This window comes from Dipteris shenzhenensis, chromosome 1, assembly GCF_047967505.1.
Source record: "Dipteris shenzhenensis isolate YYH24624 ecotype China chromosome 1, Dip_SZ_1.0, whole genome shotgun sequence".
Classification (NCBI taxonomy): domain Eukaryota; kingdom Viridiplantae; phylum Streptophyta; class Polypodiopsida; order Gleicheniales; family Dipteridaceae; genus Dipteris; species Dipteris shenzhenensis.
In genome coordinates, this window is record NC_141596.1 from 71,016,762 (window position 1) to 71,088,850 (window position 72,089).

General features: G+C 42.0%; 1 protein-coding gene, 1 non-coding gene and 1 pseudogene across 6 annotated transcripts; 2 read left to right on the forward strand and 1 right to left on the reverse strand.

Moving 5' to 3' along the window:
* The first annotated feature begins 9,128 nt into the window (after positions 1 to 9,128).
* On the forward strand, positions 9,129 to 10,363 carry LOC147906317 (18S ribosomal RNA; annotated as a pseudogene).
* Positions 10,364 to 10,678: 315 nt separating this feature from the next.
* On the forward strand, positions 10,679 to 10,832 carry LOC147906318 (5.8S ribosomal RNA). The gene has a single exon (XR_015542091.1). It is a non-coding gene; the product is annotated as a 5.8S ribosomal RNA (ribosomal RNA).
* A 15,522-nt stretch (positions 10,833 to 26,354) lies between these two features.
* LOC147906319 (putative methyltransferase PMT3) lies at positions 26,355 to 35,093 on the reverse strand. Of its 5 annotated transcripts, none has more exons than XM_087378017.1 (9): positions 34,850 to 35,093; positions 34,459 to 34,666; positions 33,602 to 34,058; positions 33,329 to 33,493; positions 28,919 to 29,101; positions 27,808 to 28,402; positions 27,444 to 27,556; positions 27,100 to 27,320; positions 26,355 to 26,996 (listed from the first exon to the last, which is right to left on the reverse strand). In XM_087378017.1, exons 3-9 carry the CDS (start codon positions 34,031 to 34,033, stop codon positions 26,681 to 26,683), a joined length of 2,025 nt encoding a protein of 674 aa, XP_087234143.1. In that variant the 5' UTR covers positions 34,034 to 34,058; positions 34,459 to 34,666; positions 34,850 to 35,093; the 3' UTR covers positions 26,355 to 26,680. The 5 variants fall into 5 exon arrangements, with proteins under 5 accessions (XP_087234143.1, XP_087234119.1, XP_087234128.1 ...); XM_087377993.1 differs by having other exon boundaries at positions 33,602 to 34,265; XM_087378002.1 differs by lacking the exon at positions 34,850 to 35,093 and having other exon boundaries at positions 33,602 to 34,265; positions 34,459 to 34,669.
* Positions 35,094 to 72,089: the final 36,996 nt, after the last annotated feature.

Genomic DNA, 72,089 nt, shown 5'->3' on the forward strand with positions numbered 1-72,089 from the left:
TGGACACCATGATGGTAGCAGCACATGCACATAGGGTCACCTCTAAGTTTTTGAAGTGAAGTGGACATTTGTGGTGTGCATTGGGTTGCAGTGGATGATTTATAGGCCATTTGGATGCATTGCGGTCCTTATTGGATGCACTGATAGGCCCAAATTGCCTTGTGGGATGCTATTTTTATGGGACGCTTTGCACATGGATGCTATTTTATGCTGAGGGACAGCTTTGACACATTGCAGGTGATGCACTGATAGTGCTATGCTCTCTTGGATGAGATATTATTAATGCATATGCCAGTGGATGGTGTTTATGCTTGAGTCATTTGGCACTTATTGGCATTTTGGATTGCCATTACAGTTGGCATTTTCTTTTGGGCCAAATTTGCTCATATGGATGCATAGTATATGCACATGAGTCAGATGCTTTGAGACATGAGTTTTGGTGATATTTCACTCTATTGTGGCATACACATTTGGGTGCACCTAATATTTGGTGTGATTCTCTCTTGTAGGCACTAGCATTTGGGATTTTTGCTTCATTTGCATCATGGCATCCTCTTCCATGTCTGAAAAGGAGTTTTTTAGCATTAAAAAGTTTGATGGGACAAACTTTTCTTTGTGGAAAGAACAAATAAGGGATGTGCTTATTCAAAAGAAGCAGATTAAACCCTTGGCAGGGATTGAAGCTAAGCCTACAAATATGTCTGAGGATGATTGGAATGAGTTGGATGCATTAGCAAAATCTACTATTAGACTTTATCTTGCAGAGTCAGTTTATTTCACAATAGTAAATGAGTAGACTACGGAAGATTTATGGAAGAAATTGTGTGCCACTTATGAAAAGGAAACTACCTCTAATAAAGTTTACCTCATGAAGAGGTTGTTTGAGCTGCAGATGAAGGAAGGGGTCTCCATTGCTTCTCACTTGAATGAATTCAATATTATTTTCAACCAGCTTTAGGCTCAGAAGATGAATTTTTCTACGGAGACTAAGGCAATATTTCTCTTATGTTCATTGCCATCCTCATGGGATACCTTCCATACAGCTGTCAGTAACTCTACAGCTAGTGGAGTACTGAAATTTGATGATGTTGTGGGTAGCTTGTTGGCCAAGGAGATTAGACGAAAGTCTATGGATGACAACAAGCAAGATGCAACCTTAAATGTGCAAAGGGGCAGATCACAGTTCAGGGGGAAGTCCCAAGAAAGAGGGAAGTTTCGTAGCAAATCCAGGGCACGGAACATTGAGTGTTACCACTGTGGCAAGAAGGGCCATATGAGAAAGGATTACTACAAGTTGAAAAGAGAGTAAAAGGATAAGAAAAAGAATGCAAATTAGGGTGCAAATCAAAAGGAAGAGAGTCCAAGGGAGGACAAAGGAAAAGTGAAGATCGAGGAGATCAATGCAGTCACACACGATAGTGACAATGACATTCTCTTCATGTCTAGTTTATCTACAGAGTTTCTTACCACTTCAGATGATGCCGCACACTACTCAAACTGCAACCAGAGTGACCTGCATAAGGTATGCTCAAGAAATCGTAGTCCCACGGTAATGATCGCTACTGAAAATAGAACCTGAGATGCCTCAAAACATGGGCACCATTACATAATCGGACTCAACAAGAAAATCTGCAAATATCGCTCTTCTGCCGAAACTCCAAAATCCCAACCGATGAGTGAGAAATGGGAGTCAACACTTATCCACTGCCATGTGGCATAAATCTAAGGTTTCAAAACCTTAGAATGAAAAATGCATAATAGAGAGACGAAATCGAATACACAGAGATCTATAACTCTGAAAATCCTCCACCGAATTGTGTAAGAACTGACATGTAAGGGTTTTTGGGTGTCCGGAACGCAATGAGATAGACGGTTTTGGAAACCGTGGTCTCAATCACTGGGTCCAACACATGGACTGAAAAACATTTTTGGAAACAAAGCTATTTGTAAACTCCACGGGAGTGCAAATGATGAGCAACATAGAAGTTTTAGGACCTCCTGAGTCCACTGGAACTGACAGATCTGCAAATGGTTGCTCCAAACTTGAGTTCCAACACCCAGGTAAAAAAACGCAGAAACTGACACAGTGAGTCAGAAATCCAATGAAATGACCTAGATTCAAGAATGAAGGTGTTTCCAAGCTCTTGAAGTGAAGTGGATACCAAAAGCAAGTAATAGTTGCCTCTACAAGTCAATACGGAGTCTCTCTCATCGAACAGAATAGGAAAAAGCTCAAAAAACGACTTTTTCTTTGAATACACTTAACAAGCTCTCAAAACCACTTCGCAAAACCAAAGTGACTTTTCCAAAGGTTCCTCCAAGGTCTCTACACACTCGGATGCAAGTAAAGTCACCCACAAAGCTTCCCACAGAGCTTCTCCTTCCTCCCACAGAGCTACTGAGCTTCAAGCATTCACGTACGCTCAGCTAGATCACTTGGGCTCTGATACTAGTTGAGAATGCTCTCAACGGAAGCAAGAATGGAAGAGGGAGAGAGAGAAACAGAGAGCCACACAAGTTTTGGTGGGTGCAGAACACCCTAATCTTCTTTTTCATTCATTTATATATGTGTTTGAGTATTGTACATAACCGAGGTAAAGGCACAGTGAACTTTAACCCCCACACTTGTTGGATATGTCCTTGAATCGTGCCATGAGTACTCAAAGAGAGGTATTAGTGATGCAGGCTAAAATGTAGGGGAGAGCTAGCAAAGATGGAGCAGTGAGAGGGAGAGAGTAGCAAGGAATATGGAGGAGGAGAAGCAGGTCAGGGCAAGAGGAGGAGGAGGAGAGTAGGGCGACTGGTGTAGAAGGGAGGGAAGGAGCTACTGCAAAAGGGAGGAGGAGGGGAGAGATGCTACAGGAGGGAGGAGGAGGGGAGAGCTGTTGCAAGAGGGAGGAGCAGAGGAGAGGGAGTGTTAAATTACACGACGCAACGGAAGAGAAACTGAACAAAGAATAGAGAGTACACAGTAAACTAGAGAACAAAATTTTCCTTCAATACTGATGTAGCACAGATGATGGCTCCGTCCACCCGTGCGCTCCCACAGTGGAGCTTAGATGGCAATCTAGACAGATACTAGGTGAAGAGCTACTAGTTGGAAGATCTAATCTGATCTAAACTGACCTGATACAATGGACTGGGGAGGTCGCCTCTTTATATCTATGAGGGCAGTAGTCAGATCAACGTAGTCGGTGGAACCGACCAATCCACCTAGTCGGTGGAGTCGACTAGTCAACCTAGTTGATGAAACCGACTAGTCGTCCATGGAATATTTAAGGAATATTCCCTATACTGTCACCTTGGGAGCTCTCACCCCTGAAACTCCAACAAGGGGGCCGCTGGCCCCCCTGGGACCCCCCCAGCTGGGGGTCAGTTGGTCCCCAGGCCCTAGCAAGAGTAAGGGCCTCCCACACAATCACCTTTTTACCATCAATCGTCTCATTGATAGACCTTATGTGACATGCAAGTCAAGATCGGGCTAACACATGGCTTCTCCTCATATGGGGGCCTTACAACTTGAGCACCTTGGACCACTGGTGGTTACCATGAGGGTGGGGCATTGAGCATATCTAACAGGGAGTAGGGCGGTTGGAGAAGGAGGGGAGAGGAAGGAGGGAGGAGGAGGCAGAAGGAGGAGGAGGAGGGGAGAGGGAGGAGGGAGGAGGATGAGCAAGACGAAGGAGGGGAGCAGAAGAGGGAGAGGGAGGGAGGGAGAGGGAGAGGGAGGAGGAGGGAGTGAGGGGGAGGGAGGGAGGGAGGGAGGAGGGGGAGGGAGAGAGAGGGAGGGAGGGAGAGGGAGGGAGGGAGATTTGAAATTTGAAATTCAAATTTCAAAAAGTGGCCCCCTCCTCTCATTGATGGGGGGAGAACTGGGCTCAAATGTGGGCTTAACCCACCTAGGTTGGGCTGGTTAGGCCTCTTTGGGACCCTCCAAGCCCCTTGCATTAGCCCATTAAGAATTCCCTAATCCATTCCTTATGAGGCCCTTTTGAGACCCCAATTCTCCCCTAATGGCAGGGTTTCAACCGGTTTCGCAGGTCTGCATGGTAAGTGGTGCCTTTCCTTGTTATATACATTTTTAGCCGGTGCCATTCTGTTATTTATATGTATGGTTGCCTTTCTCTGCATAGCGGCTTAGCTGCTCTTTGTGTGTTTGCTTGACAACCAACTCCTTGACCTTCTCGTGTTTCCCTCAGTCCCTCTGGCATAGACATTCTTGCTCCCTTAGGTTGTTAGTAGGCCCTTTTTGCCCTCGAGGTTAGCGGTCATGCCACGCCTTGGTATCCTTGACCGCTGACCTCACCCAGTATGCCTGGCCGATGCCCTCCTGTCGTGCACACCCTGATACCCACGCGCATGCATCACCAAGGGCCTCGTCATGCAACGTCCCGATGCTACACGCAACGTCACCCGATCACCCATTGTCCTTGGCCTCTTCAAAAGTATCAGCCTCGTCCTCATCAAGAAGAGTACCTACATAACCTGATTCAATAGAAAGAGCCCCCCCTTCGTACCTTGCTGCACTACAAGTTCTGCCAAGCAAGGAGCATCAAGTCTACTCTCCTTGAAATTCAACTTGTGTATGTGCTGAATTTTTTGAAAAGATTACATCTCTGATGGCAAAAATCTTGCATGAAGCAAGATTGTAGAGATGGTAACCTTTGCTCTCTACACTATACCCAACAAAGATACATTTAAGTGCCTTGTCTGACAGCTTATGTCCAAACTCAACAAGCATATAGGCATATGAAACACATCCAAAGACAAGAAAAAGTTCCACTGAAGGCTTTCTCCCATGCCAAACTTCATAAGGAGTCTCTGTTTTCAAAGCCTTAGTGGGAGCACGATTCAAAACATAGCACACATGAGACCCTCAAGCCAAAACCTATGAGGCAATTGAGCATACATCTATCCATCTCCATAAGAGTTATGTTCTTCCACTCAACTTTTCCATTTTGTTGAGGGATGAGTCTCATTGTAAGCTGATGTGTGATGCCTTTTCATGTGACATATACTCCCCCCTCTATCTGTGCATAGAGTTTGCATCTTGAGTCCTGTTTCATTCTCAACCTTTACCACAAAGTGTCGAAAATGCTTAAACACATCTGATTTTTTCTTTAAACCATAGACCCAAGTGTATTTGAGTAGTCATCAATAAATGTGACATAATCGACCCAATGTAGGAGTCCTCATGGGACTATAGAGGTCACTATGAATGAGCTGTAATTTCCGAATAGGTCTTACTGCACCATCCTTTTTGAAGGGAAATATGTGCATCTTCCCAAGTATGCACCCTTCGCAAGCATGAGGGGGAGGTGACTCCAAGGGAAGCAAAGCATCAACCATAGAGTGTTTTTGAATTGTCATCAAGATGCCAAAGCTCATATGTCCATATCTGGCATGCCATAACTCTGCATTCTACATAGCAACAATGCTAGTAGAAACTGCAAGTGCATTATCTAATCTTTTCTAAAAAACATCAAGTTGAAAAAGACCACAAAACAACGTGCCAAATAGGTCTCAAAGCATAATCATCTTCTCGATCTCGAACTACACACTTGTCATCTTTAAAGACAACGTGAAATCCTCTTTTATTGAGAGAGGACACTGAAAGTAAATTCTCCTTGATTTCAGGTACATAAAGCACATCATGAATTCTAAAATTTGTGCCATATGTGGCTGTAAGTACAATCTCACCAATACCACAAGCTGAATAAGAAGAATCATTTGCACAAGACACCCTTTTTCCAACAGGTGGCTCTGAGGTGCCATCCTGGGACGGGGGCATGGTGGCATTCGGGTGCGTAAGGCATCGGGGTGACGGGGGTGCTCAGGGGCCAGGACACTACAAGTGCGTGGGGCATCGATGGCATCACGGGGGATGGGATGCTACGGGTGCACGGGATGTCACATCGAGACTGCAACAGGGGGTCGAGACGTTGCTGCAGGTGCGCATGGCATCAAGGGCATGACCGTGGGGGTCAGGACGCTGCAAGTGCGCATGGCATCGAGACATTGCAGGTGATCGGGGGGTCAGTGGCACGATGGGGAATAGGACGGCTCGAGTGCACGGGGAGTCGGGGGGGCACGTTGGGGGTCGAGAGCGACACGGGTGTGTTTGCCATCAGGGGCATGACCGTGGGGATCGGGACGCTACAGGTGCATGTGGTTGGATGCATGCCATGCAAGATGGGTTGCAGTCTACTAAGAAACATCAGACATGGAATCTTGTGGATTTGCACCAGGAAAGAATGCCATAGGTACCAGATGGGTTTTCAAAGTAAAAAGGAAGTTAGATGGGTCCATTGATAGGTACAAGGCACAGCTAGTTGCAAAAGGCTATGCTCAGAAGAAGGGCATCGATTATGAGGAGACATTTGCTCCTACTTTTAGGATGACCACTATCAGATCAATGATTGCTATGGTTGCACATTTTAATTGGAATGTTCATCAGCTCGACATAAAAACAACCTTTTTTAATGGAGACTTGTTGGAAGAGGTTTATGTCAAGCAACCTCTTAACTTTGAAATTTTGGGTAATGCACATAAAGTTTGCAAGTTGAATAAAGCTCTGTATGAGCTGAAAGAAGCCCCACGTGCATGGTACTCTAAGATTGATGCCTTTTTGACTAGCAAGGGGCTTCATAATAGTCCAGCTAAAAGTACCCTCTACATCAAGAAGGATGGGGGGATATTTTGCTTATCATTCTTTATGTAGATGACATGCTGTTCATAAGGTCACTCGAAGAAAAAATTACAGATTTTAAGGCTGAATTGAAAGCTACATTTGACATGTCAGATTTGGGCATGTTATACAAGAGAGACGTAGCATTATTATGTCTCAATCCAAGTATGTGCACAAGCTCTTGGACTGGTTCAATATGCAAGATTGCAAGTCTAGAGCCACTCCCATGGAGCAAGGGCTGAAGCTCACTATGTATGATGCAGGTGAATCAGTAGATGTCACACTCTACAGCCAGGTTGTAGGATGCCTCATTTATTTGTGCAATACATGGCTCGATATTCAGTTTGCAGTATCACATGTGAGCAAATATATGCACAACCCAAAGACATCACATTGGTAGGCTATAAAATGCATCTCCGGTTACTTGCAAGGCACAAAGTCTTATGGCTTGATGTTTCCTAGGGGGAGTGACTTGCAGATGCATGCTTACAATGACTTAGATTAGGCTAGAGATTATGACACTAGGCAGTCCACAAGTGGTAATTGTTTCTTTTTTGGACATGCTTGCATTTCTTGGCTAATTAAGAAACAATCTACTGAGGCTACTTCCTCATGTGAAGCTGAGTACAGGGAAGCTTTCACAGCAACAGTTGAATGTGTGTGGCTACGCCGCTTATTTGCTGATCTTCATTTATCATTGGAGGGTCCTTCTCCAATTCTCATGGATAGTCAAAGTGCTATAGCAGTTGCAAAAGAATCCTGTGTTTCATGCTCGCACGAAGCACATTGAGGTTCATTATCATTATGCTAGAGAGATTACATGCAGGGAAGATCAGTATGATCTATGTCTCCACATATGACAATGTTGCAGACATCTTCACTGAAGCACTTCCACGTGAGAAGTTTGAGGCATCTCACAATGCCCTGAACTTATCTCCTTTTGGTGATTGATCTTTTTTTGTACATCATCACATTGGCACTATAGGGGGGTGTTGGAATCATCACCATAATTCATGGCAGTGTCCAATGTATGGTCAATAAGTGGGTTAGGGGCAATTTTCCCTCATTAGAGGTTTTTGCCACTAATGATAGTTAGGATCCCTAACTACAGTTAGTGGATATAATATGGTTTTGTGACTTAGACAAAACCTTCTCCCTTGTATGTTCATCTAATCTCATTCTATTCTGATGTTTTGCAGCTCTCTTCCTCTCTCTCTTGCATCCTTCGTTTCCTTCAACTCTATTAGATGAGTCCCCTCTCCTCTCACATACATTTGACTTTGGCACTCTTACGCATGCATGTTGTTTGACATTCCTCACTAGCCTTTCCCCGATCTCTCACAACAGTTACATTGCCTCACCTCTTGCACGTTATTCACCGGCAATGGCTTGAAACAGATAATAAGGTCAAAGGATTGCATACGTGGCTATCACATACATCAGCGCACTAAGTGGACATCCTTGGCGAACCGAACAATGGAGAATCCAACTTTCAGAAATTTCCCAGGCAAAATACAGGTAACGTTACTGTCATTGTATATAACCAGTAAATAACATGCTCCATTTTTGTGCCAAAATCCAAAGCTTGCATGGTTTGTGAAATGAAATCCCATTGAACTGTGTGAAAGGCTTTGGCAATATCAACTTATAGCAAGAGCACATCTTGCTCCATGTATTTGGCATATTCTATCCCAACATAGGCATTTGCAATATTATCAGTGGTATGCCTACGAGGAACAAAACCATATTGCGCAAGATGAAGGCCATCATGTAAATATCCTTTGATGCATTTTGGTTATGACCTTATAAATTATTGGCATAAGAGCGATAGGTCTCCAGTTAGCCAATGATTCACATATCTCCTTTTTTGAAAGAAGCTTAAGAAGTCTTTTCTTCCATGAATCTAGCATTTGTTGGTTTGCTAAGCACAATTGACCATTTGTAGCAAAGTGAGGATACCCTAATATGCGAGAATTAATTCAACCGTAAGACCATCCCATCCTGGAGACTTCCATCTACCACATGATTTAATTACATGTTAATAATTGACATTAAATCTCAATTGTTGACATCTATAATGATCCCTCATCCTCTCTTACCATATTGACCATTTGTTTCTGGCAGAGTCATCGAAGTAACATCTGCCAATCGCTAGTCGGCATCATTTATGGTTGAGACTAGGACGGTATCTGATCGTCTTCAAGCCCCCAACTTTTGTTCTTGATTAATGAAAACATCCTTGGAAAATGCTTTCTAGTAGTTCGTCTTTCATAAATCCAAGAATTTCACCTATGACAATGAAATACGAATGCCCCCAACTATCCCTATTAATCATTACTCCGGTCCCGAAGACACAATAGGACCAGAGTCCTATCACGTTATTCCATGCTAATATATTTAGAGCATAGGCTTGCTTTGAGCACTCTAATTTTTTCAAAGTAACATCGCTGAATCCATGTCCTAGCCAACTAAGGCCAGGAGAAGTTGTTGCAGTTAAAAAGCTCATAGTTGGATCTCGGGGTGGGATGAGCGATCTGCCTCTTTTGGTGTGCACCGGTCGCTCCATTCTTTCTGTCGAGGACATGCTCTTGGCCTTAGTTGGCTGGGACGTGGATTCAGCAATGTTACTTTGAAAAAATTAGAGTGCTCAAAGCAAGCCTATGCTTTGAATACATTAGCACGGAATAACATGATAGGACTTTGGTCATATTGTGTTGGTCTTCGGGACCAGAGTAATAATTAATAGGGACAGTTGGGGGCATTCGTATTTCATTGTCAAAGGTGAAATTCTTGGATTTATGAAAGACAAACTAATGCAAAAGCATTTGCCAAGGATGTTTTCATTAATCAAGAATGAAAGTTGGGGGCTCGAAGACGATCAGATACCATCCTAGTCTCAACCATAAACGATGCCGACTTGGTGGATGTTAATGACTCTGCCAACACCTTATGAGAAATCAAAGTTTTTGGGTTTCGGGGGGAGTATGGTCACAAGGCTGAAACTTAAAGGAATTGATGGAAGGGCACCACCAGGAGTGGAGCCTGCAGCTTAATTTGACTCAACACAGGGAAACTTACCAGGTCCAGACATAGTAAGGATTGACAGATTGAGAGCTCTTTCTTGATTTTATGGGTGGTGGTGCATGGCCGTTCTTAGTTGGTGGAGTGATTTGTCTAGTTAATTCCGTTAACGAATGAGACCTTAGCCTACTAACTAGTTACACGAAGGATCCTCTTCATGGCCAACTTCTTAGAGGGACTATGGCCGTCTAGGCCATGGAAGTTTGAGGCAATAACAGGTCTGTGATGCCCTTAGATGTTCTAGGCCGCATGCACACTACACTGATGAATTCAACGAGTTTACCACCTGGACCGAGAGGCCCGGGTAATCTTTTGAAATTTCATCGTGATGGGGATAGATCATTGCATATATTGATCTTCAATGAGGAATTCCTAGTAAGCGCTAGTCATCAACTAGCGTTGGCTATGTCCCTGCCCTTTGTACACACTGCCCATCGCTCCTACCGATTGAAAGGTCTGGTGAAGTTTTCGGATTGGGGCAATGCCGGTGGTTCGCCGCCGGTGACGTTGTGAGAAGTTCATTAAGCCTTATCATTTAGAGGAAGGAGAAGTCGTAACAAGGTTTCTGTAGGTGAACTTGCGAAAGGATCATTGACACACATCCATGAGAAACACAGTGAACCGTGGACATAACGTTGAGGGGCCGTGCTCGGATGCACGACTATTAGCACCACGCTCCCCGCTGGAGCCAAGCAAAAGTGGGCGTGGCATCTAATTGGGGCAGCCCATCAGCCGCACAACGGGGGTGGGGATCTTCCCCCGTTTGCCATGCGGGCAGCCCTCCTCCTCCGTGCCTCGGTATGGGGCCACATGATAAACCTTCCGCCCCCTCATGGGGGGTGCGAGGCACTGAAGAAACGCAACGGTTTGATCTCCCTCCCTCGTGGAGGACGTAACACAAGTAAAAACGACTCTCAGCAACGGATATCTTAGCTCTTGCAACGATGAAGAATGCAGCGAAATGCGATACATAGTGTGAATTGCAGAATTCCGCGAATCATCGAGTCTTTGAACGCAACTTGTGCCCGCGGCTTTGTCCAAGGGCATGCCTATCTGAGTGTCCTCACCACAACCACGCCCCTCACCCCTCCTCTTCGAGGGGGGCCGAGCGGCGAAGCTGGCTGTCCACGATGCCCCTCCAGGGTGGTGCGGTCGGCTGAAATGGATCGGTGGCACCGAGTGGTGAGGCGTCACAAGGGTGGTCCATCCCCTCGTGGGGCGGCAGTTTGCGGACGAATCGCTCGGAGGTATGCATGCTAAGATCAAGCTCGCGGGGGGTGCTGATGAGCTCCCCCCGGATTGGAACATGGACCTCAGATCAAGCAAGGCTACCCGCCGAGTTTAAGCATATCACTAAGCGGAGGAAAAGAAATTAACGAGGATTTCCCTAATAGCGGCGAGCGAACCGAAAAGAGCCCAGCTTGAGAATCGTGCAGCCTGGCCACATGAATTGTAGTCTGGAGAGGCGTCCTCTGCAACGGATTGGGCCTAAGTCCCCTAGAAAGGGGTGTCGGAGAGGGTGAGAGCCCTGTGAGCTCGGACCCTGTTGCTTCGCGAGGTGTTGTTGACGAGTCAGGCTATTTGGGAATGCAGACCCAAGCAGGTGGTAAATTCCATCCAAAGCTAAATACGGGCAAGAGACTGATAGCGAACAAGTACCGCGAGGGAAAGATGAAAAGGACTTTGAAAAGAGAGTTAAAAAGTGCTTGAAATTGCTGGGAGGGAAGCGAATGGAGGCTGTGGGTGCGCCCCGATGGCACGGGGCACTGGTCAGCGTAGGCCGATGCGACGGGACAAGAGCGAGCTTTAGATGGCCCGCCTATGTCATTGTGTCGATCGAGGCATGAAGCGTGCACTACTCGTGGAGGGCTTTACGCACCTGCGCGCTCGAGGCGCTATTGTTCTAGGCTTTCCATCTGACTCGTCTTGAAACACGGACCAAGGAGTCTAACATGTACATGAGCCAGTGGGTGGCAAACCCATGGAGGCGCAAGGAACCTGAGAGGTGGGATCCCCCTTGTAGGGTGCACCATCGATCGACCGTGATCTTCTATGAAAGGTTTGAGTGGGAGCATACCTACTAGGACCCGAAAGATGGTGAACTATGCCTGAGTAGGGCAAAGCCAGAGGAAACTCTAGTGGAGGCTCGTAGCAATACTGACATGCAAATCGTTCGTCAGACTTGGGTATAGGGGCAAAAGACTAATTGAACCATCTAGTAGCTGGTTCTCTCCGAAGTTTCCCTCAGGATAGCTAGAGCTCGTTGCGCAGTTTTATCGGGTAAAGCGAATGATTAGAGGCATCGGGGGTGTAACACCCTCGACCTATTCTCAAACTTTAAATAGGTAAGTGGTTGGGGTTGCTCCGTTGAAACCCGGTGCAAAATCGGAGCTCCAAGTGGGCCATTTTTCGTAAATAGAACTGGCGATGCGGGATGAACCGAAAGCCGGGTTATGATGCCAAACTGTGTGCTAACCTAGATCCCACAAAGGGTGTTGATTGATTAAGAGAACAAGACGGTGGGCGTTTTGCATCCAACTAGGGTGCACCCGCAGCCTCCATTCGCTTCCCTCCTAGCAATTTCAAGCGGAGTAGGCTGAGAACTAGAAACTCAAAAACCGAAACCAGGCACTGTAGTGGCTCGTCTATGAGTTGTGAAAATGTCTCGAATCTGAGTCTATTTGGCTGTCTCATACTGTGGCATCGGACGGGGCGTGGTCTCCTCGATCTCTGAACCCATTGAGCTATGTTCAGAGTGACCCCTCGTCTCGAGCGGTCCCCTCTGAGGAAAGCTGTGATAGGGCGAACCTCAATCGAGTGTGTTTTGGGCGGTCTTTGTGTCATGGGTGGCCTCTGTTGTCCTCTCTCGGTAATCCAGGCTACCCGCATAGCAGCTAGCTCCTCCTCCTCCCATTGGAGACTACCGAGGCTGGCTCTGGAGTCATCCAAATGACTAGCTGAGGGTGGGGCAGACACATGGTATGCTCGTATATCCACATGGTTTGGCAGACATAGGATTCAAATGGATAGGCTCCCCCCCTTTTAGTATAGTTTGGATGCACCTCCTGAGTCGATCCCGTGAGATGAGATTAACCATATCATACAGTTAGATCTTCTCCAGCTCCATACGTCTCGAGCTTGGGGGGGAGATCAAGAGCTCCCCATCAAGACACAATTCTATCGTGACAATCCTGAATGTCTCAGAGGATGGATTCATCGTCAGACCCCTATATCTTGAGGACAGAAGAGTCTCACATGCATTGAGGATCGCCATTGGGCAAATGCGGGTTTCATCCCATCAGCTGAGGATTGAGACAAGGAGAGCAGCACAGATACCTAGAGAGCAGTGGACCTGCACGCTATGCACACTGGGAGTGGTTGAGATAGAGGAACACTTTCTTTGCACCTACCCAACCTATTACGAGATCCGGGGATGATACCACTACCTCTATCAGGAGGGGAGTGGCTTCGGCCCATTATCATGCTTGATCCATTTCCATGACCCAGGTCTGCATTGGGCTCTACCTGCTTGAGATGTGCTGACATAGGGAGACCTTACTACGATAGATCAGAGAGCAGCAGGAGGTGATCCTAGATCTCTCATGCCAGCCTTTAAATGCCTGCAACTCCTGTTGGTTGGGAACATTAGGAATAACTGGTTCTTGTTCAGCTCTAGTAATGAACTCCCAATGGCCTTTTCCCTTAAGGAAATTCGTCATTCTAAACTTCCATGCTTGGAAGTTGTTCTTGTTAAGCTTTTTAGTGAGAATCTGTGAAAGAGCATCAGACGCCATTACAAAACACTGCAAAATATTATGTCACTGTAAAAAAACACAACTTCTGCCTCACAAGGGCAAATCTACAAAACTGACAAAAGTGGTATTTGACCACACAGTCACTTCCTAGTGATGATTATGCATCAATAGGCAATAAGAATGATTCTGTCACTCCCAATATCTCTGCGCACAAGCATACGATGTAATTTTTATGATAACTTTTCACCGACCTGCAAAACAATGGTCGCATAGCAAAAATAGGGCACTTTCTTGAGTGCTTGCGGAAAACTTCCGCCACCAAAACGGGCCTCGAAATGGCCTTGAATCAATAAAATAATTTCACCTAGGGCTTTGCCCTTTCCCGTAGCATATACTACCCTTTCGCCACACCGCGAAGGGCGTCCCAATATGAGACAGTGCACTCTTGCACTTTCCAAATGTGCTACCTATAGAGAATTGCTCCCAAACTCGAAAAAAAAGGAAAGCAACACTGATCCTCTTACTAGGACACCGCGAACTTGGTTTGCTATCTTGAGCTCCTTACCACGAACCAAGCTTTAATACCATGTGAAGAGAGTGGGAGAGAAGGAAGGAGTCTCACTTGCAACTTTCTCACATACACAATGGGGGAATATACACAAAGGTGGAGGCTGAAAATAGTTTTCCTCTTCTTAGTTGTGAAAGCCAAAAGAACTCTAAGTACAAAAGAATAGGTGAACCCTATATGTGGGTCTCAAACCAAACTCAGCTAACTAAGGTGGCATACTAAATGAGCCACTAACTAGAGTACATAAAAGAAGAAGAAGAAGAGAAAAGCTTCAGTAGCTGCTTTTGTTTATTAGTGGGATGCCCCTGTTTATTAGTGGGACGCACTTGCATAATTATTATTATAAAATTCAATTACAACTAATCTCCCATGCAGTGTTCAAATTGATAGATTGTCTCTCAATATTACACCAGTTGGCAATCATTACATCAGGAGATAATCTCGCAAAAAACAAACAAACCTTATAGCCTATTTATTAACTGCCCCATTGTTTGGTTGGCAGCCAGGTTAAAAGTCCCCCCTCCCCAACCCTACCAGTACTCCCCTTTTGATTCCTTCACTTTTTGGCCTGCCATATGTGGTAGCCTAAGTAAAGCCGATGGGATTTTGAAGAAGCTCTTTTTTCCATGGGATCAGGGTCAGGCATGGGGTGTTGGCAGGCACGGGGGGTGCTCGGGGTCGAGACGGTGCGGGTGCACGGGGTGTCGAGGGGTGCGACAGTGCGAGTGCGAGGGGCGGGGCATCGAGGGGTGCAATAGGGGGGACGATGGGGGTGCGCAGGCCATTGAGGGGCACAGGGGGATGGTGCAGGTGCGTGGTGCATCGGGGGTTGTGATGGGGGACGAGGTGGGTGCATGGGGCATCCGGGGCCAGGATGGTGTGGGTGCAGGGGGCGTCGGAGGGCACGAGCTAGGAAATTGTCCTAGACTTTACAAATGAAAGCCTTTAGGACACTTTAGGGCTTGGTGGAAAACCAACCCTCTAGAGGAAGTAAAAAAGAAGTCATGTGTACCACTTTTTAAGCAATGAAATTGGCTTGACATAGATTATTCTCTTGAACCAAAATGATGTAAATCCGTCCAGTTATAGTACTCTGCTAGTCTCTACTTGGAAGGGATCTTAAGTTGATATGGTAGTCGTTCAGTTATTGATCGATCCATCTTGTCAGGAGAAAATGGCTGAAGTTTCACCTTCATATGTCGAGTTTCTTATGAGAATTTCAAAATCATCACCAATTTCCAGAACTCTTGGGTTGAGAGCGGAAATAATTGTTTTGATATTTGATAGGATCAAGTCAGTAAGAAATCATGCTTGGTGACCAAGCTGAAGAAGTGAGTGGGATAAAAGAGATGCATGATGACATAAAGAGAGAGCTCAAGTGAGGCAAAATCAAAGTGTATTGAGATGAAGGAAGATCCTCCATTATATAGAGTGAGAGGAAAGTGTAGGCACCTCCCATATATTAGTGGTGGCAATCAGCCCTACATCATAGGAACTGGCTAAATCAAAGGAACCTCCCATGTGGGGGCCTTTGTACTTACATCATCACACTAATGTCATAGACTAGACACCTCATAGCACTAGGTGTGCTTCTACTACACACACACACATGTGACTCCCCTAGATGCACACATGCACCTTAGAGTAGGCCTTGATCACACACTTATCCCGACATACCCCCCCTCAAGGGTTTGCCTCTTGCTATGTCAAGGATTCATCTAATCACATAGTTTCTCATGCCATCTCATGGTGGTCACAAATGCCATCTCATGGTGGTCACAAATGCCATCTCATGGTGGTCAATGATAAATCTATGGCTAAGACCTCATGCTAGTGCCCAAGGGTCAAGACTAAAATGGGATAGACCAAACTTTCTTGATTCTATGGGTGGTGGTGCATGGCCGTTCTTAGTTGGTGGAGTGATTTGTCTGGTTAATTCCGTTAATGAACGAGACCTCAGCCTGCTAACTAGTTACACGAAGGATCCTCTTCGTGGCCAACTTCTAGTCACAGTCGTGTGAAGGGAGATCCGCATGCCTAAACTGTCGAGGAAAGTGAGCGACATAAGTAGTAGCTCGTTGTGATCGAGAGGAAGTCCATGCATAAGCACTCGTCCAATATTCGTGGACCACCTCTTGTAATGCAAGCTTTTGATGAACAAAATCCCTCTGTCTTGCTCTTGTCTCCCATTTAGTGATTTTCCTGGGAAACGGATCAATGCTGGTGATGGAACGGAGTCAAGGTCTTCCATCAGTAGAAATATGTGGTTTTGCTTCAAATTGAATCCTTTGATGAGGTGTCTTCTAGATAGGATGTAACCAGGTGAAGTCCTCTCGTGGATCAGGTGTCTCCGAATGTCTCATTCCTAAACCAACATTTTACCGGGTAAAGGACATAGAAAGCACAAAGCAGAAGCTGCAACGAAGCACTTGGAGCGAGTTGAACGAAGGTCCATTGTGATTCTAAATCTGCAGAGCACTGCCTCACCCTCTTAAGTCACGCCTCGTCCCTGAACACCTTCACAAACTCTCGATCGCTTCCATTTCCATACAGTTCATGTTCTGCAGCAGTCGAATCAACACCTTTATGTATACCGTAGCGACTGCTAAAATGTACTAAAGGAAGAACCATGAAAGAAAGAATGCCCCAATGGGGACCTGGGAATCCACAACGGAGCTGTTCATCACATTAGCGCCAGCTTGTAGGTACTGCCCGTCTTTCCTTTTATACTTGCACTCATAGCTACGTACTTACTTCATCCCCTGGTTCTTTTCTTGAAGGACAAATTGATGTATGGATGTGTGCCTAAGGGCTAGGAGTGTGTGAGAATAGGTGTGCTAGAGTGGGTGTGATTGAGAGAATCAGGGAGTGATTATAGGATGTAAGGATTCTATCCTAAGATCATTGATGATGTCAAAGATGTATACTCTCTTGCCTATATATTGGGCATTCTCCATGAATAAAGTGTTCAATTTATGATCCATTGATGCTCCAAGAGTATCAGAACTATTCCACCCTCCTTGAGCCTCCACCAGTGCCACCTCATCATCTTCTTCAACCTCTCCACTTTCTTCCACATTTTGACCTCTTCTCTCCAGATTTTGCTTAGGCTTGTTGTCCTCCATCTCTAAAGTATTCCCTGCGCCCTCTGAGTCCAAGCTTCCTTGTGTTGGGACAAATCCCTGGCTAGGAGGAATTGACTAATTCTTGCCTCGTTTTCCCGTGCCAACATGCTTTCCAGTCACCAAAGATCTGCGCAATTCTCCACTTAGGAGCCACCATTCATCAAATGGCTCTAGTTGCTATTGGGTGACACTACAAGGAGCATGCTGATGAAGTTTTAGCAACAATGCTCTAGTATACGAGGAGAATAGACACAAAAACTAGTCGAAAATAAGGGCTTCCATTCCACTAGAAAGCCCTTTGTTTTCTACTCTTGAAGTCTTCAATTGAGGCCTCCAACTTCAAACTATTCAATTTGGGGGTAATAGTGATCTTTGCTTCTACTGTGAACCATTGAACATGGTTAAGTGCTAGAATGTTTGATTATTATGTCAGTAATCTTTGGGTTTTTGGATGCTTGCTCATTTGAAGTGATCTAAAGCATTTTTTAGCTTCACCTTTGGAGCACTGTCTTGAATTTGATAGTTTTTGGAAAGCTCATGATTCATTTATGATATATATTTTGAATTGAATGCTATCTTTGTAAGGGACTAGACACTGCCACATCAGTGGTAAGACCTTCCCTATCACCTCCAAAACCAAGATAGATAAGTTTGAGAGAGAGGGTTTTCATACCTGGCAGACCAAACTGAATTTTATTCTCATGAAAAAGGGGATCTGGAATGTGGCTAATGGAAAAGAAAAGAAACCAACCACTAGGGAAGGAGAAGCTTTATGGCAACCTAAGGATGAAAAGGCACTAGCCATAATTGCGCTTGGATTGAGTGATTCTTTTATCCACCACATTGATGGTTGTGAGATTGCTCATGTTGCATGGAGTCATCTTGAGCTTGTCTTTGGATCATAGGGGAGGTGTTCCAAGTTTAGCTTGCTCATCAAATTCTTTGATCTGAAATTGGATAGAGAAGAATCCATCTCTTCCCATTTAAACTCCATGAAAAGCATACCGACTCAGTTATATGGCATCAAGTTTAATCTTGATGATGACATTGTAATTGCTATCTTACTCAAAAGCCTAACTGAGGAATATGGCACTATTGTCACTACTCTCACCAATATACCAGAGATTAGTTTGGTGGAAATTGAGGCATCCCTCTTGGAAGAGGAAAGGAAAATCAAACAGAGGAATGACTACAAAGAACATGGGGCATATTTGGCCAAAAACAACTTCAAGGGATACACCAGCAAGAGCAAGATGAAGTGCAACTTTTATGAAAAACCTGGATATTTTGAGAAAGAATGCTATGCAAATAAGAAATATTCAGCAAACCTTGTGGAAGAAGTAGAGAAAGAAGAAGAAGAAGAACCAGAGGATGTTAAAGCTCTCACTGCTTTCACCACCCAAGTCAAGCTTAACAAGGGTGATGACCCATATGTTTTCTAAGTTGTTTGTGTGTGTGGTCAATAATGGTTCTCTACCATGGCTAGTCCATCCTTAAATAATTGTCAGTCCTTTGTTTGAGTTTTTTACCTCGTTGGACCCAGAAGTATTTCCATACATAGTCATTGTCCAATCCTAGGAGTGAGTCACAGGTTGGGGCCATTGTGTTGCCACATGATGGTGAGCAAGCCATGGAGCATCCCATGTACTACTGCTGAGGGATGAGGTCATCAATTTGTGGGGGGGAATGAAGGACAAATTGATGTATGGATGTGTGCCTAAGGGCTAGGAGTCCTATGCTAGGAGTGTGTGAGAGTAGGTGTGCTAGAGTGGGTGTGATTGAGAGAATCAGGGAATGATTATAGGATCTAAGGATTCCATCCTGAGATCATTGATGATGTCAAAGATGTATACTCTCTTGCCTATATATTGGGCAAATTGATGTATGGATGTGTGCCTAAGGGCTAGGAGTCCTATGCTAGGAGTGTGTGAGAGTAGGTGTGCTAGAGTGGGTGTGATTGAGAGAATCAGGGAGTGATTATAGGATCTAAGGTTTTCATCCTGAGATCATTGATGATGTCAAAGATGTATACTCTCTTGCCTATATATTGGGCATTCTCCATGGAAAAAGTGTTCAGTTTATGATCCATTGATGCTCCAACATTTCTAACGGTCTACCTCTTAATTGGTGGTCTACTCTTGCGTGACAATGCTAGGTACATTTAGCTATAATCTAATTCAATCTATCACATTTGGGAGAGAGAGAGATAGATAGACGTATATATATATGTGTGTGTGGGGGGGGGGTATGTATGTATGCATACATACATGCATACATACATACCCCCCCCCCACACACACATATATATATACGTCTATCTATCTCTCTCTCTCCCAAATGTGATAGATTGAATTAGATTATAGCTAAATGTACCTACCTATATATATATATATATATATATATATATATATATATATAGAGAGAGAGAGAGAGAGAGAGAGAGAGAGAGAAGAAGAGAGAGAGAGAGAGAGAGAGAGAGAGAGAGAGAGAGAGAGAGAGAGAGAGAGAGAGAGAGAGAGAGAGAGAGCTCTATTAACATCCATGAAGGCCTAAAAGATCTTTGGGACCAATAAGTAGCTCTAGAGCTAAAATGGGAGTGCATGAAACATCTCGATGAGAGTGCTTAAAACATTTCCACCATTATTCTAAAGCATATTTAATGCTAGCATAATTTGGTTTTCATTACATCAATTTAAGACTAAGAATATTTAAAATTGGATTTTTAATTCCTTCTTATGAACATTTTCCCTCTATAAACAAACCATTTTCCCTCCTTGGCTTCCTTTACTTTGGTGAGCTTCGTGGCTCTTTATTTAATCTGATTTTTTGGAGTGAGCTCTTCTGATATTGAAATTTGAAAGCCTTTTGATTTGAGTTTTCCTTAGAATCTTTATTTGCACTACCCATTTTTCCAAGAGATTTGTGCATGTGATGCCTTATATCATCAAATTCCCATATGACCTTGGGTATGTTCTCTTTTATACTTTTGAATTATCCTTTGTATAGTAGCTATCTTCATTGTACCACATCAAATGAGAGGATTGGAATTGTCAATCCCATGTGCAAAGCTTTTTGCAAACAATGGCAATATTGTGAGTCAATACGAAGAAAGGGTACTTAATGTATTTGCCTACCACATTCAAAGAAAAAGCCATTGAGTGATTTGATTAGCATCCAAATGATCACTTCACCACATGGAATGAGAAGCCTTCTTGAAAAGGTTCCAACACGAGTTTAGCAAGGAAGACGTCATGCTGAAGCTTAACTGAATCAAACGAAAGCTGGGTGAATCAATGTACAACTGGTATACCAACTAAATAATGCTTGCACAACGACCATACCAATGAGGTATAGAGATATGTAAGATGGAATCATTTATCCGTTGATGAAGAATTATGGCAAGTTGCTTCACAAGACAATTGCAATCGAGAAAGGGATCATCAGCAAACCCAAAAGAAAGTAAAGAAGACAACAAAATAGAAGATGACAATATGGTGGTAAAAAAGGACACCAACATTAAGAAAGAGGAGCTGAAAGAGCTTATGAAAGAAATGGGAATACGAGGTGTTTTAGAACAAATGAGTGTCATAGAAAAAGTATTTGCAACATTTGCAATCGTTCAGGCTACTCAACCAAAGAGTGCTGGTTCAACAAGCATGCAATTGCATTGAGCAATACCGGTAGCAATGCATGCAATAGTGCTTGTAGTGAGCTCGTTACAGCAATAGCAGCTGGGCATATACTAGTAGCAAATTATGAGCAATAGTGGTAGCTAAGCAATAATGATAATAGTTAGTACTAGTAGAGCATGCAGTAATCCATCATGTATTGTAGAAAAAGCTCACGCATAGAGCATGCACCACAAGCAACAACATATTTATTAAGAGCACAAACATTCACAAATCTCATAGCCTTCTTTGACATAGATCTCTCATATACTCATCTGTTATCTCCATAAGAATGCCGCGTATATTGCTAAGGGTTGAAATACTAAAGCTATGGCCCTTTCTACAAAAATGTACCATTACCCACAAGAAGTACAACCTTGGCAAAACAAGACGTGCTTCCTTTATCAATATGCAAAATGGACTAAAAACAACCTAAGACCCAGCTAAAACTGGAGGCCATTCAAGGAGAGGTGAAAACATCAAATCGTAAAAGGTTTTTAAAATATACACCCAAATGAACAGTTCAAAGAAACAACTCTGGCTTGATGGCCCCTAAGTTTCAACTTAGGTGGTAAGTGTTTGGAGGCCTCCATTGCCTATCATCTGGGCTGGTGCCCCAAAAATATCCAAAGAGATACGTCATGATCAATCATGTCACTGCATTAGGAAGATTCACCTTGTGCGACATCCATGGTGGGGGTCAAATGTGACCACCGGGATCAAGCTAACCCTCTCTCTAGCCTGTTAATGAGAATCTTCCACTGTTTCTTAACAAGCAAAGGATCTAACCAACCCTCTCTCTAGCCTGTTATCTGACTGTAAGCATGGAAGCGTACATTGAACTTGAAAGGCACACAAACACTTGTGCTTGCATTTGTGGGGGTGTGAATATATCCGGGATTGGGTTGCAACTGCACCCTCTCCACCCCCTCCAACAAACCAAATAAAGAGTATTTACTATTCTATTGCTGATTTGCCAGGCTAAAATACAAGTCCTTTATATAGGTTTTGGACCCATCCTCCAGCTCGGCCGCTTGGAACTTTGATCTGGGCTGTTGCCAACCTGCATTGTTGGTGTTAGCCACTGTAAAGGATGACATCAGCCATGTATCTGCTGCCAAATGTGTAGGCTTTGTGGTAGCATGTGTGGCCATGTGCACCTGTTTTGCTGCTGCAGACTTGCTGTACTGCTGCAATAGGCTGTAGATGCCCATGTTATCCCCTTATGCTGAAGTTGGAAATGGGGAAGATGCAAATCCTCCTTGCAATGCTGTGAGATGGAGAAGACAATCTGAAAAGACATCCTTGTGGACTCATGGTGCTTCAGGGGAGTTGCGATGCTTGAACTTGGCAACTAATTGTAGATCTTGGTCTAACCATCGTACTAAGGATGAAAGCTGATGGAAAATTTTAGCTTTGTACCAACGTTCTCAATCAGAGCTCTCCAAATTGTCTGTCTAACACAATGGCCTTGGGAATGCCGCACATAGGATACTATCAAAGAGAAACAACCTAACAATATCCTATGCATCACATCATGCTCTTACATGCAATTAGCATCACAAACTTGCTAAACATGTCCACAATGGTCAAGCACATAGTGTTCATAAAACCAATGGAGGGTGGAACGTTCGGGACGAGCTACATGATAGGCAATTGCCCATGAGGGACTTTGACCTTTTGGCATACATAACAATGAGTGACATAGTTACAGACATGACTACGAAGATGAGGCTATAAAATTTTCCTTCTAGAGGGTGCCATGGACACCCTTGTGTTTACCAACCCTTGGATCATGGGCAATGTGTAGCAAAGCTTAAAAGAACACACAGGCATCCTTTATGAAAAGACCACCCATCATGTATGGTGTAATCGTTTGGTTGATTGCCCAACACCACTTGTGAATGAGTTCGAAACTCATGAGTGTCATGGTACTCGTTCTTCATGTCTAAACATGGACTCCTATACAATGAAAATGAAGGATACCATGCCCTTCCTACAAAAAAGCATCAACAACGGCATTCTTCGATCTAGGCACATTCTTGTTTACGCCTGAAATGTCTCGCTCCACTAGATTTGTTGGTGGAACCATTGGGCAACAAGCATTGCTTGACGCTATTGCAATGCCTAAACTCAAAACTCCTACCCAAACAAAAAATGCTTCCATGTCTTAAGGTATGATTGCTAGCATCTCCTTGTTGTATACCAAGTACCGAGTCTCTGCTAGGGTTAGCTTGCATCCTTAGAATGTGATGGGGTGACTATGCTACTCCAAGACTGTTCTAATGGAATAGTTGTCAACATCGATCCTCAATTAAACTGCTCGTCCCACTTTGCTAATGTGTCATTCCCTACAACAAATTTGTGATTAGGTCCTTGATGTTCTTTCTATATGCCTTGCAAATTTCCATGAACATGTAGACCTATCATGAATCTGAATCTAATGGTAACCGCTCTTCAAATCAATCATTGAGAACGTCTTGGTTCCATAGATATAACCACACACAAATCTCTCCCCTAGTATTCCTATACTAAGGCTTCCTTATGTGGGTTGGTGTAATGTTGATGTAGACCAAAAACACTTCTCAAAGCCAAGAGTCAACTTCTTTCCAATGATTGGAATGGCAAGATCCAAAACTTTAGTCCATGTCGATGTTGATGTAGACCAAAAACACTTCTCAAAGTCAAGGAGTTAACTTCTTTCCAATGATTGGAATGGCAAGATCCAAAACTTTAGTCAAATAATTGTGTCAAACCTCACACTAGTGCCACCATCTCACTCTTGAAATGGTATCCATTGCTTGTGTTGGTGCGACCTTGAGTGCCTAGCTGTCAAACCACTCGAAATTCTTTAGGATGGTTAATTTGGCCTTCGTACTACTTTGAACACATTGATTAGTGAATGCTCCGTTTAAGGCGAATGTATGTATAGATGGAAAAAGGCGAGTGTGCTTGGGTGGAGATAATGTCCTCCGAACTCCCATCCATGATGAAGGACCTTCTGACCCCATCGATTTGGCCATTGAATTGGAATATGGTGGGAAATGTGTCAAATCCCCCGTCTATCTTAATCTCCTCAATAGCAACCAACTTCATCTTTGCTTGAAAAAAGGTCACTTGGCCGACAAGAGTGGCCATCTCCTCACACACATCTTCTTCAAGCACAGACAATCCTACGTCTTATGGCCGTGCATATGTACTTAGCAATCTCGACATCCAAGAAACCTCCATGGCCATTGTTGTCCTTTCTCACCCAATTCTTATTATTTGTTCCCCACATCTTTTCGTTTTTGGAGCTAAATGTCTCCAGAAAGGTCAAGTCCTTGTACTTCTTACTGAGGGCCAACTTGGGTCCTTGAGGGTTCATGGGCTCGAAATATAGGGCAAGCTTGTAAGCAAAGGTATACTCCTTGTGACAAAAGTTGCAAACATATAACTTTGATAGATTCATTGGGACCCTAGGACAACTCAATGAACTCTCTCCAACCGGTCCAAGTACTGCGGCATAAGAAAGTGTACTAATGTCCTTCAAAAACTCCAATCATGTATAGTTGGCTACCTCCAACACCGCATCCTAGTGAGCGGGTTGCCATTTGCAAGACTACATGACAACTTCAATTTAGATGCTAAAATGCCCTTCTCATTGTCCTCTATGTGGACCACCTCTCAAACTGATTCAGCTACAAGATCAAAAGCAAGGAATCAGTCTTCCCATTGTACCTTTGAAAATTGAACTCCTCAAGGAACATCGACTTGGCCGGCCAAATTTTGACTATCCCTCTAGATTCTTTGCTGCCCGTGGTTTGATAAGAGAAGAGTGGTGTACAATCCCATTCTTCCTTCGCCCCCAATCGTCGCATGCTTCCTTTGCTTCGTGAGCCTCATGGTGGTGTTCTTTCTTTACTGTCCAGACATACTCTTCTTTGGCCTCCTAGGCAGCCTGACAAGATCCTTCTCAGTGCATCATTGCTATCATGGCAAATTGAATACGTGCGGAGGTGCTTCTGGCCGGGGCTCCACCTGGTGTGTAACGTCACCTCTCCGTCACAGGCTCATGTTCAAAGGTGTCTCATCGCTAAAGATTGACTTGCTGGAGCATGTGATGACCATGCACTGACAAACCTTCCCTAATGTGCATCTCACACTCTCGAAATATAAATTCCGAAGCTTTGATACCAATGTAATAGACAAGGGATAGAGCTCCCTCTCTCTCAAAGGCACACAAACACGTGTGCTTTCATCTATGGGGGTTTGAGCATAATGGGGAATTGGGTTGCAGCTGCGCCCCCCCCCTAGAAAATAATTACTGTTTTACTACTGATTTGCCAATAGGCTGAGATACACCTGTTTGCCCAAACAGCTGTGAATACATCTGCCAAGCTGATCCTGAGGCTGAGGCTGCTGCAGCTGTACTGATGGCTGCAGGCGCTGATGAAGAATGAGGGAAGGGGGAGTTCTTTATATAGGTTTTGGACCTCCTGCTGGGTTGACTGGAGCCCTGATCTGGATTGACCAGTCTGGACTCTGCTGGCTGACCCAATCCCTGTGGAACCTGACTGTGGCAGACAGGCACTGCAGTACATGTGCCACCTGCTGTACAGCCACATGGCATCATCTGGAGTGACTGGCCGACCCTGCTCGTGCTGTTGCTGGCTTGCATAACTGATGTAAGCTGCCGTGCAGGCTGACATCGGCCCCTGCTGACTACACCGGTCACGAGGACCTGTTTTGCTGTTGCAGACCTGCTCTAATGCTGTTGTGGGCTGCAACACTGCCACCTAGGAAGCTATGCATTCAGATGCAGATGCCCGTGACAATTTCAGCTCTGCTTAGACAGTATAGAGCCACGGCCCACCAAGAAAGTAAGACAGTGATAAACAGTCTCCAAGAACAATGTTTTCTATTTTCAACTTACACATTTAAAGGGCTATATACCTAGATGAATCCAGGAACATTCCCAAACTCATCCTCTAAAAACACAACATAGTGCAGTTTCAATCTCACGATAGTCACTCATAATATTGAAAACCATAAACTCCATCGTGCATAGCAGGGACTAGCTACTATGTCATCCCCACTGACGTCATCAGCGTCCAACAGTGGGTGTAGACCATAGTATAAAAATATGCTCACATATACAAATCCACACACCCACACATACTTGAGCATCCATTTATACAGTGTCTTCGTACTGAGTTTCTGTCAGCACTCCGGAGGTGAAGGGCAAACCCAGCCATGACGAAGGCTAGCACTAAAGGAGAAGGCTAATAAAAAAGTAGTCCAAATCTCTTCATTCAAGCTACAACTGCTTGTGAAGTCTAAACAATTTCATTTTAGTCTCCCAAACGAGCATCTAAATCTAGCTGATAGCCTAAAAGGCAACACACCAGTTAAGATAGAAATAATTATCGCAATACCAGCAGGCCGCAACTTAAAGGGCTGTCTGGCAAATGCTCAACAACTTGCCGCTAAAAATTTCCCATCAGTGAATTAGAATCAAAGAATGGACATTGGAGCAGGGTCCTTTGGGAGCAAGATTTCTCAACAAAGGCTCAGTGCTTGTAGAATAGTACCCATAAAGAACCTCAACTAATGATACACTATGTTGAGTACTACTTATAACATGTAGCCAATGACATGCTAATATCATAATCATGCAAGCTAAACCTTTAACTTGGTTGGGATAAACTGACTCTCCAATCAATCATCTCTGTTCAGGCTTACACAGCCCTCCATCCATGGCAAGCCACGTGGATTCAAAGGGGATCACAAAGATGCAATTTAAAATTGCACTACTACAGAATATCATCAACAGGCTTCCAAAGCTGCTTCCTTGCAAATAATATTTTCTCATTGTCAGTTGATATACCATCAACCTCAGCTTTGACCACTTTGAACCAAGCATCCCATCGTAAAGCTTTCAAATGTTTGCTTATGTGGTCCACCAAAGAGGATTTGTCCCTTATTATCACAAAACCCATGGGCCTTAATATGCGATCCATCTCCAGTAGTAAATCCTCCATGCTACAGCCTTGGTTGTCAATATCACTGAACATAGTCCAAGCATGTAGAAGGTCAAAAGTGCGTGGGTAAGTCGAGAAGGCTTCACACCTGCAAGAGGAACTAGATTAAAGTTTTTGAATGACCAAAGAATCCTTTACTTAAGTACTGAATGTTACTGTCGAATTTCATATGTACGAATGCATGGACTCACCAATTGTGCAAAGAACCTATGAGACCGCGATCATAGACAACCTTCAATGTATTCGGACCAGAATGCGGCACAACATTCATAACCCAGACAGGTTTATCCTTTAAAGCAGCAGCAAATCCACCAAAATGGGCCTTCATATCCATAACATTTCTGAAAGTGGACTTGTCTACTTCTGAGCTTAGTTGCTTCCAGTAAAAGTCCACCCGTGAACGCCAAGCCATCTAGATGTTAAACAATCCAAAAATAGTTTGTCAGCGGTCTTTCTTTTACAATGTCAAAATAGTTTAAGCAAAGATATTCCTTCCGTTACTGTTTCGTGTATGTCAGGGTTGTCAGAGTGGTACTTTGTCTGTTTGGAAATGCTTGTCGCTAACACTAAGATCCTGCAATCGCTGAGGTGCAGAAATAAGCCTCCTTGGCCAAGGCGCCAATCCACTCCCTTGATTATGGTCATTATCTACACAAATCACAGTTGAAATTTGTGTTTATCAACCAAATGCAGTTAAATGGTAGAAATCACAATCTCTACCCACTAAAATATTGAGACTAGCATGTGCATGTTTCGCATTTCATTTGCATTCAAGAAAATAAAAGTAACAAAGTACCTTTCCTGTTCACTGCTGGGATTACTGAAAATTTAAAAACAGAATACCTCCTCACAACATTCAAACACAACAACAAGCCCAGACAAAAGATGAGAATCCTCACACTCTGATAAGGGTGTGATACAGGCCGTTAGTGGCACATCCCATGCAGCATCAGGATCATCCTCTTTATTGCACAAAGGGGGATTTGTTCCTTGCGCCCTCTTTCTGTAGCACTCATTCGTTAAAGGTTTCATCCAGATAACAGTTTGACCCTCCTTGGCTGCTATTGACCAGCACATTCTCTGTACAAGGTCACTCATATCGTGCCATATTTGTACATCTTCTGCATCATCTCTGTACGCAGGGGGAGAAGACCAGGCAAAATAACCACCTGGCGTCAATAACCTATCAACCTCAAGAAGAAGAATACCATCTCGCTGTAGCCAATCAATACGACAACGAGAGCAATGAGCAAGATCAAATGACTTGCTCGGAAATGGCAGTCTCCTGGTTCCTAGCACACCAAGGGTAGAAGGGATCCCTCTTTCCAAGGCAAACTGAATCTGGTTTTCATGCACATCATTAGGAGCAACAGACATGGCCAAGATGTCCAGAGGCAGCAGAAAAGCACCAAAACTCGCAACCCCGCATCCCACGTCCAAGACAGTTCTAAGTTTGCCATGATTGCTCAGGTCGCCATGTGGAAATTTTAACATCTGCACAATATACAATCTCATTCTTCAAACGCTTCAAATAAGAAAGAGTATGAACCTTGGACTTTCAGTTTTCGTACTTAAGCCTTGCTGTACTGAAAAAAAAACGTAGGTCGGTTCCCACAACGTGGCGTCATAAGCATGCACAAAATGCATAACAGTCATCCAGCTTTGAAACAAATACGTGCCATGCACATCCAATTATGTGCTACCTACATAACTAATCATTCCCAGCAGTAGCAGGAGACAACATGGATAACAAAGAGGTGTCCAAGTTATTATTAATATATTTATTCAGACTGGCGTGTTGAGTTTCAATCAATTATCAACCACAAAGAAAGACACCTACAAAACATAATTATGCAAATGCAATAAATGACGATTCAACTGCAACCACTGAAGAGGGACACTTTTCTATCCATTAAGAATGATCATGGACAAACAAGTGCAAGAAGAATATTAAAAGGAGTAGATAAGGAGACAAACATTCTAAAATAGAACTTTCAACACCACACAAACCTTAGCAAGGGAAGCAATATATTTGTCAGCACCGTCATGAAAATGAGTTCCTCCTCCAGGAAAATTTACTTTGTCACCATTGATTACCATCCAATGCTGATCTGATTTCTCCATTGCAAGGAATGTATGAGGTACATTAACCTGCCAGACTTCATCTCGGCTTGTTGGCCATCTTACTGACACCTGTCAACAAAACCTTGAAAGTCTTATATGTGTAATAGCCGACCATTCGTACCCCAACTAACCAACAGACACGGCAACGATAGCAATTAAATGTTGCAAAAACAACCATAAACTATCAAAACTATCAAGTGAAATACTAGAGTAGTAAAAAGATTCCATAAAAGAATCATTTCCAAACAGCCTCAGAAAGCAATATTCAAAAAAGGAAGACCAACACTGCCCCATTGGGCCTTTCAACTTTCTGATCTTAAATTCACATGAAGTACTGCGATTACAATCAGTCTACTGTAGCTAATGGCCCTGAGGGCAACCAATCTCTATGGTTTCTACAGCCAATTTCACTTTAATATGAGAGAATCTGGACAATAACTCTCATTCTTAAAACATGCCTGCCAATCGACTTGTACGGTGCCAGCCACCAAAGACCTTCACAAGATAAATGCCCATCAGAGGAAACGATATAGTGTGGGTAATATCCTCTAAAAACACAACATAGTGCAGTTTCAATCTCACGAGAGTCACTCATAAGATTGAAAACCATAAACTCCATCACGCATAGCAGGGACTAGCTACTATGACATCCCCACTGACGTAATCAGCGCCCAACAGTGGGTGTAGACCATAGTATAAAAGTATGCTCTCACACATACAAATCGACACACCCACACATACTTGAGCATCCATTTATACAAAGTCTTCGTACTGAGTTTCTGTCGGCACTCCGGAGGTGAAGGGCAAACTCAGCCATGACGAAGGCTAGCACTAAAGGAGAAGGCTAATCAAAAAGTAGTCCAAATCTCTTCATTCAAGCTACAACTGCTTGTGAAGTCTAAACGATTTCATTTTAGTCTCTCCCAAACAAGCATCTAAATCTAAATCTAGCTGATAGGGCAACGCACCATTTAAGATAGAAAGAATTATCGCAATACCAGCAGGCCGCAAGTTAAAAAATGACTTGATTATAGCCCCGGAGTGTACGGTGCTAGCATTTTTGGTGCCGCAAGTATTGAAAATGCTAATACAACATTATTCAAAAAACTCTCGGATCTAAACTATAATTGCATCAAAAGATGAACTTATTTCACTTTAGTCTTGCCCCAGAAAAGAGCTCTAAGAAAGATAGCTCAGAAAAGGTAGCCGCTGGGGCATGTGCATCACTGAAGATAAAAAGATTTGTCTCAAAGGATAAGCTGCTATACACATTTCAAAGGCTGCCCTTTGAATTTCAAGAAATGCTAAATATTTGAAGCCAACTGTTGTTCGAAGATTCTGTAAAGGCTACCGTTTTTAGGAAATCATGTTCAATATAATGCCTCAAAATTTCCTTGTAAAATGTGCCTAGCTGGGCAGGTTGCGTGCTTAAGTTAAGGTGACTGAACCTCTATTGTATTGCTAAAGGTTTGCTCTTGCTCAACCAGAATTCCATGCTGTCTTTGATCCCATAGGTTGTATTCGACCTCAAATGGATGCTAACAACACCACCGTCATCTTCTCTCCCTCTCTAGAGTCTAACTCCATCACTGCCCCCTTAGACTCCATCACCGCCCCCCAGTTGCTCCCAATGCTACCAACTTTCACTTGAACCTTGTGATGATTACCCAGATGCTAACAACACCATCGTCATCTTCCCCTCTCTAGAGTCCCCCCCCCCCCCCCCCCCCCGCCCCCCGGTTCACTCCCAATGCTACCAACTTTCACTTAAAGCCTTGTGATGATTACTTAGGAAAACCCAAAACTGTCTTCATGATAGACTTAATATGAATGGGTTCACAAATGCCTAGACTCCTTCAATCATCAATGAACCAGATCCTTCTGCCTCTGCTCTCAATTGTGTACCATTCCTCTTTAATCTTAAGAATTCACAAGCATTATCAGGCCAGCAAAATGCTGTGGCCAGAATAATGTAACAAAACAATTGTGATTCTTGATGATGACAAAGCATGGTGTAACATCTTACGAGTCGATTGGAAAAGATTGGCCGAAGCCCTAAAATGAACCCACCCTAGAGCAAATACATCTAGCAAAGAGGGCATAAATGGGCAGCAACACTAATTGCCTGCATCACAAGCAGCCATAGCGAACCTTTGTGACTTCAAGGAGGCAGTTCGTAATTGGACTTATCAAACCCTTTGATTGAGAAAGAAGCTTGTCGAGGGGTGTTAGAGCATTGTTGTTGCAGCAATAGCATTCGTAGTAAAAGACTACACACAAGCTGCCCAATATACATGTATATTTACATAAATCCAGGTACATGCCCAAACTCATCCTCTGAAAACACGACAATATTTCATGAGTCACAAGGTTGAAAACCATAAAATCCATCACGCATAGCAGGGACTAGCTACTATGACATCCCCACCAATGTCATCAGCCTTTCGTTTCTGGACGGGATTTCCTTGATGTCTGACTAATGTAGTGCTTCTGGACATGCATTATTAACAATGGCTGGCCACTCGGGTTGTGAAGACTTATGAAGGGATGAACACGAGAAAAGCATGACAGCAGATGTGAAGAGATGTGCAAGAGACTTCAGGAGATGCGTTATCACATACATCTTCCCCTAGATTTTATAAAAACTTACAGAAGGGTTAACACAGTTCTTATTGGAAAGAGCTGTGGAGAAATATGCTAAAACATTTAACTGATTCTAGCTCCACCAACGGAAGGATACTCTGGTTCCTGTCAATTTACAGCACCCTTCACCCATCTGAATGTAAATGGCTTAAAAGTGTCTGTTACTGCCAACGAATGGAATTTCAATTTTGTAACAATGGGCTCAACTAAGGGAGGGACTTAATAAGGCCCGCTTATTTTAAAATTTTCTTCTCTACCATCCTTGGATAGAGGTGCAATATTTGAAGAATACTTTAATTTCAGCTTTGGACACTCCACTGACCCGTTCCTAGATGCACTTTCATATTCTCAAACTAAGAGCCCTGCATTCTTAGAACCAACAGTTTTTGTCCAAGTTGAAATAAAATGAAATGATCTATCAATATCAAACCCCTAACGTCTATAGAATGACCAAAATTACAGAATACAACACCGAAAAGGAACTCTAGAGGGAAGTACCTTTCTTTTTGCAAGAAATAGAGGGAGTCCCTTTTCATTCTATTTATATACCTAGATGAATCCAGGTACATTCCCAAACTCATCCTCTAAAAACAACATAGTGCAGTTTCAATCTCATGATAGTTACGATGAAATAGAGGGAGTCCCTTTTCATTCTATTTACCCTTAGATTGAGCAGATGAGCAATTAGGAGATGCTCTGGCTATCGGTAGGACAAAATCAGATCTTTTCTCATACGATATAACCTTCTGGTTTTACTAGGTAATAGCCACGCAGAATTATTCCTCGCTCACTTGAAAGCAATTCATTCTTCTTAATTCTTAAAATTTTAAGAGCTCTTAGCCTTGCAGTACATGCTCACCTTCGCTTTAGGGTCTGGCAGCCCAGACCACGTGGCACTAATGTCTGATTTCCACACTTCATCTCCAGAGTATAGACAATCCTCTCTTGAATAGAAAAGATAAGGTACCTTTAAGTCAGATCAGCTGAGTATGGATGTTGTTCCATAACTCTGACACGGAATCTGTAAATACCGTTCCTACTACACCATCTATGAATAAACTGCAGTGATGTGTCCACCCTACTAATGAAAGGCAGTAGGGTAGAAATGGCTTTTTGGAGTTCTATGTCAAACCCATGAAAATACTCTCTAGAGATTGGCATTTTGATACTTCCTGCCAACGCGCTACTGATTGCCTTTTTGGTTATGAGGGATTCTTTATAACAGCTGCACATTGGACCCTCCGTTCAGCACATTTATAACGTTTCTACTGTTCTAGCCCTGAGCACAGCCCATGCTTACAAGGTGAAGATCTTCCTTTCCCCACAACTGAATGAATTAGAAATGCTTCTACAGGATTGGAGAGAGAAATATATCTTTGTGATAATCCCCCCACCCCCGCCAACCCCATCACCGAAAATGATTCTGTATAATGAAATCTCAGGTAAAACTGCCAAATGTGCCGGCATTACGAGGCACAAAGGCATGCATAACTTCTTTTTTTGCGCTAGTGCTTCTAATTCTAGAATCATGGACTTCCCCGAATTTTAGCCTAATCGATCTGAAAGCAACCACTTTAAAAAATATCCAGATGAACCGAGGAACACTGAAAGTCGAGTCCGTGGATCAAATAAATGTGGGAGGACTGAAAATACCTTATAGTTCGGAGGTGGAGGTATCAGACAATTTAGACGTCGCTGTGGAGGAGGACAATGGCGCTCGTAATGTTCCATAAGGGATAGATTCAACCTCAATTTTAGTTGGCTTTGTAAGTGACGATCTAAGCATGGAATCAGCTCTGAATGACGGAAATCACACACCTGCAACATGAAACTTTTGTGTTATAATCTTGCATGACGACGGAATATCCGATGATCGTGAAAACATACAGCATGACGACGATGAGCTACATGGAAAGAAAAACACACAGGAAAAGTCTTTATGGTTATGTGAAAAGCGCTGTCTTCCGCGTCGTCGGATGTCTCGTGTTGCGTTTGTCTGATCTTGATGTCGCTTTCGTCTCCGTCTTGTTTCTCATCCGCATTCTCGTCGTCTGCACCTTTCACTGGATCATCCTTCAACTCCAAGTCAACATCTCGATTCTCCTTAGAGTCCTCGTTGCTTTCAGTATCCTCGTCATCTTCAACCTTTACTCCGAATCTTCTGGATGGTTTTTGCTCGTCTTCTTGTACGGGTGAGGACTCTCTTCTATTCCGAAGAGCAGACTTTAAAAAAGATCCATAATACACGCAAAGAAGTAACAGCGCCACCAGCATCAGACAAACTGAAAGCGCCAGACGTTTCTTTTGAGATCCATCGTTGCGCCCCCTCATTTTAAGGGAGCTGTATTTGCTTAACATTCAGCAAAACCTTCCTCGCTGCAGCCTGCACCAGGAGCAAACAGATCTGGAATTGTAAATGTGCTACATGCCCTTCCTCGTCGGGCTAACAAACTAGTTTGGCTGCTCGTGATTCTAGCTAATTCACCGTCAGAGGAGACCCATATTTTTCTCGGGAGAGGAACTGCTCGACTCGCGTTATCTCAGGAGGAACGCGGGGAAGAGCAAAACGGCCCAGCAAGCTCGCAGAGATCTGTAAGGGATGGGGAAATTACTCTTGAGGCAAACCACAATCATTCGGAGAATGAGGACAAGACAGGTTAACCGAAAAGACGGGGATGTAGCATGCTTTGGTGGGCAACGGGAGCGAGGGGAAAAAGGAACGGAGCTGACGGGGGGAAATCGAGAAAAGGGACGGCAGGAAGTGGTAAGAACGAAAAACGTACCGAAGGGATTACGGAGATGGGGTCCAGGCCGATGATGTAAGGAGGCAGGAGTACTACACAACATGTCAACTCGCCCCTGCTGTTGTGCTGATTGATTGAACGAGTAGCAACCAGCTGCCCTCTCAGGCTGGACCGTCCTGCAAATTTTGCCCCAGCCGACTTAAAGGGAGAAGCTCCATTTTGCAGCAGCTGCGCCAATGGATTGTAGCTGTGGCCACGATTCAAGCAACTTTCCGCATCAATCTGTCACAGGAACAAGCTGTGCAGAGAAATGTATAAATGATGCTCGCCGAAAGTGCGAATTGCAGGCATGGGTGTGATTACAGGGTAATGGTGATGGGAACTTAAGATTACAACGCTTGCACACCTTGAAGGCCTTTTCAGCTGTTACCTCGGCGATTCGTCCGATTTCTTTCCTCCTCCGATCGCCTTTTGCAGAAATCTCCGAATGATACACAGCCTTTATTACCACTTTTCCGACACCGGGCAGTCGACGTGCTGAAATGCTGCTCTCCACGATCAAACTCCCCGAATCAAGAAAACCTGATATATCGCATCACGGTGATACATCCAACAGCTCACCCTAATCAAACAGGATATAAATGTCATGAAACCAGTTGAGCAATGGAGATGAATTGGAGGAGTGTTGCGTTTCTTCTTCTTCTTCTTGCGAGCACAAGAGTGAGCAAGAGAAAGAAGATGTTTTGTTAATTATTAAATAATTAACGGTAAGGACAGGTTTAAGGTGGTAAGCCTGCTGTCGGTCGATTGATGATGATGATGATGATGCTGATGCATGATGCATGCCACCGTCGCCCATGCACATGGGTGACGCACTAGTTTTCTTGTATTATTCAAGGGGTAAATAATTTTGGAGACAAAGATCTCTCGAGGGGCCACTTTGGGCGAGGCCACCAACATTAACTTATCAAATTGGAAACATCCTAATTTGATACCACACTCATGTTTTAGAATTTGTCATCTCTTTCCTCTCCATCACCAATTTGGCATACAACCTTCCAAGCCACAATTTTTTAATAAGTCAACACATGTCAAAGTTCTAGATGCCTTTTATGAGTATTTCTCGTTTTTGTTAAGCCACTTGGTCGTCGTAGGTGCTTAGCCCAACAAGTCAAACCTGGGAATTTCGAGGACACAGGTTCAAACCGCCCTCTAGCCTTCCACATCAAATGGCTCTCTGCGATTACAAGTCGCCTTTTGAGGAGGATTGCATCCCCAAGTCCCTTCCCAGTCTCAAGCTATAGGCAGATTTCATTTCCCATGCCTCTATGTTTTTGTTTTTTCCTTCATGTGAACTTCCTTCTATATACTTCCAAGACATGACATAATCCCTTCCTCAAAATGACTTCATCTGATAATTTTAGATAAATAGGTTGGGTTATCATGGTGACAACTTTATATTAATATAAGGTTGACATTCTTATGTTTTCGCTTGTAGTAAATGCATGAATAAAACAATAACAAAAAACTTTGAGCGATCCTACCTTCATCCTTATAATGGTTGACATATTTTATGCCTTTTTGACACTTGTCTCTAAAAACTTTGCTTGTGGAAGAACGAAAAGCAAATATTAGTAAAATAAAGCTCCTTCATCCATCTTTGGAGTCGGCTACCATCGATTATATCATGAACTACCTTGAGACGTGAGGCGATTGGATGATAGGTGGGGTGGCTACACCGAGAGAGAGAGAGAGAGAGAGAGAGAGAGAGAGAGAGATGACAAAAAAATATTATGGTGGCCAGAAGTGAAATAAGTTAGTGTATTAGTTATAGACAAGTCCATGATGTGTTTGGACAAGTAATCAGCAAAGTTAATCGTATCATTCCTAGGAGAATCTTGATGAGCTGGCAGTATGTCTAGACACAAGCCAACACCCTCTGCCCTAAGTGATCTAATCTAACCTCCTTTTTGAGAAGTTAGCCTTGCTTCTCAACGAGAGTAAAGGATCAAGTATGTTTCATGTCATGTGGAGTATATCCATGAGAACTAACCTCAACATGTGAGGCGATTGGATGATAGGTGGGGCTACATCGAGAGAAGGAGAGAGAGAGAGAGAGAGAGAGAGAGAGAGAGAGAGAGAGAGAGAAAGAGAGAGAGAGGGAGAGGGGATGGAAAAATATAATGGTGGCCATAAGAGAAATAAGTTAGTGTATTAGTTAGAGACAAGTCCATGATGTGGTTGGACAAGTAATCATCAAAGTTAATTGTATCTTTCCTAGGAGCGTCTTGATGAGCTAGTAGTATGTCTAGAGACAAGTACCACCCTCTGTCCTAAGTGATCTAATCTAACCTTCTTTTTGAGAAGTTAGCCTTGCTTAAGTATGTAATGGTGGCTAGAAGTGAAATAAGTTAGTGTATTAGTTAGAGACATGTCCATGATGTGGTTGGACAAGTAAGCACCAAAGTTAATTGTATCTTTCCTAGGAGCATCTTGATGAGCTGGCGGTATGTCTAGAGACAAGCCAACATCCTCTATCCTAAGTGATCTAATCTAACCTCCTTTTTGAGAAGCTAGCCTTGCTTCTCAACAAGAGTAAATGGTCAAGTATGTTTCATGTCATGTGCACTATAGCCATGAGAACTAACATCGAAACATGAGACGATTGGATGATAGGTGGGGCTACACCTCGAGAGGGTTTCCTTGCAATTGGATTTTCCATTTTGACACACCCATGATGTCTACCTCCTCCTGCCATACCCTTAGGCACTCTAAACCAATTGGATTATGATGAACCTACCACCTATGAACTGGAGAAGGCATCTAAGCATTGTGTTGGATTTGATAGATTGGAATGTTTTAATAGGTTGGCTTAGCCATCAAACATATTACTTGGTGATGATCATAGGACTAAGGTCTTAGATTTACTATTGGTAAAGCTCACACCTAAAGGTAACAAATGCCATGGGGTGGGTAGGGCAGGCTAATGCATGGCAAGATGAGGATAGGGGGATTTGTTTTTTGAATTAGATGCTAGAGCCATGTGCCTTGCATGTAGATATTTCCTTTTAATATGCCCTATGATTTCTACCTTCTACCACCATATCCTTGGTCACTCTAAGCAACTTACAGCCTTTGAATTGGAAAATATTTGCACGGGTTGCCTTGGCAAGAGCTCATTCACAAGGATCTCAAGCCATCCTACTTGATTCCAAATTCTTTACGGAGAGGATATAATGCATGGGCACAATGATGTAGCGTGCATTGTTGAATATACAATGGACCTCAATACTTCAGCAACAATAGGTAATGAGCATCTACATGCTCTAGTAATGTGTGCAACTACTCAAATGGATGTAACTAGGGCTGCTACTCATTTAAGAGCACAAAGTCGTGTTGTTCACAATAGGGGTGTGGTTTCGGGTGCGGGGGGGAGCCTCTCTATCTTGTGTACATTTATGCTAAGGGATAATGTAGAGCACCCATCTTTGTATCCACTAGTCTTCAATGCTCCTCCTCTTCATGCACTCGGATCCATGGATCATACATGTAGCTTTTGCCAGGCTCAATTTTGGAAACAAGAGATGCCAATGCATATGCATCAGGTTGTGAGAAAGCACTGTTGCAAAGTTGGTCGTGTGTCATTGCTGCCCTTAGAAAAACCGCCAGAGATTTTGAGAGTTCTACTGCAAGGACATGATGCTACAAGCAAACTATTTAAGAAAAATATTAGGGTGTATAGTAGTGTCATGGCATTTGTTTAATTAGGAGTCCATGTTGATCAAATGTTCAATGGGAATAGGGGTATACAAAACTTTTGGGTCCATGGTAGCCTTGTATCACTGGGTTGGAAATTTATTGCCCGATGAGGCTAGGCAAGAGATGCTATGTTTTGCATAGTATGTTTATGACACCGACCATGAACTAGAACACCGTTTGCATGGGATGCCTAGTTTGGATCTAGGAATTTTGGAGTTGTTACAGAGGATGATGCATGAGTGCAATCCATATGCCAGTGCATTGGTGGCTATCAGGCAATTGCTGAGAACAAATCCACATACAAACTTGAGGATGGTTATTTGTGAGAGCCTCTCGACCTCAAGACAGTACTTGGCTCCTATGGCTAGTGAGGTTGCTACAATCATGCTAGGACAAGGGGATGACTTTGATATCGAAAATCAGGATATTCAGATTTTTAGCCGCAATGGGGTTGTGCGTAGAATATCTAATTTGCATCGATCATACATGCCTCTCATGTATGTTCTTTTGTTCACTCAGGGGGAAGACGGTTGTTCTATATATCCCATATAGTGATGTTCCTAATCACACACCATTGCACGAGATATGTGGACAGAGTTGTGTCACCCAGAGAAAGTACTACGCATACCGTTTGCAAGTGAGATAGGATACAAATGCATGTCTTTTGCATGGGGGTAGATTGTTGCAACAATACATGGTTGATGCCTACAGTAGCATGGAAGAGTCCAGGTTGGTGTGGATATGAAACAACCAAGCTTCCCTACGTGCTAAAGTCTATCAAGGGTTGATGGATATGGTAAATACAGCTGATGGGACACATACCATGCTGGGTAATGTTGTAGGGTGTAGGGTTGTGTTGCCTTCTTCTTTTACAGGAGGGCCTTGATATATGTGTCAGCTATACCAAGATGCCATGGCAATTGTTAGGAAAAGAGGCAAACCAGATTTATTCATCACATTCACCTATAATCCAAAGTGGCCTGAAATATCTGGAGCATTGTTGTCGGGACAAACTGCGCAAGACTGGCCAGATTTGACTACCTGTGTGTTTTATTAAAAGCATAAAGATATGATGCAATCAATTACAAAACATAATTTATTTGGGAAGGTGGCTGGATACGTGAGTGTGATAGAGTTTCAAAAGAGAGGTTTGCCACACTCACATATATTGTTGATATTAGAAGGTGCCTTCAAACCCATGGAGATTGGTCACTATGACTGATTAGTATGTGCAGAGTTGCTCGGTAAAACAATGTTTCCAGAGTTGCATGAGATTATTGGACAATGTAATGTTCATGGTCCGTGTGGTGCACTTAATACATCTACAGCTTGCATGGTTGACAGGAAATGCATTCGACGTTATCCACGTGCATTCTCGCAAACTACTATTGTTGGCAATGATGGTTATCCTATTTACATGTGCCGTGATGATGGTAGGCAGATACAAGTGAAAGGGGGTGTGATTGATAATCCAATCGCTGGATTGTGCCATTTAATCCTTTCCTATCCGTGAAGTACAAGGCATACATAAATGTCGAAATATGCTCCACAATTACTACAGTTAAGTATTTGTACAAATACGTGTACAAAGGTCATGACAGAGCCATCATCAAGATGTAGCAAAATCATGCAGGAGAGCAAGGGCATTTGCATAGCACAGTCGATAGTGGCATTGATGAGATTAGTAGTTACTTGGATGCATGTTACGTGTCAGCATCAGAAGCATGTTGGCAAATTTACAAGTATGCCATGCATGATGAAAAACCGGATGTGCAAAGGTTGATGGTTCATCTTCCGATGCGCAATAATTTGTAGAATGTTGTGGACAGGGAACAAAATCAGAAGACCGCTCTCACAGAATGGTTCACTTACAATCAGTTACAACATGACACAAGCAACTTGCTACTAGTGACTTGCCAGACAAGTTGGTCCGGAACAAAAAACTAGTAAGCTATGGACTAGAAGACAAAAGGGGAATACCATCGGTTGGATGTACAATATTTCTCCCTCAGCTGGTGAGCTCTACTTCATGCGTATGCTTCTTAATGTGTGCATGGGATGCAAGTCCTTTGATGACCTATGTACTTTTGACAGGCAAGTATACCCTACTTTCAAAGCAACATGCATAGCACGGGGATTGTTGGAGAGTGATGATGAATGGTTTGTGTGTATGCAAGAGGCTATGTTTTACCAAAATAGTGCACAACTGAGACACCTATTTGTCACAATCCTATTTTTCTGTGAGCCAATGTCTCTTGGACTTTTGTGGGAAAGATTTTCCTCCAAGCTTTCGGATGATTTTTTTCATGTATTGGAATCGAGTATGGGGAGTTTAATTGATCGTCATGCCCTGGTGATAAAGAAGGTTGTATTGCACTTGGAGCACATTTTTCAACAACATGGGTGAAGGTTGCCTGAGTTTGACGGAATGCCCATTGTCGACAGAATATCTTTGTTAGAAGCTGCAAATGGCTTATTGCAAGAAGAAAGAATGTTTGATTGTGTGAAAGAAGCACAGACTGCCCAACAGATGGAAATGTCATTAAATTATTGCCAACGTGCTGCATTTGATCAGATTCTGGCAAGGGTCTATGGAAATGGCAGTGAGGTGTTTTTTCTCGATGGTTCAGGAGGGTCTGGAAAGACCTTTCTCTACAATTGCTTGCTCTCTCGGTTGCGTGGGGAGGGGAACATCGCTTTGGCATGTGCATCTTCTGGGATTGCAGCGTTGCTACCAGCCAATGGACGCATGGCACACTCACGATTCAAGATACCGTTGGAGCTAGATGGTACTAGCAGCTGCAATATTAAGGTTAATAGTCACCTCGCAGATGTTTTGAATATGGCTAGGCTGATAATATGGGATGAGGCACCCATGACGGTTTGCTTTCGAGGCACTAGTCAGAACATTGCAAGATATCATGTCAAATGAGCAACTTTTTGGTGGGAAGGTGGTTTTGTTGGGGGGGGGATTTTAGACAAGTCTTGCCAGTGCTTCCAAAGGCAAGTCGAGAGGACACTGTCAATGCTACCTTATGCCACTCAAGGATTTGGGGTCACACTACAGTATTGAAGCTCACACAGAATATGCAGGTTCTTCAGAATTGTGATAACTTTGCCGAGCAAGAGTTCACACAATGGGTTTTGGACATTGGCAATGGGATAAACAGATGTACTAAAGAAGATACTATTATGATTCCATCGCAAATGCTTTTAGAGACAAAATCCATGGAAGGCCTCATTGGATGGGTCTATAGAGAGCTTGCTACTATTTTGGATTGTACACCATACTTTCGAGAGCCTGCTATTCTTGCACCTAGGAACCTTGAGGTTGATGCAATTAATGCTGTGGCATTGAAGGCAATGCCCGATGAGGAAAGGGAGTACCTAAGCACAGACTCAGTGGACAACTCAGGGGGAGATACTTTTTTATTTAGAGTTGAGTATCTGAACAGTCTGGATCTTGGTGGTGGATACCCCCCACATCGATTGGTTTTGAAAAAGAATGCTCATATAATTTTGTTGCGCAATCTAAATTCTCGGCGGCTCTATGCAATGGGACACAGTTGATATGCAAAGAGTTTCACACGAAAGTGTTAGAAGCTGAAATCATTATTGGTACCAATGTTGTGATAATGTTCATTCCAACCAACCTTAAACTTCTGTTCGACATGAGGAGATGTCAATTTCCTATCCAGTTTACATTCGGCATGACATCAAGTCACAGGGCCAAACATTGTCTATTTTGGGGCTGTACTTGGTGACACCGGTGTTCAGTCATGGACAGTTATACATGGCATTTTCACGTATCCGAGCAAATGCTGTTAAGGTTTTCATTCCAGAGAGTGCGTCTGATGCCAGTGGCAAGGAGGCAGATAATACTTCTACCACAAATGTTGTGTACAAGGAAGTGCAATTGGCAACAACAAGAGCCTAGGAGTATGCCATTGCTCTTTTAAGTCCTCCTAAGACTTTCTCGGGTAATCTTTCTATACATTTTTTTGAGTTTATTCGATATTTCATGATTTTGTCCTTGATAATGTTTGGATTTTATGAGTTTTGTATGAACTTATGAAATTTCATTTTCCATCTGAGTTGTGGGTTTGCAATATACTACAGCCTATTTTCTCTTGAAAGTCTATTGTTTTTTCATGTATATGTAGATTGACTCGTGTTTCTTTTTGCAATGCGATAGGATGTCTAGGGAGTTCACATTTGTCAAGCCGAGATGTGGTGTTTGTTGAACAACCACACTCATTGGTGGATACAGCTCCAACCACTTCATCATCAACTGAAGAAATAACTCGCCATTTGCTGACCCAAAAGTATGAAGAAAGTATTAAGGAGGATGTGTTCTCTGATAGTGAGGACCAAGAAATCTAGCCTATTGCACTAATCACACCACAACGAAGGCCACAACCAAGGTGGGTGCAGCAACTCTTTGATGATTAGAACCCAAAATCTGTGCAAGAAAGTCCACAACCTGATGGACCTCGAAGTTTAAAGAGAAATAGAGGAGCAATGCCGATCAGCTGATCTCATAGTCAACATGACCTTGATGGCTGAGATTATGGAGACATTCAAGGAGCCATCAAACTTGGAGGAGGCACTGGCAAATCCAAAATGGAAGTCGGTTATGCAGTCAGAATATGACAGCATAATGAAGAACGACACTTGGGAGCTTGTAAGTCGACCTGCAAAGAGAAAGGTAATTGGTACAAAATGGGTATGGAAATCCAAATATAAAGCTGATGGTAGTCTAGAAAAGTATAAAGCTCATCTTGTTGCACAAGGATTCTCACAAGTGGAAGGTTTTGATGTAAGTGAAACTTTTGCACCCACAGCTAGAATGACCACTATCCGTATGGTGCTGCTATGGCTGCTCATAACAAATGGGTAGTTTTTCAGATGGATGTTAAGTCTGCATTCTTGAATGGGCATCTCAAGGAGGAGGTGTATGTAACTTAGCCACCAGGTTTTGAGTTGCCCCATTCATAGAATAAAGTGTGCAGGTTAAAGAAGGCATTATACAGGCTGAAACAGGCTCCACGAGCATGGTATCAAAGGATAGATAATTTTTTCCTAAACTGTGGTTTTTTGAGAAGTGCTTCTGATGCTAACCTCTATGTAATGAAGCAAGTGGAAAACAAGTTGTTATAGTCTTGTATGTGGATGATCTTGTCATCACAAGTGACCATGAGAAGATGATCCAACAAACACGCCAGCTATTGAGCTCTAAATTTAAAATGACTGATTTGGGGCTCTTGCACTATTGTTTCGGGATTGAGATCTGGCAAGAGCCAGGTAAAATGTTCATCTCCCAACAAAAGTATGCTCAAGAAATTCTGAAGGCATTTGGCATGACATGTGGTCACACCCATGGAGGTGAATGCAAGGCTTTCTACAAAAGATTCCTCACCATTGGTTGACATCAAGAAGTACAAAAGGCTGGTGGGAAGTCTAATTTTCCTTTGCAATACTAGGCTTGACATCAGTTTTGCAGTTGGTGTCTTAAGCAGGTTCTCGAATCATCCTCGGTAGAACCATTGGAATGCAGGCATGCAATTTCTTAAGTACTTCAAAGGAACTCTTGACTATGGCATCACTTATAGATCGGGAGATTCCTTGATTGCTTATTGCGACTCGAATTGGGCAGGTGACGTTGACTCCAAAAAGTCAATTTCTAGATATTGCTTCTTACTTGGATATGGGATTTGTTCTTGGGTAAGCAAGAAGCAACCCACTGTGGCCCTCTCTTCTACAGAGGTAGAGTACAAGGCATCTTGTTTCGCTGCATGCGAGGCAGTTTGGCTTCGAAGGATCTTGGCAAACATAAGAGTTCCAGTGAGAGAGCCTACAACACTACAGTGCGACAACCAAATTTGCATGGCCCTCTCTAAGAACCCTGTATTTCATGCTAGGACAAAGCACATCAAGATTCAGTACCACTATGTACAGGAGCTTGATCCAGGATGAGATCATTGATTTGGAGTTCTGCTGCACTGAGAAGAACTGTGTTGACATCTTCACCAAAGCTTTGGGGAAGGAACATCTTATTCAACATCTTCATGAGCTGGGCATTGGGCCAAGAACCTAATTCACCTTCGGGTGGACATTGAGAGGGGGTGTTGGTATATGTGCAATGCCCACGTTTCATATGTAACCACCAATGTTCCATAGTGCTCTTTTGTAAGGCCCCCATTATGAGGAGAAGCCATGGTGTGAGCACTGGACATTGGTAGGATCCTAGTTTTGACACTAGATGAGGTCTCATGGTGACCATTTGATGGTTAGAAGATGATAGAAGGATCAATGTACTCCTCGGGGGTTTGGGGGCAGTGCCCTCGATGGGGGTGTGGGGGCAACGCCCCCAACAGCGAGGTTCGAGGCCTATCAGTAGGCCCCGACCCGCAATGGTATGCCCTCCGTTGCATGTGAATTTTCCCTCATGCACGTGATCGATGGTCGATGGTCAATGGTCTTTGGATGGTGGTGAAAGTCAAGCAATATGTGCCACCGTCCTCGCACTTAGTCACACACTGTGCTAAGTCAATATGCATGTGCCACTGCCAACCCACCTTTGTGGTGGAATTGGTCTACTACGAAGGGCTATATAAGGAGGCCACTTCTCAAGCCTGAAAATCGAATGCCAATACCCCTACCACCAGTCCTTCTCCATCGAGAGTCTGTTTAGATCACCATCAAAGCTCTACTTGAGAGCACACGGGTGGACAGCACCATCAGTTGTATCCGATACAAAATTTTTTATTCAGCTCTATTGTGTCTATCTTCTTGTTATTATACTATCGTTGTTGTCAAATGATCTCTCCACTGCATCATATTTCTACACTAATGAGATTCAATTATATAAGCCCCGACACCCAAAAAAAGTCCAGGTGCTAATAACTACAACAGAAATCATGGAGATCGATAGGGTGCTGCATGCATTTGTGAAACCTCCAAAGTTTCAAGAAGATTATTGGAAGGGAAAGCTAGCCCTTATCCTCAATCTTAATAGTGTATTATTGAATACTTTTGACCCTAGAAGGGCAGATTTCCCCCCTGATTTTAGATGACACTATAGAGTGTATCGGTGATGGTGAGGTGAAGAATTATCTATGGAAAGATGTAGAGAGAAAATATTGGTCGTATAAGGTACATATTCGAATGTGTTTATTTGGAGCACTACAAATCTTGCCAATGTAGAACATAAGCTGAAGCAACAATGATTTGCAAGAACACAATGTTTGTTGTGTAGATGGATGGCACAAGAAAGTTGTCTGGTTGTTGCTGATTTCAAATTTCCATTAGGAAAACCCTTATTTTTTAAGAATTCCATATATATATATATATATATCTTTCTATATATCTATCTATCTATACATACATACATACATACATACATACATATATATATATGTATGTATGTATGTATGTATGTATGTATGTATGTATGTATATGTATATATATACATATATATAAATAAATAAATAAATATATATATATATATACACACACACACACACACACACACACACACACACACACATATATATATATATATATATATATATACACATATATATACATATATATATATGTGTGTGTGTGTGTGTGTGTAATTTTTTGAGAGACAGAGACACGGGTATTCGTGGCATCAAGATGCCCATTGTAGCTTTGGAGGAGCTTCTTGATGTAGAGTTTGTAGTTGATACAACAACATATATTCATGGAGGGGTAGACAACTTTAGGGTTGTTTCAGCCATGGAGGTGGTTTGCCTTGGTTTGAGAGCTCCTATTAATTGGAACCAAGTCCTATCCTATGGGTTTCGGTGATTCACCACATCCAGAATGGAGGCCGCACCACATAGATTTTACTTGGGTGACTAGGGACTGCGATGCAATATCTAGGGATGTCATATAGGGTTGGAAAACACGTAAGAGTAGTAGTTGGCACCACTACTTGTAAGCATTCGAAGGAAAGTATATGTATATGTATATGTATATATATACATATATATACATCTGCAGTTAAATGGCACCAACGCCTTGTTGGTGGATTGTTGATGTTTTGAGTCACTTGTCCATGAATAACTTAAGGTGCTTGGTGCTATCCCACAACCTTGTGCAGTTCTTGGTGAAGATGCTTGCTCTTGCAATCCTTAGTGCAGCATGCTCAGGTGATAGAATAGATAATAACATTAAACACTTGGAGTTTGGGGTTAGTTTTTGGAGGGAGGACCATATGGTGATGGGATAATTGAGTTCACAACACTTAAGAAAACATATTGAGTACTAAATACCACATATGAATGGACAAAAGGTAATCAACTTGTATTAAATATCTTTATAACCAAGCCGCCTCGACTTGCAATGAACACTCAGTGTAATAGCTTCCTAACCTAGTAAGCTCATATGAGAGGGAGAGAACTCGGCACATTGTTCTACTTTCCCTCTCTCCCCTTTTGCCTTTTACAAAGTTCTTTTCTACTAACTAGCTATGCACCGCCTTCCAAAAGCGATCACACTCAGTGATGCATACTACCACCTACTATTAGTTGAATTGCCCGAAATCACTTGCACCTCTAATTGTGAATGGTGCTCGGCCAAAATTTTCCTTTTCCATGGCTTCTAAGCAAGTTTGCACGAGGGCTAACATTTCACCTCAGCCAGGTCCTCACGATGATGGATTAGCGAGAACCAGCTAATGCTCGAATGCTAAGGCTCTGGGATTGAAATTGTGAAGATGCCATGAAGGATGTCATTGTTGTTAGGGTGGTGGAGCAGAGTGGGCTAGTGGAGTAGAGGGTTGGGCTTTGTCTATAGGTGGGGACCATGAGAAGAAGCATCAGCTATGGGGTTGGGGCCAAAATTCCGTTGCCCATGGGGAGGCCATGGATACAATGAGATGATATCTATGGGTGGCCTTCTAGGTTGGTGAGCCAGTCTTGATGGTCCACATCTTGGAAAAATTGGATCTTCATGTAGATTGGAGACTTCAAGTTCCGACTCAAAATTTGTTGCGTATTGGTGAACTGGTGTACTCACTCTTGCCACTTAGTCAACATATCCTTCCATAGATCTTGAACATTGTTCCACATGGCCACCACCTTAGTGTGAGTTTCTCTAACTCCCTCAAAATATTTGCATAGTAGATTGTAGCTCAGGCATAGTAGGCTTGGCGAGTTGGCAGATATGAGTAGCAGTTAACCATCACTCAACCTTCAAAATATTGTGTTGTCACGTGGCTTGCTCTTCAACAAAATGATTAAAGGACTTTGTGGCACTATCATAGATAGAGATAACAGGATACAATGGTCTGAGGATGCCTTGATGCAATGACTATGGGGGAGCAATATTTGTAAAATCAACTTTTTCAAGTTACTGCCACACACGATATTGAACAAGTATCCCTTCTCTTCCTAGTACTTGGTGCAAGACTTCAGATATTGGCACGGCATTGGGAATATCTTGCCTTGGAAAAATTGGGTTTGTAGCAACAAAAACCTTCTCAATTTCTTGGATCCCCATGTCACAACAACTATTATCTACCAAAAATGAGACTTATATTATGGTATCTGTAAAATCACAACTAGTCTGGTTGACCACGCTCTTGTACTCGACTCGGCCCAATGGATCAAGAAAATGAACTTCTTGGGCTGTTACTTCCTCCATTTCCTTAGTGCTTGAGGTACCTTCACTTTTATGGGCTTTGACTCTGAGGCACCTGTTTGAGTGTTGGCTTGAGGCAATTCATGCACACCAACTTGGCATGCTACCGAGTCATCATTGTCTAGTGGCTATCTATGATGCAACTTGAGAGGATTCATTGAGACCTTGGAGGAGTAAAATAAGGGATTGAAGTTGGGAATACTGCTCCAACTTTACCTACAGCTCAGTGTTTTCCTCCCTTAAGTCCTCAGCATTGACATTCGCCTGACAAAGTTGAGCATTCTATTTTTGTAGCACCTCCACCTAAGTCTGGGTCACCTAGAAGATGTTTGGGTCAAACCTTGTCTATTACATTATTGCCAACATATCTTTCAGCTTGATGTTAGGTCTAGCAACATTCATAAGCCCACTTTGGGACTTGGCAGCAATCATTTGTAACCTATCCACCTCAAATTTGAGATTGCCAAATTCCATCAGTATGCATTAAGTAGATAGGTTTGCACTATTTTGTATTGGTTAGCTCTACATGAATTTATCACTTACATGTGCACTACTTTTATTTGGTCTATGCATTCCTTTTGACTAATTTGGTGCTTCACCTTGATGTAGGTTGAGCTTTTGGATTAGAGTATCCAAATATGCAAATACAACAATGCTCTTTTGAGCTCTTTAAACCTTGTTTTGTACAAAAATTAAAGGATAGGTACACATTTTTTTGCATTCAACATATTCAAATCTTAAAATCTGAAGGCAATTGTTGCCCAAATTCAATAGCCCCATGCCCGCTTTCATGAGGAAAACATGTCTTTGCAAGTGCATTACATGTGGAAGTAATGTTGAACAACCCAGTTGCTTAGCCTTTCAAAAACCAAAACTTAGTAGATGAAGAAGTAGAGTAGAGGTGTGGAAGAATGAGGGTGATGAATCAATAGGGTGGAAGGAAAAGAATGATGACCTAAGGGTGGAGATAGAGAAGACACGAAAGTATAGGAAGATTGGAAGGAGGCTAGGAACTAAAGGAGGTGTGGAACCTGACAAAAATGGAGAGGCTAGTGACAAAGTAAAGGGAGGTTGTTGAATGAGCTGAAAGAGTTGGGGAAGATTTTTAAAAAATCCCTATTCCTCCACCATAATGTGAAATGGGTGGGTGCGCGCGTGCGCATGCACGCACGCATGCACACACACACACACATGCACACACACATGCACGCACGCATGCACACACACACAGAGAGACCAATGACCACCGTGCGAGACAACGTGCTATTAAAAAAATATTAATAATGATTTCCCACTCTTTTCACCATCACAAACTACTCTCATTCTTCCCATTAACAAATGACTACCCATTCTTCTTACTTGCACATTGCTATCTTCAATGAGTACCCATTCTTTCTTACTAGCATGTTCTTACCTTTAGCCACTATTGGTTAGCACTTGACAAAGGAATGCCAATGACACTACTTTTTGAATTACCTATCCATGCTTTCACCACATTGTTTTCTAGTGCAACTAGTCAAATTAGCAACTCTTCATACATTTTGACGTATTGATAGCCTCTGGGAACTACAAGATATCTGAGTGCAGCTAGGTATGGAGTGACTTGTCATCTAATGGTGTGCTCATCTAATTGATGAGGGCCTTCCTAAATGGATTCATTCTATTTCTCCTTCTTTGTGTGGATATCATCCTCATTTGTTTCTTGTTTGAACCTCTTTAAAAAGCCTTGGAATTTTTTTGCCATTGTGCAAAGTAACCAATTGAAAATTGTTTGAATCAACATTTTATTATCTTTGTGAAAGTGCAAGGAAAGTAATTCAAATACTTCTCATTGGTCATGTCACCATTTATATGGCATACCCATACAAAACCCTATAGATGACTATACGGGTCTTCATCATCATCACCTTTGAATTTCTGAAACTTTACTTTAATAGGTTGGGATACCTTTGCTTTGAGTTTTTGGCTTGGGTACCCCATTTGTTGGACTTCAATCAACTAGGTTGACTGGCTTGGTCTTAGTCACTTGGTTCGATCCTATGACCAATAGGTGTAGCTAGACCAAAAGGTGATGGACTTCTTTATTTAGTGTCCTTGCTCTAATTGAACTTCTAGATTTAGTCCTTTTTCTCCAGCACACTTTGTGGCTTGTGCCTTCTAGCTTTGCCTAGGTTTCTTACACACACACATGCCACCCATGTAAAGTCACACATTGTTATGGCATTGGCTCCTGGTGGACACATACATCAGCCTTGTATAGCCTCTTAGCTACACCCAATGCCCAGTTGTCATCTTCATTTTATAGGCTTGATCCTTGGCATCCATGCCGTTCCCACCATGACTTGGTTTTGATAGTTTAGGGTAAGCCCCTAGTAGTAGCAACTTGAGCGTAAGCCCCCAAGTGGCAGCTCTTTTATAGTGTCCTCATGGGTAGACACTTTCATCGGTACATGGGTAAGCCTCTTGCATAGAGCACTAAATTGCCTCTAGCATGGATCTATCCACATCACACAGTTGATGATACACCATTCATGACTCCGGAGGAGATCCGTGAGTGGAAAGATAACCTTCTTTGACCATTCATTGCCAGAGGGTATGTACTAGTCTACAATGGTGACTCAAGCCTCATTGGCCTTCAGAGATTGGATGCAGATGCTCCGGATGATAGCATGGATCAGCCAATAGTTTTTGGTCATGCACATTCCTCAATAAGCCTGCAGCATGAGGCACACTTCTCGATAAGTTCTCAGCATGAGGCACATTTCTTCGATAAGCCCTTAGCATGAGGCAAATTTAATGGTAAGTCCTCAGTATGAGGCAGTCTCATCTACATCAGCACCGTTTGATTCCACTGATGTACAACCATCACTTTCATGCATGGATCCGACTCCATATTTTGCCATGGATGCAGATACTCAGCATTATTTCACCAGTGATCATGCAGTTATTCAGCAGGTAAGACCTCAATATGAGGCACTCACATCTTTTGTAGCACTTTCACCTCTGACACAGAGTATATCATTCTGGACACGGTTTCCATGAGCATGTCATATAAGCACATTAGTCTTCAAGACATTTTAGCATCAACTTAATTATGCCGCATTGCACCATCTTTTCCACCTTAATTTTGCTTTCGAAAGCTTCCAAATCTGATATCTAGAGCTCAAGATATGGTATCGAGAAGATTAGTGGGTTTCTTTGAGTGATTTGTGGTTCAAGTTGGTTCTGGTTAACACTAGACCTATACTTGTTGTTTGAAGGGCTGTGTATTCAGGCTTCCAAGACTTAGATTTCTCATGAGCTCTAAACAAGGGCCTCCACCAAAGCTTTAGCCTCTATTGCAACTATAGCTTCATTTACCTAGCTCATGGATGTAGAAAACGAGCAGCTCTCGATTGTCCCCATGACCTCTGAGCTACAAACCCCTTTAACAAAAGCATCAACAAGCTTCAGCAAAAGGCATCTCCTAACTACTTGCAACTACAACAACTTGCGCAAGCTCCTAAGAGCTTCTCTACAGCAACATGTCATCTCCTTAAGCAACTGGGTTGCAACAGTAGCTGCCATTGATCAAGCAGCTCCTTGTAGGGCTACACTTGGGCTAAGTGTTTTCCTTGTAGCTTTGTGGAGTGGACAAAAACCTAGGCATTGTTATTGTGTTTTGATCCATATCATCTAGAATAAGGCACATGTACTTGTCTCGATGCAAAATGGCTTGTTCCTTCCAAAATGCATCTTTTAGTATTGAGAATGCCAAATAAGTCCATGATGATACTCTTGCTTATTTTGAACCCATTGGAAGGTGATTTTTAGTCACTTCTTCACCATTACAAAGTTTGCAAGATAAATGAGGCTGAGTCAAAGCATTTTCCTTTATGAAGTCTTCCAAAATTGCATGTATCATTACAATGGTGCTTCTTCTTTTGGATGTCTCTTTGTTACCACTATGAATACTGAATTTATCTCCTTCTTTGGCCTTACCAACTAAGTCCCAATATGTGCCATGTGATAATCCAGTAATAATGCAATATGCATTGTGGAAAATTCTCTTCCCACCATTCACGAGAGGACTGGTCTTATGTCCTAAACCTGATCTTCACGAGAGGACTGATCTTATGTCCTAAACCTGACCTTTTCTTCTCAATTTTAAGAAATAAAGAAAATCTTGTGAGAAGATATTCATTCCTATCACTCCTTTGCCACATGTTTTCTCTACATTCCTTGATGTTGTGCAAGTAAATGAAGTGCATACATCTGCATTTATAACACTTTACTTGCAATGCATTCAGTATATGCTCTTCATTCATCACTCATATGCTCTTTGGTTGCTTTTCTAGATTGTTGGCTTGGATTTGCTTTCTCTTCATGCCTCTATATGTCTGTGTTTGTTCCTTGTGTATATACGTAGACTTTCTATTTGCATTGTTTTCTCCATCGCAATTGTCCATCTTATTGCATCCATGGCATATTGCATCCTTCATCAATTCAAAATCAAAGCTGGATTTCAAATAATATTCCATGGTCTCATCCTTGCATTAAATGTCCTTTAAGATGTTGAGAAGCTTGAAAGTTTTCTACCCTTGAGAGAACTCACTCATTGATACACCTTGCATGGTTTTCTCAATATCGATACTTCTTTCACCAAGATTACTAATATCCATGAACTCTTCCACTCTTGATAAGGCATTGCTATCGAAACCTTTTGCTTTCTCAATGTGCATGAATCCTTCCACACTGGATAAAGCATCACTTCTAGAACCTTTCAGTTTATTGATATCAATGAGATCCATGCCCTATCCATGCCTGATAAGCCATTACCAATAAAACCATTTAATTTTTCAATGTGATGTAGGATCTTCTATGCTCAATTGTAGAAGTGATATCTTATCAAGAGTGGATGAGTTCCTTAGCATTGAGAAAGTGAAAGGTTCTAGAAGTGATGCCTTATCTAGAGTGGAGGAATTCATGCACATTGAAAAATTAAATGGTTTCATTGTCCTTCCATAGAGATAGACCCTACCTTCATCACTCGTTCTTCATCAGCTGGATATCCCCCATAACAAACCATACATCGAGATATTTCAACAAGAAAGGATACTAGTTCTTTTCTACTTTAAGAAAAAAAATTTATTTCCACTCTACACTATCTTATCTTTTCTTGCTCCTCCTTCTCTTGCTGCTTCTGAGCCAAAAATTCATCTCTCTCCCCTTGGGGTAATGGCTCATGTTATCTCTTTCACTGTTCTTAATTTTTTGGGTGCTCTACAATCATAGCTATCTAAAGTGGTGCTTATTGCTCCTTCCACATCAAAGAGCACTTCACAAATTTATTCCATGATCGATATGCAAAATTTGAGATTGATACAAGGGGAGATGGAACAAGAAATGCAAAGGTAAGATCGGGACAAGGGGAGGTCAAAGAACTTTAAGCAACGATGAGGGTGAGAGAATGTTAATGGGAGAGTAAGATTATATGCAAAAGGGTGGAGAAGGTGATATGGAAAAAGGAATAAGAGAGAAATGCATAATTATAAGCAATGAGGAGAAGAGAAGAATGAAGTACTCGATACCATAAAGTGAACAATTTTGAATAAAGTGAGTGAGTACAAAAGCTTTAAAATAATGTGAATTGAAAGGTTTCCCGAATAAGGTAAGTCATGAAAGATTTAGAATAAAGTCAAGTGAAAGATTTCAAATTAGGTAAGACAAAATTTTTAGAATAAACGGATTGGGAAAATGATTGATACAATTATTAGATTCTTATCACCAAATATTTAATATAATTAATTCAAAATTAGATTGAAAGATTTGACATAAAGTGTTTGAGCATATTTTGAATACACTAAGGCACAAAAGATTTAGAATAAAGTGATTGGAAAAAGTATTGATAGAATTATTAAATTCTTATCAGGAGATATTTAATATAATTAATAAATTCGATTGAAAGGTTTGACATAAATTGTTTGAGCATATGAGATTCATATAATTGTTATATTCCCATCAACACACATTCATAAAGTATTTGCATGGGATGCTTCATTGAAGTATTGAGGGATTCATTTAAAAGTATTCACATGGGATTCATAAAGTATTCTCATGATACGTTTCACAATCCAAAAAATGAATAAGATTAAGGCATGTGCAAGTATTGTTCCCATTGGACAAAGTCACATGCAATAGAAAAGAGATAAGGTTAATACAGGTGCTATTTTCCCATCAATACACATTCATAAAGTATTTGCATGAGAAGATTCACGAGATTCATAAAAGCATCCACATGGGATTCATAAATTATTCACATGGCAGTACTCACGGGATTGGCATGAAATTTTGCACGAGTCTTCAAGTGAATAAGAATAAGTTATGTGAAAATTATTGTACCCATTTGACAAAGGCACATGTGATGGGAGCACGTTAATGCATATTTTCTGATACTCAAGTATGAAACGTGGTGGAAAACAAGAAAACATGTATGCCCAATGATGTAAATAGTATTTCATGGGCATGATACTTTGCATGGGACTTAAAGTGAATAAGATTAAGGTGTGTGCAAAGTATCATATCATCCAACAAGTGCACATCCAATGGGAAAATGCTGATGCATATTTTTGATATTGGGTATAAGAGGTGGTGGAAAATAAGAAAATATTCATGCCCAACGATGCAAATAATATACAATGGGCATGATACTTTGCACAAACCTTAAAGTGAATAATGTTAAGATGTGTGCAAATCATCATACCCACCGGACAAAGGCACATGTGTTAGGTGCACACAGATGCGTATTTTTTGATACTCATGTATGAGATGTGGCAGAAAGCAAGAAGATATGCATGCCCAATTATGTAAATGGTATTTGATGGGCATGATACTTTTCACATGCCTTAAATTGAATAATATTAAGGGTGTGCAAAGTATCATACCCATCTAAAAAAGGCACATGCAATAGGAGCATGCTGATGTGCATATTTTTTAATACTCATGTAGGAGATGCAGTGGAAAACAAGAAAATATGCATGCCCAATGATGGAAACGGTATCCGATGAGCAAGATACTTTGCACGAGACTTGAAGCAAATAAGACTAAGGCATGTCCAAAGTACCATACCCATTTGACAAAGGCACATACGATAGGTTCGTGTTGATGCATATTTCTTGAAACTCATGTATGAGCCATAGTGGAAAACAAGAAAATATGCATGCCCAACGATGCAAACGATATTTGATGGGCATGATACTTTACATGGGACTTAATGTAAATAAGACTGAGTCTATACAAATTATCATACCCATCCAACAAATTTACATGCGATAGGAGCACGCTGATGCGTATTTTTTGATACTCATCTATGAGACACAATGCTGGAGAACAAGAAAATATCCCTATGCAATGACACAAACAATATCGGATGGGAATAATACTTTGCATAGGACTAGAAGTGAATAAGACTAAAACATGTGCAAAGTAATCTACTGATCAGACAAAGGCACATGTAATAGGAGCACACCGATGTGATTTTTGGATACTCATGTAGGGGACCTGGCAAAAAACAAGAAAATATACATGCCCAACAATACAAATAGTATTCGATGGGCATGATGCTTTGCATAGGCCTTAAAGTGACAAAGTTTAATTTGTGTAAAAATTATCATACCCATCCAAGAAAGTCAGATGTGATAGGAGCACACTGATGTGCATTTTTAGATACTCCGGTATGAGAAGAGGAAGAAAATAAGAAAATATGCACACCCGATGATTCAAATAGTATTAGATAGGCATAATAATTTGCATGGTACTTACACTAAATAATACTAAGGCATCTACAAATTATTATACCCATCAGATAAAGGCACATGCAATAGGAGCATGCCGATGTGTATGTTTTGATACTCATGTAGGAGACACAGTGGAGAGCAAGAAAATATGCATACCCAATAATGCACAAAATATTAGATGGTCATGATACTTTGCATGAGCCTTAAAATCAATCATACTAGTACATGTGTGAAGTATTATACCCATCAGAAAAAGGTACATGCAATAGGAGCATGCCAATGCATGTTTTTTTATACTTATGTAGGAGACACGGTAGAGAACAAGCAAATATGCATGCCCAATGATGTGAATGATATCTAATATGCATGCAAACATACCTTGATGCTAAATCAAGGGTGCATGAATATTGTGGCACTATACCATAGTCTAGACATCAATTTCTTTTTTGGAATAGAACTATTATATGACAGAAGTGACATGGAAATGAAGAACAGCGAGGTGGATGAGGCAATGAAATAGGACTAGTCTAATGTCTTAAGTAGCAAATATTAAGTGCTCTACTTGTCAGTTTCTGCATTTTTCTGCCCGGGTGTTGGAACAATATACACCCTTCTTGTAGGTCATGTGACTGGAGGCACCACCATCCAACACCCATGAATCAGTGGTTGAAGCTTCTTAAACTAAGGAACACTCTTCCTCAATGGCTAGAAATAGATCCAACTCTGCTTCCGCTGTGTTAGTTGTCTCTTTCCCCTTATTTGTCTTCTTCAGGGTACCATTCTTTTCATCTGCTTTCTTGAAATCACATGGCCCTTCTTCTTACAGTAGAAGCATTCTCCCTGAAACTTCTTCTTGTTGCCCTTCCTCTTTTTGTCACCACTAGTAGAGGACTCACCTTTGGTGGAGGAACCACCTTTGCCTTTCACAATGGCAAAGAACGTAGCATCCCCATTTCTGCCTCCATGGTTGGGGTCTCACCTAAGTGTTAAGCACTGTTACCAATCCATCAAACCTTGGTGGACATATCTGGAGACACCACCGAGCTAGCTCTTCGCTAGTCTTTTGTATCCCAGCACCAGCCATCTGGTCACGTAGATTTTTGATTCGGGTTATGGGCACCTCCGCTGTCTCTCCTTCATTAAACTTCTCAGCTCCAAGCTGATTCTCTAGGTCCTGGATCTTTGTCTGATTCTGCGTCTCATACTGACTCTTCAATATGTTCCAGGCCACAGTTGCCTTAGATGTATGCTAAATCAAGGTCAAAACACTATCAGTAGTACTTGTAACCAGGGCACACAGCTCGCATCTGCGTTCCTACGTTTCCAAGCTCATAGAAGGTCGGCATTAGGAGGTATCATACTCCCCGTATTTGCTGGGTTGGGGGTTCCTTGTGGTTCTAGGTCAGTCCCTAATACTGTCTCCAGAAGCTCATATGAATCTAGAATAGCAGTAATTTTAAACTTCCATAGAGTGTAGTTCGTACCATCTAGCTCCAGTGGAGGCTGGTGAGCAAATCCTCAATGCCTGGATTGTTGGTGCAGCTGGTGCAGCTGCAGGTGCTATGAGAGTGCTCTCAATGGAAGTAAGAACGGAAGAGGGAGAGAGAGAAATAGAGAGCCGCACAAGTTTTGGTGGGTGCAAAACCACCCTAATCTTCTTTATCATTCATTTATATATGTGTTTGAGTATTGTACATAATCGGGGTAAAGGCACAGTGACCTTTAACCCCCACAACCTCCCACTTAAAGGACAATGTGCCTTTAAGGGAGAACAACCAATGAGCATACTATCCAATGCCCATCAATACATGACAATACTCAAACCACTGACTAGGTAGACTCTTCGTTAGCATATCTATAGGGTTATCATCTATATGAACCTTGACAAGCTCTATGCACTTGTCCTCAAGTACCTCCCTGATGAAATGGTACCTTACCTCAATGTGTTTGGTCTTTGCATGAAAGACCGGATTCCGTGCTAGCTGAATAGCACTCATGGAATCACTATGCAATGTCAGTACACCTGTATGAATCCCCAAATCTCCTACTAGCCGATCAAGCCATATAGCCTCCTTGCAACCCTCTGTGGCTGCAACAACATACTCAGCCTCTGTGGTAGACAAAGCAATGCACTTCTATGCGTGAGACATCCACGACACTGCACCACCTGCAAAGGTGAACACATAACCAGAAGTGGATCTCCTACTATCCACATGCCCTACATAGTCTGAATCTGTGTACCCAAGTACACGCATGTCTCCTCTACCAAAGCAGATGCACATCTCCTTGGTACCCTTCATGTACCTCATGATGCACTTAAAGGCATTTGGCATGGCTGAGTGTAAGACAGTTGGTACCCCTATGGAGGTTGATGTGAAGCTCTCAAACGAGGATTCATCACCAGTGGTGGATGAAGTGAAGTATAGAAGGCTTGTGGGCAGCTTGATTTACTTGTGCAACACACGGTCAGACATCAGCTTTGCGACTGGTGTACTAAGCAGGTTTTCCAATAAGCCCCAAGAGAACCATTGGAGGGCAGGGATGCGGGTGCTGAAATACATCAAAGGCACACTTGATTATGGCATCACCTATACCAAGGGCAACATCTTGACCAGATTCTGTGACTTCGATTGGGTAAGACGTGGATAGCAGGAGATCAGTGACAGGTTACTATTTCTCACTTGGATCTGGAGCTGTGTCATGGGTCAGCAAGAAGCAACCCATAGTTGCTCTTTCTTCTACCGAGGCTGAGTACAAATCAGCATGTTTTGCTTCTTGTGAGGCAGTGTGGTTGAGGAGGATTTTAGGGGACATGGGTGCAATGTAGAACAAGCCTACATAGTTATCATGTGACAATTAGAGTTGCATGGTGATTGCAAAGAACCCTATGTTCCACGCTCGCACAAAACACATTGAGATTCAATATCACTTTGGATGCGAGCTCATCATGGATGGACAGGTCGACTTGGTGTACTGTTCGACTATAGAGAATGCTGCGAACGTCGTCACGAAGGCTCTTGGAAGAGACTTGCTAGAGAGGCATCTTCATCGACTTGGCATTGGTGGGCCAAAAAAGTAAGTTCACTTGCGGGTGGACATTGAGGGGGGGTGTTAGATATCAATGCTCCACTCTCATGTAACTACACGGGAACCAGCTAACTCTACCTATAAGCCCCCCATATGAGGAGAAGGCATTTGAGTAGCTCGGTTATCCAGTAGGTCCTGGTTTGGTGGACACCAGATGGGGGCCATGTGTGGCATGATGGCTGGACAGCTTCAGATAGAGTTGGCACACTATCAACTAGGCTACATACAAGTGCAGGAAGGCATCCCATGACTGATCGCACTGAGGGTAGACGGAGCATTTCTCGGCACTCTCGGGTTCCGGGGCCCATTTGGAGCCCTAAATGGAGCCCCAGATGATCTCGGATGGCTGTGGGCGTAGGTCAGTTGCATTTCTCGGACGGAGCATTTCTCGGCACTCTCGGGTTCCGGGGCCCATTTGGAGCCCTAAATGGAGCCCCAGATGATCTCGAATGGCGTCCGTAGGTCAGTTGCTCTATTCCGTGCCACGATTCTATCGTGTGGTCAGTGGCCTATTTCGGGACCGACCTCCAATCGGCCAGTTTGGGTGGACTGGGTCGGTCTCCCAATTGAGCCTAACTGATTACGACTGGTGGCTATATAAGAGCAAGCCCGTGAAGCCCATTATCATCACTGGCTACAGCAACCCTGATTCCTTAGCATCCAGCCTCTGTCCTCTACTATTTCTAGCATGCCATCGAAGCTCCTCACACAGGAGCGCATGGCTGGGAGGCAGCGCCATCTATTGTATCAGTTCTATAGTAATCAAATTTTTGATTCTCCATACTATTTGATTTTCTCTCTTGCATACGAGATCCTATTATCTGTTGAGCATAGACATTGTATTGTTTTCTTACAAGAAATGCACTGGTTCATTGTAGTACAAGCAAGGAGCAAGCTCTCATGTCAGCAATAGTGATCTTGCCTGACCTTTCTGTTACATATGCACTCATCCACAAAACATCATCTCCATTCCTTCACTAAAAGGTCAGATGGTGCTTCATGATGGTTCACACGTGGAGGTGAAGGTTCGTGGAGCTTATGCAAGTGAAGTTTTGGGATTTCAATGCTCGCTCATGGAGTACCACAACTACAATGTTGTTGCTACATGCAACCTATTGATGGATTGTTTCCCCTCTAGGCATTTCACCATAAACATCTTTGGTTTCATCATGGCATTTGATTCAATTGCCATCACATTACCTACTCCAGTTTAAGTTACAATGTACACCTTTGAGTTCAGTTCTACTATTGTTGTTTGGTGAAGATTGTACATATGCTTGGATTGCAATTAAAACTCTTGCATTTTGTACTAAGCTACCTTAGAGTGCACTCGATTCAAAATAAGAAACGAGTTCTCTCTTTCATGTAAAAGCAGGGTTTGAAAGTTGTTCCTGTAAATATCCACACAATAAGTTATCCTACCATTATTGAATGAAACGTGGACTAGCACTTGTATACCAACTAGCCGTGCTCCACTGCCATTCAACTAACCCAACAATTGCATGTGCCCAACACTAGACAAAGGAGGTGCTCATCACAGTGGACTTTAACCAAGCTGCACTGTAATTATACATTCAACTCATTCACAACCGCACTTCCAATTAACACAAATGGACACACACATCAACCTTGCCATGCACAATCTTAGGTGGGATGATGAATTCATGGAAAAAAATCCAATTAGGACAGATGTACTTAATTGCATTTGGAGGTCTTTTCAAACACATACATATGACTAACTGCTCAACATCTTATATGATAACATTTCAACAACAACTTGGCACATGCTTCAGATCCTGGGGGGGCCACTATGTAAAAACCTCATATAGCACGTGCAATCGAGAGCTATTAAAAAAACCCTACCTATGAATTTTTACAACCTATATACACCCCTTCTGTAAATTTTGAGATGATTAAAGCATCCCTAATTTATGATACTTTTCACTTTTGGAATTTGAAAACCTCTTATGTATGTATATTTTTTATAACTCCATAAAAATATAAAAACCCTTTTGTTGATTGCACATGCTATCTTACATATTTCTTACAAAGCATGACATCGTGCACCTCCTTATACACTCCTCAATGACAAGGGATTTGGTCCATGATTTCTTGACGAGCTTTTCGGAGACATTTGGTGCAACATTCACTTTGCTACTTCACAAGAGCATTAGCCAAATACAACAATCAAAGTTGGCATATGTGGTGATAGTGGGAACCATGCAATAGTATTAAACTAATATACGAGGGCCAATATGGTTTACATGGAAGTATCGTAAATGTATTTGCGAACACCGACAGAGCACAACATGTCTTGACACAATTCTTATTTAAAAATGCAACAGTGTTGGTAGCGATGAAGCGAAGGCTACAATACACACATAACTACATGAGTGATTTGGTTCGTCGAACTGCAACAATGTGTGTGATGCATGAACTACTTCAAACACCACTTTAAGAATAGAACAATATACAAATTAATTCACATTGGGTTAAGCACATACCAAATCTGTAGCTAAACATGTCAGTTGACGAGGACATCTCAATCACGAAAAACCATCCAAGCTTGGACAATGACATTCAAATAGAGACTCTTGTACATGGCATATATACAAGCCAACAAGTTGTCAACTTCCAACATAGACCAGTTGTTGTCACTCTGTTTGAGGGATTTCCACATTAAACATATGTAAATATAAACATTACAAGGAAATGCATACCCAACACTGTTCTGTGGGCACTCACATGCATACAACATCCTTGGCTGGACAATCTACCAAGAGATCGTGCAATGGGAATTGATGAACAAGGACAGACGGTTTGCAACTTACATAGAGAATCTATTATTCAAGACAATGAAGGTCCTGGTAAACTCCTTTGTTGTGAAGGGTCTCTTTTATAGTCATCAAGGTGACTACCGCTACAAGCTTCTTGATTCTATTGATGGGTATGAATGTGCAATAGGCAACTCAGAGGTAAAACATTTCAAGAAAAAGATGCATTGGTTGACACAAACATCGAGAAACTCTCACAATCTAAGATTGGCTATCGTGACTTCACATGTTTGCATACATCTGTAGACTATAGGCAACACCTAACAAAGAACCTGCTCATAATGGTAAGACAAATTGGCCCTTCTATATTTTTTGTCACATTCTTCATAGTAGAGAGACTCTGGCAACCCCTGATTCAATGTGCTTGGTTGCCCTACATCAGGAACAAGTTCATAACTTCCAACCAGTTCTCTGTAATATGATTCGCTCAGACCTAGTAGCAAGCTATTACATCTTGTTACTATGTCCACAAGTTCCAAGCTCTGACATCTTTACAGAAACAAGACTGTACTAAATTGGTCCTTATCATTGACTTCTTCTTCTTAACAGAGTTCCAAAACAAAGGGAGACAACACAACCATGGGTTTTTATGGTGCAATGAAGAGCCAACTTTTAGTTTCTCTGACAACAATGATGACATAGCAGCCTACATTGACAATAGACCTCTCACTCCTTGAGCTTCTAGCGAAGGACATACAAACCCATAAAAATAGGAAAACTGCTAAAAATGAGGCATAACCTATAGCTTTTTTTCCCACACCCCCTATGGTGAAAATACAGGTCATGTTTCCTTACCGAACGGCACGTATTTGAGAACACGCAAAGCAAACCTCTAGGAGATTTCCTCAAGATTTCAAACTTCTTCACACCACAATCTAGATTAACACTTGATTTTGATACGTTCTTCTAGCGATTGGAATGTCAAATGACGAATATGTCCTACTGCTATGAAGCGGCATCTCTCAACCAATAATCTTCTTGATAAGGGAAGCAAAGGACTTATACACCAACAACTTAAACTTTGGGGGGCTAACACATATATCCAATTTGTCTTGAACCCCAAGTAGCAGTATCATACTAAACATATTACATGACAAAAATGGATAGAGAGACTAATGAGGCCATTTGAAATGCTCTCATAGCGAGCCTACAAAGAAACTCCCTAGTAAGTTAGTGGATACACAACGTTGGCAATGCAATACTTAAGACACAGCACATGAGTGCACGCTACTTACCTAAGCTTAACGCTCCCCTTGACAAGTGAAAATAGGAATTTCTATTATGTGAACACAAGCCCCACAAATGAGCGCACACTGTTCTTGAAGAGACGATCGCATCTTGAGAAGATGAATCCAAGCAGCACCAACGTATTCTTCAATGACATTGTAACAAAGTACATGCATCAGGATTTGGCCCACGAACATGTATGCTTGGCAACTTTCACTAGCCAAAACACAATACCCATCAAGAAAATGCGTGCATGGAAAAGAGGAATAATTATATGATTTAGCTATTACAACAAGGCAAAGGATCCCAAAACTCACTTCAGAGAACTATGCTTATTGTAGGTCTACCATTCAAGAAATAATAGCAGCCAGTGTGTGATGATTTGCTGATGTGGCACGACATGTACCATTGTCACATGGATAGTATTGAAACTAACCATACCCTTTTCGACTTGATTTCTTCTTACCCCATTCATATCTACCAACTCTGTATCTACTATTTCCACAAGCTATAGCAACAACATATCCACTGTGACGAACAACAAATTTGACCTCGGCACATAAATGAACACGCGCAACAAGACCAAATCAAGACAAGAACACCAATAGTCTAAGCACACTATCATGCCCAACAACACATACTACGACTTGGTTCAAAAACTAAACTTCTAGCAACATCTGATTTTGGAAGACATCATGCTTTTTGAAAAAATAAACCCTCAAGAATGGTTCCACCTATTCCTTTTTAGAGATGCGAGGATAGGGAAATCCTTCATGCTCATGTTATTGGTCCAAGAATTGCTACAATTCTACTCACACAACAAAACTTATAATGTTGACTTGCCCAGAGTGATGCTTCTGGCTTACACTGGTAGAGCCGCACACACTATCAATGGTATGACTTTTCACACAGCCTTGCACCTACCATTGCCTTCATGCTCATACACAACCCTATGTACAGAAAAGCTACAGAGACTATTTGAAATGTACAAGCAACTACAGCTATGCTAGTAAAAAATGAGAGCTTCCTTATTGGGCTAAACACCTTCATTGTAGCGAACTCAGGCCCATGGGAAATAATACACAACCACGACCAACCATTTGGTGGAGTTGATGTATTGCTTTGTGGAGGCCTGTGCCAAGCAAGCCCCACCAAGGAATCCTAGAGATTCTGTGAAATATATACATGTTCTACTATACTTGGATCATATTGGAAATCCAGACTGCTTTACTACAAACTTGATAAATGGATGCATCAAAATAATCTAGCTTTCCTAGACTTGCTCAACAAAATCAAAGTTGCCTCACAGTCTGATGTCAACCTTGAATATAAACAAACAGTAGCTCAAAAGAACCACCACTTAAACATATTGCCCCCCCCCTCCCTCCTACACAAATAATTCAAAAGACAAGCATAACAAATACATCTTAAGCATGCTAGAATCACATACTTAAAGCGAAAGACATAAGGCACATAACATGTAGGAAAACTAGAAAGCTCCGATGGGGACTTCCAAAAGACTGCTGGGCTACACCATGAACTATGCTTGAAACCATGAATGATCATAGAAATATGCTCTAGGGAATTAAACATAGCCTATGGGATAGTGAATGGTGCAGATAGTGTCTTCAAGAGCAAGAACATGGAAAACCAAGCCATATGTGCTCTGGATCGAGTTGAGTGATTAGAATGTAGGCGTACAAGCGCATTCAGAAAACAAACATCTCTACAAAATAGACACACCAAAAAGCTAGGCACCCATACATCAAGTCGTCCGCAAGTTCCAAATTGGGAAGAATCAATTAAACACCATCTCCCAGAAATGATTTTCGGTTTATCATGCAGCTGCACCTCTCCCAAGGGTTGGCAATGGGACTCGCTTGCATTTTATCCTTCCAACATCAAAGCGCATGGACTAGTTTATACTGCTCTCATCAAACCTTTCTCTTATCGAAATTAGAACAAAAACATATCAAGATGGACCCAATGGTGAAGGAAGAAATCTCGCGATTAACTCACACTTGGCCATTCAACCAGACCAACCTCACATCTGAAAAACCCCACACTAAAACCTTACAAATGTTCAACACAAGGTCGTTGCCATTCCATGACATGACATCCTATGCTACGAGAGTATTCTCAGTGTGATAGTATTATGCCTCCAAGAAACATGGACAAATCCATCAAGTTCACTCACCTACTTAAGATTCCATGACATTTCTACACACGACGGGCTCGAAATTGCCATGTACTACAAAAGCAACATCAAGCTCCTCTACCAACATCAAACTTACAACACAGATTGTCAATTTTTGTTGTACATATTCTGAGAAACAAATGAGGGGTAGATCATGATCATTAACATCTACCAATCACCAAGCACCAAAACACCAACATTACTTCAAGTCCTAGAAAATATACTCTAGCCCATTCCATCTACAACTCCAAGATGTGCATTAGGGGATTTCAACATAGACTACAATAGTACTTCCCTACCCATGGCACAACTACAAGACTTCATGTTCCACTACAACCACCTACAAGCTTGCAAAACCACTCAAATATTTCCAGAAACCACTTGCAAGATTCTACAAGATTCCAATACCACTTGGGCAGCTCAAACAAGCAGCTATAGCCTTGCTCCGTCCTCCCATAGAGGTGTAGCAAGAAGACTCCACACACACGGCTCAGCTAGACCTACCATAAGCATCAGATAGACCACTCGAGCTCTGATACCAGCTGAGAGTGCTCTCAATAGAAGCTGAATGGAAGAGGGTGAGAGAGAGGGAGAGCCACACAAGTCTTGGTGGGTGTTGAACATCTTAATCTTCTATGTCATCCATATATATGTGTGTTTGAGTATTGTACATAACCGGGGTTAAGGGACAATGGCCTTTAACCCCCACACTATGGTCCCTAGCCCTAATTGAAATATATATTTACCACAAAAGGAAGCTATGACTTAAATCACATGACATGCTAATATAGCAAGATTTGAAACAAAAGTCGTCATTATAATTACCACCACATGTAAGAGTTCCCCACTTCACAATTTCATGGTTTTTCATTACAATCAGAACATAGTCTCAATTGTTTCGCATGCATCTCTTAAAATATGTGCATTTTATTTCAACAATTGACATTGTGGCTACAAAGGAAGAAGAGGGTACAAAAGATAATAAGAAAGCAACAAAAGATATCCTCCCTGGTACTACCCCAACCTGTAAAGCATTGGTGCCAAGGGAGGTGAAACCTTCAAACTCCAATGCACTCCCCATCTTAAAAATTAATGGCTTGTCAAAATATGTTGACTATCATTTCAAATTCGATGGAAAGTCCTAGCTAAATATGGCACATTCAAAGTCTTGGGCTAAGTATGGCACACTCAAGGCAAGAGATGTTTCTTATGCTATGTATATGCAGGTTTATTTAACTGATCATCATTGTTGTTGCCAAATGATCAGTGTACATGTTTCACATGCCTATGTGTTCCACTTGAAAGACATCCTTGAGGTTGATGGGTTGTATAAAATAAAGGGCCCTACAAATATTTCCAAAACCACCTGCAGGCTCCAAAACCACATACAAGCTTGCAAAAAACCACCTATGGGCTTGCAAATCATCATAACAAATGGGCCAACCCTGAAACACCACTTTAAGAATAGAACAATGTCCAGATTAATTCCCTTTGGGTCAAGCACATACCAAAGTTGCAGGTGAACATATCAGTTGTTGATGAGGACAACTCAATCACGGAAAACTATCCAAGCTTGGACAATGACATTCAAATAGAGGCTCTCGTACGAGGCATATATATAACCATATACAAGCCAACAAGTTGTCGACTTCCAAGACAGACCAGTTGTCGTCGCTCCATTTTAGGGATTTCCACCATTAAACATGTTTAAATACAAGCATTACGAGGAAATTGCACTCCCAACACTGCATTCTTGACTGGACAATCTACCAAGAGATCACGAAATGGGAATTGACGAACAAGGACAGACGGTTTGCAACTTGCATAGAGAATCTATTCTTTAAGACAATGAAGGTCCTGGTCCACCAAGTTCTATCAATGGGTATGAATGTGCAACAAGCAACTCAGAGGTAAAATATTACAAGCAAAAGATGCACTAGCTGACACAAACATCGAGAAACTCTTACAATCGAAGATTAGCTATCATGACTTAACATGTTTGTATACATCTGCAGACTATAAGCAACGACTAAAGAAGATTCGCAATGGTAAGACAAATTGGCCCTCCTATATATTTTGCATACATCTTCAGACTTCAAATGTTTGCATACATCTGCAGACTATAAGCAACACCTAAAAAAGAACCTGTTCGCAATGGTAAGACAAATTGGCCCTCCTATATTTTTTGTCACATTCTTTGTAGTAGAGAGACTCTGGCAACCCCTAATTCAATGTGCTTGGCTACCCTATAGCGGGAACAAGTTCATAACTTCCAACCCCTCACACAAGATGCTCTCTGCAATATGATTCACGTAGACCCAATAACAGTAGCTTGTTACTATGTCCACAAGTTCAAAGCTCTGAAATCTTTATTGAAACGAGACTCTACTATATTGGCCCTATCATTGTCTTCTTCTTCTTGACGGAGTTTTTATGGTGTGAGGGAGAGCCAACTTTCGGTTTCTCCGACAACAATGATGACATAGCAACCTACATTAGCAATAGACCTCTCGCTCCTCGAGCTTCTAGAGAACGACATACAAGCCCATTAAAATAGGAAAACCTGCTAAAAATGAGGCATAACCTATAGGTTTGTCTTCCCACACCCCCTACGGTGAAAATATAGGTCATGTTTCCTTACCGAACGGCACGTATTTGAAAACACCCAAAGCAAACCTCTAGGAGATTTCAAACTTCTTCAAACGACAATCTAGATTAACACTTGATTTTGATACGTTCTTCTAGTAGATTGGAATGTCGAACGATGAATATGTCCTACTGCTGCGAAAGGCATCTCTCAACCGATAATCTTCTTGAGGAGGGAAGCAAAGGACTTATACACCAACAACTTAAACTTAGGGAGGCTAACACATATATTCAATTTGTGTTGAACCCCATGGAGCAGCATCATACTGAACATATTACATGACAAAAATGGATAGAGAGACTAATGAGGCCATTTCAAATGCTCTCAAAGCGAGCCTACAAAGAAACTCCTTAGTAAATGAGTGCATACACAACGTTGGCAATGCAATACTTAAGACATGGCACATGAGTGCACAACACGCTCCTTGCCTAGGCTTATCGCTCCCCTTGACAAGTGCAAATAGGAATTTCTATTATGTGAGCAAAAGCCCTGCAAAGCTCACACATTGCTCTTGAAGAGATGATCACATCTTGAGAAGATGAAGCCAAACAGCACCAACATATTCTTAAATGGCATTGTAACAAAATACATGCACCAGGATGTGGCTCACGAACATGTATGCCTGGCAACTTTCACCAACGAAAACACCCACCAAAAAAAGGTGTGCATGGAAACGAGGAAGAATTATAAGATTTAGCTATGACAACAAGGAAAAGGATCCCAAAAACACTTCAGAGAACTATGCTTGCTGTACCTATCACTCAAAAAACTAAGAGCAAGCAGTGTGTGATGATTTGTCGATGTGGCACCACATGTACCATTATCACATGGACAGTATTGAAACTAACCATTTTCTTTTCGACTTGATTTCTTCTTACCCCAGTCATATCTACCAACTATGTATCTACTATTCCCACAAGCTGTAGCAATGATGTATCCACTATAACAAACAACAAATTCAACCTGGGCATAGAAATGAACACGTGCAACAAGACCAGATCAACAAGAACACCAACAGTCCAAGCACATGATCATGCCCAACAACAGATACTATGACTTGGTTCAATTGCTGAACTCCCAGCAACGTATGATTTTGGAAGACATCATGCTTTAAAAAAAGAATAAACCCTCAGGAATGGTTCCACCTATTCCTTTTTGGAGATGTGGGGATAGGGAAACCCTTCACGCTCATGTTATTTGTCCAAGCATTGCTACAATTCTACTCACACAACGAAACTTCTAATGTTGACTTGCCAGAGTGATGCTTTTGGCTTACACTGGTAGAGCCGCACACTCTATCGATGGTACGACTTTACACACAGCCCTACACCTACTGTTGCTTTCATGCTCATACATAGCCCTATGTACAGAAAAGCTACAGAGAGTGTTTGAAATGTACAAGCAGTTGCAACTGCTGGTCATAGATGAGAGCTTCCTTATTAGGCTAAACACCTTCATTGCAGCCGACTCACGCCCGTGGAAAATAATGCACAACCACGAGCAACCATTTGGTGGAGTTGATGTATTGCTTCGTGGAGGCCTATGCCAAGCAAGCCCCACCAAGTAATCCTAGATATTCAGTGAAAGATATACATGTTCTACTTTGCTTGGATCGTATTGGAAATCCCAACTGCTTTACTACAAAGTTGATAAACTACTGCATCAAAATAATCTAACTTTCCTTGACTTGCTCAACAAAATTAGAGTTGCCTCACAGTCTGATGCCGACCTCGAATATAAACAAATAGCACCTCAAAAGAACCACCACGTAAACATACTGCGCCCCCCCCCCTCTTCTACACAAAAACTTCAAAAGACAAGCACAACATATACTTCTTCAACATGCTAGAATCACATACTCAAAGCGAAAGACATGAGGCATAGAACATGTAGCAAAACTAGAAAAGCTCCGAGAGGGCTCCGAGGGCGACTTCCAAAAGACTGTTGGGCTACACCACAAACTATGCTTGAAACCATGAGTGATCATAGAAATATGTCTGGGAACCTAAAATAGACAATGGGATAGTACTAGAATGGTGTAGATGGCGTCTTCAAGGGCAGCAACATGGAAAACCAAGCCATATGTGCTCTGGATCGAGTTCAGTGATCGGAATGTAGGTGTACAAGAGCATTCATAAAACAAACATCTCTACAAAATAGACACACCAAAAAATATGGCACCATGTTCCAAATTGGGAAGAATCAATTCAACACCATGTTACCGAAATGATTCTCGGTTCAACATGCAGCTGCACCTCTCCTAAGGGCTGGCAATGGACTCGCTTGCATTCGATCCTTCCAACATCAAAGCGCATGGACTAGTTTATACTGCTCTCGTCAAACCTTTCTCTTATCAAAATTAGAACCAAAACATATCAAGATGGACCCAATGGTGCCGGAAGAAATCTCGCAATTAAGATTAACTCACACATGGCCATTCGACACAACTACAAGACTTCGTGTTCCACCACAACATGTGACACCACATTGACAATAGACCACCCACTACTTTTTACAACAATGGGTTTGGCACCTGTTCGGCATAATGACATCCTCACTTCAAAAAACATTCACAGCTAGGCCCATTGAATAAAATTCATCTTGTTTATTAACATCAGTTTTTTGGACAAAAGTTCGATGTTAATAACAGTGACAACGTCTTCAATGATTATTTCAATGTGAGTTCCATGCTAGGTTTATTGGAAATATATCATTAAGAAAAAGGATAAAAAATGCCCGCTAGAATTTGAAATAGCTGACTATTATGCATGTATGTACTAGGCCAACTAGCTCTACAAGCTCATAGGTGCAAAGCTCTCTTTTTTTTTTTGTTCGATTCACATTGTATGTTTGCTTACAAGTAACTTTATTTGAAGAGTTCCTCTTATCCATAACATACCACAAGCTAATGGTAGGATATCTTACATAGCCTGGCTTGACATCCTACTCATCTCAATCTAGCCACCCTTTTTCAAAGAAAATTTTCAATTTATCTTTGTCCTAGATATGTTACATAGCCTAGCTTGACATCTCAATCTAAGGGGACGAGCATTTTCCGAGCGAAATCTTCTGAGCGTCCGAGCGAAGGAAAAAAAAAGCTTCCAACTATGCAAAAATATGACAAAAATGGATCAGAAGAAAACATAATTTCACTTAGAAATATGAAAAGTATTATAGGAATGCCTATTTTATACACGAATATTTATGTGAATCATTGGGAATGGTGAGAACATAATGGGATGGCTTTTGAAGAAACCCACATGTAAAGTAGACTTCTCTATGAAAATTCCCTTATGATCCTTCTTACAACTTTTTACTTAATAGGGGGTGACATTGAAAAACCTCTCTCAACCTATCTTCATGAAAGGGTTTCTCCAAAGAAAACTCATTGAAGCAAGCCATCAAGCTAGTTTCGCCAACGAAACCCCTTTGAACAAGGTCTTTCAAGGTAGTTTCACTGGCGAAACTACCTTGGACAGCACTTTTAAAAGTGACATAACTTTCACATCCAATGTCCAAATATAGTCATTCAGCCACTCAAATTGATCGGAAAACCCCATTTGAGCACATCTATGGGGTTATATTTTGGAAAAACTTGAATATATAGTATTAAATATTACATGTATTTTATGAGAGTGATATATAATCCCAAGTTAATACTTATTTACAGTAATTTAAACTTTTGTAGAAACATGTCCATAAATATCTTGTTATTAATACTATAAAAACACTTGAAAGATATTGCCATATGATATAAATGTGTTTAATAAGTAATTATTTATGTATAATATTATTATATTGAGAGTGATTATGAGGGACGTTTCTTAAATGAATTATTTTTCAATACTTTTTTAAGGTAATAACAAGGGTACAAAGGGATGTCTATGTAATAACAAGGGTACAAAGGGATGTCTATGAATAAGAAGATTTATGTTATGTAAAAATGAATGAGTTACTAGTCTGTATAATTTTATGATAAAGGGATCTAGTTCTAATGAAAATAAAAGTGTAAAAACTATGTTTCCTAAAGAAATACTATTTTTAAAATCTCTTGAAAAACACGCTCGTATAAACCTGCTCATAGGTTTTTGCTCGTAAAATTGACGCATCCTCAATCTAACCACCTTTCTTCAAAGAAAATTTTCAATTCATCTTTTCCTTTTGCTTTACTCTTGACTACACTAACAGCTAGTCATGCCTTTATGACACTTGTTTATACCCATGACATTATTTTGTAATGTCATGCCTTTATGACACTTGATCATACCCATGACATTATTTCTGACACTTGTTTATACCCATGACATTATTTTGCTCTCACTACATCTTGTAATCGTCTTGATACACGCCTTGACCTTGGACCAAATCTAAGAACATAAACACTTGTAACTAGATTTTGAAAAGAATTACTTGAACTACATTTGCAGACTCAAGATCTCTACTTGTTAGAGGAGTGAAAAAAATAGGTAGT

Excerpts from the sequence above, each read along its gene's own strand:
- LOC147906319 (XM_087378017.1), bottom strand. The coding sequence starts at position 34,033 with ATGTTAAGCAAATACAGCTCCCTTAAAATGAGGGGGCGCAACGATGGA. Across the intron at positions 33,494-33,601 it reads TAACCATAAAGACTTTTCCT|GTGTGTGATTTCCGTCATTC; the intron begins GTGTGTTTTTCT and ends TTCATGTTGCAG. Across the intron at positions 27,557-27,807 it reads TATCACACCCTTATCAGAGT|ATAATGACCATAATCAAGGG; the intron begins GTGAGGATTCTC and ends TGATTTGTGTAG.